Here is a 70,749-nt window from a genome sequence, read left to right as displayed (position 1 = left end):
TGTGTGTGAGAGAGAGAATGTGTGTGTGCGAGAGAGAATGCGGGTGCGTGTGAGAGAGAGAATGAGTGCGTGTGAGAGAGATTGCGTGTGTGAGAGAGAATGTGTGTGTGAGAGAGAGAATGCGTGTGCGTGTGAGAGAGAGAATGAGCGTGTGTGAGAGAGAATGTGTGTGTGTGAGAGAGAGAATGCGTGTGAGAGAGAGAGAATGAGTGTGTGAGAGAGAGAATGTGTGTGAGAGAGGATGCGTGTGTGCGAGAGAGAGAATGCGTGTGTGCGAGAGAGAGAATGCGTGTGTGAGAGAATGTGTGTGCGTGTGAGACAGAGAATGCGTGTGTGAGAGAGAGAGAGAATGCGTGTGCGAGAGAGAGAATGCGTGTGTGTGAGAGAGATAATTCGTGTGTGAGAGAGAGAATGTGTGTGAGAGAGAGAATGCGTGTGCGTGTGAGAGAGAGAGAATGCGTGTGAGAGAGAGAATGTGTGTGTGAGAGAGAATGCGTGTGTGAGAGAGAGAATGTGTGTGTGAGAGAGAGAATGTGTGTGTGAGAGAGAGAATGTGTGTGAGAGAATGCGTATGTGCAAGAGAGAATGCGTGTGTGAGAGAGAGAATGTGTGTGTGTGAGAGAATGCGTGTGTGAGAGAGAATGTGTGTGTGAGAGCAAGAGAGAATGTGTGTGAGAGCGAGAGAGAATGCGAGTGAGAGAGAGAATGCATATGTGCGAGAGAGAATGCGTGTGTGAGAGAGAGAATGTGTGTGAGAAAGAGAATGCGTGTGTGAGAGAGAGAATGTGTGTGTGTGAGAGAATGCGTGTGTGAGAGAGAATGTGTGTGTGAGAGCGAGAGAGAATGTGTGTGTGAGAGAGAGAATGCGTGTGAGAGAGAGAGAATGTGTGTGAGAAAGAGAATGCGTGTGTGAGAGAGAGAATGTGTGTGTGTGAGAGAATGCGTGTGTGAGAGAGAATGTGTGTGTGAGAGCGAGAGAGAATGTGTGTGAGAGAGAGAATGCGAGTGAAAGAGAGAATGCGTATGTGCGAGAGAGAATGCGTGTGTGAGAGAGAGAATGTGTGTGTGAGAGAATGTGTGTCAGAGAGAGAATGTGTGTGAGAGAGAGAATGCGTGTGTGTGAGAGAGAGAATGTGTGTGTGAAAGAGAGAATGCGTGTGTGTGAGAGAGAGAATGTGTGTGTGTGAGAGAGAGAATGTGTGTGTGAGAGAGAATGTGTGTGTGTGAGAGAGAGAATGTTTGTGTGTGAGAGAGAGAATGTGTGTGAGAGAGAGAATGTGTGTGTGAGAGAGAATGTGTGTGTGAGAGAGAGAGAATGCGTGTGTGAGAGAGAATGCATGTGTGAGAGAATGTGTGTGTGTGAGAGAGAGAATGTATGTGTGAGAGAGAATGTGTGTGTGAGAGAGAGAGAATGTGTGTGTGTGAGAGAGTGAATGTGTGTGAGAGAGAGAATGTGTGTGTGAGAGAGAGAATGTGTGCGAGAGACAGAATGTGTGTGTGAGAGAGAGAGAATGTATGCGAGAGAGAGAATGTATGTGTGTGAGAGAGAATGTGTGCGAGAGAGAGAATGTGTGTGTGAGAGAGAGAGAATGTGTGCGAGAGAGAGAATGTGTGTGTGAGAGAGAGAATGTTTGCGAGAGAGAGAATGTGTGCGAGAGAGAGAATGTGTGTGTGAGAGAGAGAATGTGTGTGCGAGAGAGAGAATGTGTGTGTGAGAGAGAGAGAATGTGTGCGAGAGAGAGAATGTGTGTGTGAGAGAGAGAATGTGTGCGAGAGAGATAATGTGTGCGAGAGAGAGAATGTGTGTGTGAGAGAGAGAATGTGTGTGCGAGAGAGAGAATGTGTGTGTGAGAGAGAGGATGTGTGTGTGTGAGAGAGAATGTGTGTGTGAGAGAGAGAATGTGTGCGAGAGAGAGAATGTGTGCGAGAGAGAGAATGTGTGTGTGTGAGAGACAATGTGTGCGAGAGAGAGAATGTGTATCTGAGAGAGAGAATGTGTGCGAGAGAGAGAATGTGTGTGAGAGAGAGAATGTGTGTGTGAGAGAGAGAATGTGTGTGTGAGAGAGAACGCGTGTGTGTGAGAGAGAATGTGTGTGTGAGAGAGAGAATGTGTGTGTGAGTGAGAGAATGTGTGTGTGTGAGAGAGAATGTGTGTGTGAGAGAGAATGCGTGTGTGTGAGAGAGAATGTGTGTGTGTGAGAGAGAATGTGTGTGCGAGAGAGAATGTGTGTGTGAGAGAGAATGTGTGTGTGAGAGAGAGAATGTGTGTGTGCGAGAGAATGTGTGTGTGTGAGAGAGAATGCGTGTGTGAGAGAGAATGTGTGTGTGAGAGAGAGAATGTGTGTGTGAGACAGAATGTGTGCGAGAGAGAGAATGTGTGTGTGAGAGAGAGAATGTATGCGAGAGAGAGAATGAGTGTGTGAGAGAGAATGTGTGTGTGAGAGAGAGAATGTGTGTGAGAGAGAGAATGTGTGTGTGAGAGAGAATGTGTGTGTGTGTCTGAGAGAGAATGTGTGAGAGAGAGAATGTGTGTGTGAGAGAGAATGTGTGTGTGGGAGAGATTGCGTGTGAGAGAGAATGCGTGTGTGAGAGAGAGAGACTGCGTGAGAGAGAGAATGCGTGTGTGAGAGAGAATGCGTGTGATAGAGAGAAAGAGAAAATGCGTGTGAGAGAGAGAGAGAATGTGTGTGTGAGATAGAATGTGCGTGTGAGAGTGAGAATTTGTGTGTGTGTCTGAGAGAGAATGTGTGAGAGAGAGAATGTGTGTGTGAGAGAGAATGTGTGTGTGGGAGAGATTGCGTGTGAGAGAGAATGCGTGTGTGAGAGAGAGAGACTGCGTGAGAGAGAGAATGCGTGTGTGAGAGAGAGAGAGAATGTTTGTGAGAGAGAGAAAATGCGTGTGTGAGAGAGAGAATGCGTGTGTGAGAGAGAATGTGTGTGCGTGTGAGAGAGAGAATGCGTGTGTGAGAGAGAGAATGCGTGTGTGAGAGAGAGAGAATGTTTGTGAGAGAGAGAGAGTGAGTGTGCGTGTGAGAGAGAGAATGCGTGTGTGTGAGGGAGAGAATGTGTGTGTGCGAGAGAGAATGCGGGTGCGTGTGAGAGAGAGAATGAATGTGTGTGAGAGAGAATGCGTGTGTGAGAGAGAATGTGTGTGTGAAAGAGAGAATGCGTGTGCGTGTGAGAGAGAGAATGAGTGTGTGTGAGAGAGAATGTGTGTGTGAGAGAGAATGTGTGTGTGAGAGAGAGAGAGAATGCGTGTGAGAGAGAGAGAATGAGTGTGTGAGAGAGAGAATGTGTGTGAGAGAGAATGCGTGTGTGAGAGAGAGAGAATGTTTGTGAGAGAGAGAGAATGAGTGTGCGTGAGAAAGAGAGAATGCGTGTGTGTGAGAGAGAGAATGTGTGTGTGCGAGAGAGAATGCGGGTGCGTGTGAGAGAGAGAATGAGTGCGTGTGAGAGAGATTGCGTGTGTGAGAGAGAATGTGTGTGTGAGAGAGAGAATGCGTGTGCGTGTGAGAGAGAGAATGAGCGTGTGTGAGAGAGAATGTGTGTGTGTGAGAGAGAGAGAATGCGTGTGAGAGAGAGAGAATGAGTGTGTGAGAGAGAGAATGTGTGTGAGAGAGGATGCGTGTGTGCGAGAGAGAGAATGCGTGTGTGCGAGAGAGAGAATGCGTGTGTGAGAGAATGTGTGTGCGTGTGAGACAGAGAATGCGTGTGTGAGAGAGAGAGAGAATGCGTGTGCGAGAGAGAGAATGCGTGTGTGTGAGAGAGATAATTCGTGTGTGAGAGAGAGAATGTGTGTGAGAGAGAGAATGCGTGTGCGTGTGAGAGAGAGAGAATGCGTGTGAGAGAGAGAATGTGTGTGTGAGAGAGAATGCGTGTGTGAGAGAGAGAATGTGTGTGTGAGAGAGAGAATGTGTGTGTGAGAGAGAGAATGTGTGTGAGAGAATGCGTATGTGCAAGAGAGAATGCGTGTGTGAGAGAGAGAATGTGTGTGTGTGAGAGAATGCGTGTGTGAGAGAGAATGTGTGTGTGAGAGCAAGAGAGAATGTGTGTGAGAGCGAGAGAGAATGCGAGTGAGAGAGAGAATGCATATGTGCGAGAGAGAATGCGTGTGTCAGAGAGAGAATGTGTGTGAGAAAGAGAATGCGTGTGTGAGAGAGAGAATGTGTGTGTGTGAGAGAATGCGTGTGTGAGAGAGAATGTGTGTGTGAGAGCGAGAGAGAATGTGTGTGTGAGAGAGAGAATGCGTGTGAGAGAGAGAGAATGTGTGTGAGAAAGAGAATGCGTGTGTGAGAGAGAGAATGTGTGTGTGTGAGAGAATGCGTGTGTGAGAGAGAATGTGTGTGTGAGAGCGAGAGAGAATGTGTGTGAGAGAGAGAATGCGAGTGAAAGAGAGAATGCGTATGTGCGAGAGAGAATGCGTGTGTGAGAGAGAGAATGTGTGTGTGAGAGAATGTGTGTCAGAGAGAGAATGTGTGTGAGAGAGAGAATGCGTGTGTGTGAGAGAGAGAATGTGTGTGTGAAAGAGAGAATGCGTGTGTGTGAGAGAGAGAATGTGTGTGTGTGAGAGAGAGAATGTGTGTGTGAGAGAGAATGTGTGTGTGTGAGAGAGAGAATGTTTGTGTGTGAGAGAGAGAATGTGTGTGAGAGAGAGAATGTGTGTGTGAGAGAGAATGTGTGTGTGAGAGAGAGAGAATGCGTGTGTGAGAGAGAATGCATGTGTGAGAGAATGTGTGTGTGTGAGAGAGAGAATGTATGTGTGAGAGAGAATGTGTGTGTGAGAGAGAGAGAATGTGTGTGTGTGAGAGAGTGAATGTGTGTGAGAGAGAGAATGTGTGTGTGAGAGAGAGAAAGTGTGCGAGAGACAGAATGTGTGTGTGAGAGAGAGAGAATGTATGCGAGAGAGAGAATGTATGTGTGTGAGAGAGAATGTGTGCGAGAGAGAGAATGTGTGTGTGAGAGAGAGAGAATGTGTGCGAGAGAGAGAATGTGTGTGTGAGAGAGAGAATGTTTGCGAGAGAGAGAATGTGTGCGAGAGAGAGAATGTGTGTGTGAGAGAGAGAATGTGTGTGCGAGAGAGAGAATGTGTGTGTGAGAGAGAGAGAATGGGTGCGAGAGAGAGAATGTGTGTGTGAGAGAGAGAATGTGTGCGAGAGAGAGAATGTGTGCGAGAGAGAGAATGTGTGTGTGAGAGAGAGAATGTGTGTGCGAGAGAGAGAATGTGTGTGTGAGAGAGAGGATGTGTGTGTGTGAGAGAGAATGTGTGTGTGAGAGAGAGAATGTGTGCGAGAGAGAGAATGTGTGCGAGAGAGAGAATGTGTGTGTGAGAGACAATGTGTGCGAGAGAGAGAATGTGTATCTGAGAGAGAGAATGTGTGCGAGAGAGAGAATGTGTGTGAGAGAGAGAATGTGTGTGTGTGAGAGAGAATGTGTGTGTGAGAGAGAACGCGTGTGTGTGAGAGAGAATGTGTGTGTGAGAGAGAGAATGTGTGTGTGAGTGAGAGAATGTGTGTGTGTGAGAGAGAATGTGTGTGTGAGAGAGAATGCGTGTGTGTGAGAGAGAATGTGTGTGTGTGAGAGAGAATGTGTGTGCGAGAGAGAATGTGTGTGTGAGAGAGAATGTGTGTGTGAGAGAGAGAATGTGTGTGTGCGAGAGAATGTGTGTGTGTGAGAGAGAATGCGTGTGTGAGAGAGAATGTGTGTGTGAGAGAGAGAATGTGTGTGTGAGACAGAATGTGTGCGAGAGAGAGAATGTGTGTGTGAGAGAGAGAATGTATGCGAGAGAGAGAATGAATGTGTGAGAGAGAATGTGTGTGTGAGAGAGAGAATGTGTGTGAGAGAGAGAATGTGTGTGTGAGAGAGAATGTGTGTGTGTGAGAGAATGCGTGTGTATGAGAGAATGCGTGTGTGAGAGAGAATGTGTGTGAGAGAGAGAATGCGTGTGTCAGAGAGAATGCGTGAGTGAGAGAGAGAATGCGTGTGTGAGAGTGAGAATGTGTGTGTCAGAGAGAGAATGCGTGTGTGTGAGAGAGAGAATGTGTGTGTGAGAGAGAATGTGTGTGTGAGAGAGAGAATGCGTGTGTCAGAGAGAATGCGTGTGTGAGAGAGAGAATGCGTGTGTGAGAGAGAGAATGTGTGTGTGAGTGAGAGAATGCGTGTGTGTGAGAGAGAGAATGTGTGTGTGAGAGAGAAAGCGTGTGTCAGAGAGAATGCGTGTGTCAGAGAGAGAATGTGTGTGTGAGAGAGAATATGTGTGTGAGAGAGAGAATGTGTGTGTGTGCGAGAGAATGTGTGTGTGAGAGAGAGAATGCGTGTGTCAGAGAGAATGCGTGTGTGCAAGAGAGAGAATGTGTGTGTGAGAGAGAATGTTTGTCAGAGAGAGAATGTGTGTGTGAGAGAGAGAGAATGTGTGCGAGAGAGAGAATGTGTGCGAGAGAGAGAATGTGTGTGTGAGAGAGAGAATGTGTGCGAGAGAGAGAAAGTGTGTGTGTGAGAGAGAGAGAATGTGTGCGAGAGAGAGAATGTGTGTGTGAGAGAGAGAATGTGTGTGGGAGAGAGAATGTGTGTGTGAGAGAGAGAGAATGTGTGCGAGAGAGAGAATGTGTGCGAGAGAGAGAATGTGTGTGTGAGAGAGAGAATGTATGCGAGAGAGAGAATGTGTGTGTGAGAGAGAATGTGTGTGTGAGAGAGAGAATGTGTGCGAGAGAGAGAATGTGTGCGAGAGAGAGAATGTGCGTGTGAGAGAGAGAATGTGTGTGTGTGAGAGAGAATGTGTGTGTGAGAGAGAGAATGTGTGTGCGAGAGAGAGAATGTGTGTGTGAGAGAGAGAATGTGTGTGTGTGAGAGAGAATGTGTGTGTGAGAGAGAGAATGTGTGCGAGAGAGAGAATGTGTGCGAGAGAGAGAATGTGTGTGTGTGAGAGAGAATGTGTGCGAGAGAGAGAATGTGTGCGAGAGAGAGAATGTGTGTGTGAGAGAGAATGTGTGTGTGAGAGAGAGAATGTGTGTGTGAGAGAGAGAATGTGTGTGTGAGAGAGAGAATGTGTGTGTGAGAGAGAATGAGTGTGTGTGAGAGAGAATGTGTGTGTGAGAGAGAGAATGTGTGTGTGAGAGAGAGAATGTGTGTGTGTGAGAGAATGTGTGTGTGAGAGAGAATGTGTGTGTGAGAGAGAGAATGTGTGTGTGTGAGAGAGAGAATGTGTGTGTGTGAGAGAGAATGTGTGTGTGAGAGAGAGAATATGTGTGAGAGAGAGAATGTGTGTGTGAGAGAGAATGTGTGTGTGAGAGAGAGAATGTGTGTGTGAGAGAGAATGTGTGTGTGAGAGAGAGAATGTGTGTGAGAGAGAGAATGTGAGTGTGTGAGAGAATGCGTGTTTGAGAGAGAATGCGTGTGTGAGAGAGAATGTGTGTGTGTGAGAGAGAATGCGTGTTTCAGAGAGAATGCGTGTGTGAGAGAGAGAATGCGTGTGTGAGAGAGAGAATGTGTGTGTGAGAGAGAGAATGCGTGTGTGTGAGAGAGAGAATGTGTGTGTGAGAGAGAATGTGTGTGTGAGAGAGAGAATGCGTGTGTGAGTGAGAGAATGCGTGTGTGAGAGAGAGAATGCGTGTGTGAGAGAGAGAATGTGTGTGTGTGAGAGAATGCGTGTGTGAGTGAGAATGTGTGTGTGAGAGCGAGAGAGAATGTGTGTGTGAGAGAGAGAATGCGTGTGAGAGAGAGAGAATGTGTGTGAGAAAGAGAATGCGTGTGTGAGAGAGAAAATGTGTGTGTGCGAGAGAATGCGTGTGTGAGAGAGAATGTGTGTGTGAGAGCGAGAGAGAATGTGTGTGAGAGAGAGAGAGAATGCGAGTGAAAGAGAGAATGCGTATGTGCGAGAGAGAATGCGTGTGTGTGAGTGAGAATGTGTGTGTGAGAGAATGTGTGTCAGAGAGAGAATGTGTGTGAGAGAGATAATGCGTGTGTGCAAGAGAGAGAGAGAATTCGTGTGAGAGTGAGAGAGAGAATGCGTGTGTGCGAGAGAGAATGCGTGTGAGAGAGAGAATGTGTGTGTGAGAGAGAATGTGTGTGAGAGAGAGAATGTGTGTGTGAGAGAGAGAATGTGTGTGAGAGAGAGAATGTGTGTGAGAGAGAGAATGTGTGTGAGAGAGAGAGAATGTGTGTGTGTGAGAGAGAATGCGTGTGTGCGAGAGTGAATGCGTGTGAGAGAGAGAATGTGTGTGTGAGAGAGAATGTGTGTGTGTGAGAGAGAGAATGTGTGTGTGAGAGAGAGAATGCGTGTGTGAGAGAGAATGTGTGTGTGAGAGAGAATGTGTGTGTGAGAGAGAGAATGTGTGTGTGAGAGAGAATGTGTGTGTGAGGGAGAATGTGTGTGTGAGAGAGAATGCGTGTGTTAGAGAGAATGTGTGTGTGAGAGAATGTGTGTGTGAGAGAGAGAATGTGTGTGTGTGAGAGAGAATGTGTGTGTGAGAGAGAATGTGTGTGTGTGAGAGAGAGAATGTGTGTGTGAGAGAGAATGTGTGTGTGAGAGAGAATGTGTGTGTGAGAGAGAATGGGTGTGTTAGAGTGAATGTGTGTGTGAGAGAATGTGTGTGTGAGAGAGAGAATGCGTGTGTAAGAGAGAATGCGTGTGTGAGAGAATGTCTGTGTGAGAGAGAATGCGTGTGTGCGAGAGAATGCGTGTGTGTGAGAGAGAGAATGTGTGTGTGAGAGAGAATGCGTGTGTGAGAGAGAGAGAATGTGTGTGTGAGAGAGAGAGAATGTGTGTGTGAGAGAGAATGTGTGTGTGTGTGAGAGAGAGAATGTGTGTGTGTGTGAGAGAGAATGTGTGTGAGAGAGCGAATGTGTGTGTGAGAGAGAATGTGTGTGTGAGAGAGAGAGAATGCGTGTGTGAGAGAGAATGCATGTGTGAGAGAATGTGTGTGTGTGAGAGAGAGAATGTATGTGTGAGAGAGAATGTGTGTGTGTGAGAGAGAGAATGTGTGTGTGTGAGAGAGAGAATGTGTGTGAGAGAGAGAATGTGTGTGTGAGAGAGAGAATGTGTGCGAGAGAGAGAATGTGTGTGTGAGAGAGAGAGAATGTGTGCGAGAGAGAGAATGTGTGTGTGAGAGAGAGAATGTGTGCGAGAGAGGATGCGTGTGTGCGAGAGAGAGAATGTGTGTGTGAGAGAGAGAATGTGTGTGCGAGAGAGAGAATGTGTGTGTGAGAGAGAGAGAATGTGTGCGAGAGAGAGAATGTGTGTGAGAGAGAGAATGTGTGCGAGAGAGAGAATGTGTGCGAGAGAGAGAATGTGTGTGTGAGAGAGAGAATGTGCGCGAGAGAGTGAATGTGTGTGTGAGAGAGAATGTGTGTGTGAGAGAGAGAATGTGTGCGAGAGAGAGAATGTCTGCGAGAGAGAGAATGTGTGTGTGAGAGAGAGAATGCGTGTGTGTGAGAGAGAATGTGTGTGTGAGAGAGAGAATGTGTGTGCGAGAGAGAGAATGTGTGTGTGTGAGAGAGTATGTGTGTGTGTGAGAGAGAATGTGTGTTTGAGAGAGAGAATGTGTGCGAGAGAGAGAATGTGTGCGAGAGAGAGAATGTGTGTGTGTGAGAGAGAATGTGTACGAGAGAGAGAATGTGTGTCTGAGAGAGAGAATGTGTGCGAGAGAGAGAATGTGTGTGTGAGAGAGAATGTGTGTGTGTGAGAGAGAATGTGTGTGAGAGAGAGAACGCGTGTGTGTGAGACAGAATGTGTGTGTGAGAGAGAGAATGTGTGTGTGTGAGAGAGAATGTGTGTGTGTGAGAGAGAATGCGTGTGTGTGAGAAAGAATGTGTGTGTGAGAGAGAATGCGTGTGTGTGAGAGAGAATGTGTGTGTGTGAGAGAGAATGTGTGTGCGAGAGAGAATGTGTGTGTGAGAGAGAATGTGTGTGTGAGAGAGAGAATGTGTGTGTGAGAGAGAATGTGTGTGTGTGAGAGAGAATGCGTGTGTGAGAGAGAATGTGTGTGTGAGAGAGAGAGAATGTGTGTGTGAGAGAGAATGTGTGTGTGAGAGAGAATGTGTGTGTGAGAGAGAATGGGTGTGTTAGAGTGAATGTGTGTGTGAGAGAATGTGTGTGTGAGAGAGAGAATGCGTGTGTCAGAGAGAATGCGTGTGTGAGAGAATGTCTGTGTGAGAGAGAATGCGTGTGTGCGAGAGAATGCGTGTGTGTGAGAGAGAGAATGTGTGTGTGAGAGAGAATGCGTGTGTGAGAGAGAGAGAATGTGTGTGTGTGAGAGAGAGAATGTGTGTGTGTGAGAGAGAGAATGTGTGTGAGAGAGAGAATGTGTGTGTGAGAGAGAATGTGTGTGTGAGAGAGAGAGAATGCGTGTGTGAGAGAGAATGCATGTGTGAGAGAATGTGTGTGTGTGAGAGAGAGAATGTATGTGTGAGAGAGAATGTGTGTGTGTGAGAGAGAGAATGTGTGTGTGTGAGAGAGAGAATGTGTGTGAGAGAGAGAATGTGTGTGTGAGAGAGAGAATGTGTGCGAGAGAGAGAATGTGTGTGTGAGAGAGAGAGAATGTGTGCGAGAGAGAGAATGTGTGTGTGAGAGAGAGAATGTGTGCGAGAGAGAGAATGTGTGTGTGAGTGAGAGAGAATGTGTGCGAGAGAGAGAATGTGTGTGTGAGAGAGAGAATGTGTGCGAGAGAGAGAATGTGTGCGAGAGAGAGAATGTGTGTGTGAGAGAGAGAATGTGTGTGCGAGAGAGAGAATGTGTGTGTGAGAGAGAGAGAATGTGTGCGAGAGAGAGAATGTGTGTGTGAGAGAGAGAATGTGTGCGAGAGAGAGAATGTGTGCGAGAGAGAGAATGTGTGTGTGAGAGAGAGAATGTGTGCGAGAGAGTGAATGTGTGTGTGAGAGAGAATGTGTGTGTGAGAGAGAGAATGTGTGCGAGAGAGAGAATGTCTGCGAGAGAGAGAATGTGTGTGTGAGAGAGAGAATGCGTGTGTGTGAGAGAGAATGTCTGTGTGAGAGAGAGAATGTGTGTGCGAGAGAGAGAATGTGTGTGTGAGAGAGAGTATGTGTGTGTGTGAGAGAGAATGTGTGTGTGAGAGAGAGAATGTGCGCGAGAGAGAGAATGTGTGCGAGAGAGAGAATGTGTGTGTGTGAGAGAGAATGTGTGCGAGAGAGAGAATGTGTGTCTGAGAGAGAGAATGTGTGCGAGAGAGAGAATGTGTGTGAGAGAGAATGTGTGTGTGTGAGAGAGAATGTGTGTGAGAGAGAGAACGCGTGTGTGTGAGAGAGAATGTGTGTGTGAGAGAGAGAATGTGTGTGTGAGAGAGAGAATGTGTGTGTGTGAGAGAGAATGTGTGTGTGAGAGAGAATGCGTATGTGTGAGAGAGAATGTGTGTGTGAGAGAGAATGCGTGTGTGTGAGAGAGAATGTGTGTGTGTGAGAGAGAATGTGTGTGCGAGAGAGAATGTATGTGTGAGAGAGAATGTGTGTGTGAGAGAGAGAATGTGTGTGTGAGAGAGAATGTGTGTGTGTGAGAGAGAATGCGTGTGTGAGAGAGAATGTGTGTGTGAGAGAGAGAATGTGTGTGTGAGAGAGAATGTGTGTGTGAGAGAGAATGTGTGTGTGAGAGAGAATGTGTTTGTGTGAGAGAGAGAATGTGTGTGTGAGAGAGAATGTGAGTGTGTGAGAGAGAATGTGTGTGTGAGAGAGAGAATGTGTGTGTGAGAGAGAGAATGTGTGTGTGAGAGAGTATGTGTGTGTGAGAGACAATGTGTGTGTGAGAGAGAGAATGTGTGTGTGAGAGAGAGAATGTGTGTGTGAGAGAGAATGTGTGTGTGAGAGAGAGAATGTGTGTGAGAGAGAGAATGTGTGTGTGAGAGAGAATGTATGTGTGAGAGAATGCGTGTGTGAGAGAGAATGCGTGTGTGAGAGAGAATGTGTGTGAGAGAGAGAATGCGTGTGTCAGAGAGAATGCGTGAGTGAGAGAGAGAATGCGTGTGTGAGAGTGAGAATGTGTGTGTCAGAGAGAGAATGCGTGTGTGTGAGAGAGAGAATGTGTGTGTGAGAGAGAATGTGTGTGTGAGAGAGAGAATGCGTGTGTCAGAGAGAATGCGTGTGTGTGAGAGAGAATGTGTGTGTGAGAGAGAGAATGTGTGTGTGAGTGAGAGAATGCGTGTGTGTGAGAGAGAGAATGTGTGTGTGAGAGAGAATGCGTGTGTCAGAGAGAACGCGTGTGTCAGAGAGAGAATGTGTGTGAGAGAGAGAATATGTGTGTGAGAGAGAGAATGTGTGTGTGTGAGAGAGAATGTGTGTGTGAGAGAGAGAATGCGCGTGTCAGAGAGAATGCGTGTGTGCAAGAGTGAGAATGCGTGTGTGAGAGAGAATGTTTGTCAGAGAGAGAATGTGTGTGTGAGAGAGAGAGAATGTGTGCGAGAGAGAGAATGTGTGCGAGAGAATGTGTGTGTGAGAGAGAGAATGTGTGCGAGAGAGAGAAAGTGTGTGTGTGTGAGAGAGAGAATGTGTGCGAGAGAGAGAATGCGTGTGTGAGAGAGAGAATGTGTGTGAGAGAGAGAATGTGTGTGTGAGAGAGAGAGAATGTGTGTGTGAGAGAGAATGTGTGCGAGAGAGAGAATGTGTGTGTGAGAGAGAGAATGTATGCGAGAGAGAGAATGTGTGTGAGAGAGAATGTGTGTGTGAGAGAGAGAATGTGTGCGAGAGAGACAATGTGTGCGAGAGAGAGAATGTGCGTGTGAGAGAGAGAATGTGTGTGTGTGAGAGAGAATGTGTGTGTGAGAGAGAGAATGTGTGTGCGAGAGAGAGAATGTGTGTGTGTGAGAGAGAATGTGTGTGTGTGAGAGAGAATGTGTGTGTGAGAGAGAGAATGTGTGCGAGAGAGAGAATGTGTGCGAGAGAGAGAATGTGTGTGTGTGAGAGAGAATGTGTGCGAGAGAGAGAATGTGTGTCTGAGAGAGAGAATGTGTGCGAGAGAGAGAATGTGTGTGTGAGAGAGAATGTGTGTGTGAGAGAGAGAATGTGTGTGTGAGAGAGAATGCGTGTGTGTGTGAGAGAATGTGTGTGTGAGAGAGAGAATGTGTGTGTGTGAGAGAGAATGTGTGTGTGAGAGAGAGAATCTGTGTGTGAGAGAGAGAATGTGTGTGTGTGAGAGAATGTGTGTGTGTGAGAGAATGTGTGTGTGAGAGAGAGAATGTGTGTGTGAGAGAGAGAGAATGTGTGTGTGTGAGAGAGAATGTGTGTGTGAGAGAGAGAATGTGTGTGTGAGAGAGAGAATGTGTGTGTGAGAGAGAATGTGTGTGTGAGAGAGAATGTGTGTGTGAGAGAGAGAATGTGTGTGAGAGAGAGAATGTGTGTGTGTGAGAGAATGTGTGTGTGAGAGAGAGAATGTGTGTGAGAGAGAGAATGTGTGTGTGTGAGAGAATGCGTGTGTGAGAGAGAATGCGTGTGTGAGAGAGAATGTGTGTGTGTGAGAGAGAATGCGTTTTTCAGAGAGAATGCGTGTGCGAGAGAGAGAATGCGTGTGTGAGAGAGAGAATGTGTGTGTGAGAGAGAGAATGCGTGTGTGGGAGAGAGAGAATGTGTGTGTGAGAGAGAATGTGTGTGTGAGAGAGAGAATGCGTGTGTCAGAGTGAATGTGTGTGTGCAAGAGAGAGAATGCGTGTGTGAGAGAGAGAATGTGTGTGTGAGTGAGAGAATGCATGTGTGTGAGAGAGAGAATGTGTGTGTGAGAGAGAATGCGTGTGTCAGAGAGAATGCGTGTGTCAGAGAGAGAATGTGTGTGTGTGAGAGAATATGTGTGTGAGAGAGAGAATGTGCGTGAGAGAGAGAGAATGTGTGTGTGAGAGAGAGAATGCGTGTGTCAGAGAGAATGCGTGTGTGCAAGAGAGAGAATGTGTGTGAGAGAGAATGTGTGTGTGAGAGAGAATGTGTGTCAGAGAGAGAGAGAATGTGTGTGAGAGAGAGAATGCGTGTGTGCAAGAGAGAGAGAATGCGTGTTAGAGAGAGAGAGAGAGAATGTGTGTGTGAGAGAGAGAGAGAATGCGTGTGTGAGAGAGAATGCGTGTGTGAGAAAGAATGCGTGTGAGAGAGAGAGAATGCGTGTGAGAGAGAGAGAGAGAATGCGTGTGAGAGAGAGAGAGTGAATGTGTGTGTGAGAGAGAATGCGTGTTCAGAGAGAATGCGTGTGTCAGAGAGAGAATGTGTGTGTGAGAGAGAATATATGTGTGAGAGAGAGAATGTGTGTGTGAGAGAGAGAATGTGTGTGTGAGAGAGAATGTGTGTGTGAGAGAGAGAATGTGTGTGTGAGAGAGAGAATGTGTGTGTGAGAGAGAATGTGTGTGTGAGAGAGTGAATGTGTGTGAGAGAGAGAATGTGTGTGTGAGAGAATGCGTGTGTGAGAGAGAATGCGTGTGTGAGAGAGAATGTGTGTGTGAGAGAGAGAATGCGTGTTTCTGAGAGAATGCGTGTGTGAGAGAGAGAATGCGTGTGTGTGAGAGAGAATGTGTGTATGAGAGAGAGAATGCGTGTGTGTGAGAGAGAGAATGTGTGTGTGAGAGAGAATGTGTGTGTGAGAGAGAGAATGCATGTGTCAGAGTGAATGTGTGTGTGCAAGAGAGAGAATGCGTGTGTGAGAGAGAGAATGTGTGTGTGAGTGAGAGAATGCGTGTGTGAGAGAGAGAGAATGTGTGTGTGAGAGAGAATGCGTGTGTCAGAGAGAATGCGTGTGTCAGAGAGAGAATGTGTGTGTGAGAGAGAATATGTGTGTGAGAGAGAGAATGTGTGTGAGAGAGAGAGAATGTGTGTGTGAGAGAGAGAATGCGTGTGTCAGAGAGAATGCGTGTGTGCAAGAGAGAGAATGTGTGTGAGAGAGAGAATGTGTGTGTGAGAGAGAATGTGTGTCAGAGAGAGAGAATGTGTGTGAGAGAGAGAATGCGTGTGTGCAAGAGAGAGAATGTGTGTGAGAGAGAGAATGTGTGTGTGAGAGAGAATGTGTGTGTGAGAGAGAATGCGTGTGAGAGAGAGAGAATGCATGTGAGAGAGAGAGAGAGAATGCGTGTGAGAGAGAGAGAGAGTGTGTGTGTGAGAGAGAATGCGCGTGTGAGAGAGAGAATGTGTGTGTGTGAGAGGGAGAATGTGTGTGTGAGAGAGAATGTGTGTGTGAGAGAGAATGCGTGTGAGAGAGAGAATGTATGTGTGAGAGAATGTGTGTGTGAGAGAGAGAATGTGTGTGTGAGAGAGAGAATGTGTGTGTGAGAGAGAATGTGTGTGTGAGAGAGAGAATGTGTGTGAGAGAGAGAATGTGTGTGTGAGAGAGAGAATGTGTGTTTGAGAGAGAGAATGTGTGTGTGAGAGAGAATGTGTGTGTGAGAGAGAGAATGTGTGTGAGAGAGAGAATGTGTGTGTGAGAGAGAATGTATGTGTGAGAGAATGCGTGTGTGAGAGAGAATGCGTGTGTGAGAGAGAATGTGTGTGTGAGAGAGAATGCGTGTGTCAGAGATAATGCGTGAGTGAGAGAGAGAATGCGTGTGTGAGAGTGAGAATGTGTGTGTCAGAGAGAGAATGCGTGTGTGTGAGAGAGAGAATGTGTGTGTGAGAGAGAATGTGTGTGTGAGAGAGAGAATGCGTGTGTCAGAGAGAATGCGTGTGTGTGAGAGAGAATGTGTGTGTGAGAGAGAGAATGTGTGTGTGAGTGAGAGAATGCGTGTGTGTGAGAGAGAGAATGTGTGTGTGAGAGAGAATGCGTGTGTCAGAGAGAATGCGTGTGTCAGAGAGAGAATGTGTGTGTGAGAGAGAATATGTGTGTGAGAGAGAGAATGTGTGTGTGAGAGAGAGAATGTGTGTGTGAGAGAGAGAATGCGTGTGTCAGAGAGAATGCGTGTGTGCAAGAGAGAGAATGCGTGTGTGAGAGAGAATGTTTGTCAGAGAGAGAATGTGTGTGTGAGAGAGAGAGAATGTGTGCGAGAGAGAGAATGTGTGCGAGAGAATGTGTGTGTGAGAGAGAGAATGTGTGCGAGAGAGAGAAAGTGTGTGTGTGAGAGAGAGAGAATGTGTGCGAGAGAGAGAATGTGTGTGTGAGAGAGAGAATGTGTGTGAGAGAGAGAATGTGTGTGTGAGAGAGAGAGAATGTGTGTGTGAGAGAGAATGTGTGCGAGAGAGAGAATGTGTGTGTGAGAGAGAGAATGTATGCGAGAGAGAGAATGTGTGTGTGAGAGAGAATGTGTGTGTGAGAGAGAGAATGTGTGCGAGAGAGACAATGTGTGCGAGAGAGAGAATGTGCGTGTGAGAGAGAGAATGTGTGTGTGTGAGAGAGAATGTGTGTGTGAGAGAGAGAATGTGTGTGCGAGAGAGAGAATGTGTGTGTGAGAGAGAGAATGTGTGTGTGTGAGAGAGAATGTGTGTGTGAGAGAGAGAATGTGTGTGTGAGAGAGAATGTGTGTGTGAGAGAGAGAATGCGTGTGTCAGAGAGAATGTGTGTGTGAGAGAGAGAATGCGTGTGTCAGAGTGAATGTGTGTGTGCAAGAGAGAGAATGCGTGTGTGAGAGAGAGAATGTGTGTGTGAGTGAGAGAATGCGTGTGTGAGAGAGAGAGAATGTGCGTGTGAGAGAGAATGCGTGTGTCAGAGAGAATGCGTGTGTGAGAGAGAGAATGTGTGTGTGAGAGAGAGAATGCGTGTGTGTGAGAGAGAGAATGTGTGTGTGAGAGAGAATGTGTGTGTGAGAGAGAGAATGCGTGTGTCAGAGTGAATGTGTGTGTGCAAGATAGAGAATGCGTGTGTGAGAGAGAGAATGTGTGTGTGAGTGAGAGAATGCGTGTGTGTGAGAGAGAGAATGTGTGTGTGAGAGAGAAAGCGTGTGTCAGAGAGAATGCGTGTGTCAGAGAGAGAATGTGTGTGTGTGAGAGAATATGTGTGTGAGAGAGAGAATGTGCGTGAGAGAGAGAGAATGTGTGTGTGAGAGAGAGAATGCGTGTGTCAGAGAGAATGCGTGTGTGCAAGAGAGAGAATGTGTGTGAGAGAGAATGTGTGTGTGAGAGAGAATGTGTGTCAGAGAGAGAGAGAATGTGTGTGAGAGAGTGAATGCGTGTGTGCAAGAGAGAGAGAATGCGTGTTAGAGAGAGAGAGAGAGAATGTGTGTGTGAGAGAGAGAGAGAATGCGTGTGTGAGAGAGAATGCGTGTGTGAGAAAGAATGCGTGTGAGAGAGAGAGAATGCGTGTGAGAGAGAGAGAGAGAATGCGTGTGAGAGAGAGAGAGTGAATGTGTGTGTGAGAGAGAATGCGTGTTCAGAGAGAATGCGTGTGTCAGAGAGAGAATGTGTGTGCGAGAGAGAATATGTGTGTGAGAGAGAGAATGTGTGTGTGAGAGAGAGAATGTGTGTGTGAGAGAGAATGTGTGTGTGAGAGAGAGAATGTGTGTGTGAGAGAGAGAATGTGTGTGTGAGAGAGAATGTGTGTGTGAGAGAGTGAAAGTGTGTGAGAGAGAGAATGTGTGTGTGAGAGAATGCGTGTGTGAGAGAGAATGCGTGTGTGAGAGAGAATGTGTGTGTGAGAGAGAGAATGCGTGTTTCTGAGAGAATGCGTGTGTGAGAGAGAGAATGCGTGTGTGTGAGAGAGAATGTGTGTGTGAGAGAGAGAATGCGTGTGTGTGAGAGAGAGAATGTGTGTGTGAGAGAGAATGTGTGTGTGAGAGACAGAATGCGTGTGTCAGAGTGAATGTGTGTGTGCAAGAGAGAGAATGCGTGTGTGTGAGAGAGAGAATGTGTGTGTGAGAGAGAGAATGTGTGTGTGAGTGAGAGAATGCGTGTGTGAGAGAGAGAGAATGTGTGTGTGAGAGAGAATGCGTGTGTCAGAGAGAATGCGTGTGTCAGAGAGAGAATGTGTGTGTGAGAGAGAATATGTGTGTGAGAGAGAGAATGTGTGTGAGAGAGAGAGAATGTGTGTGTGAGAGAGAGAATGCGTGTGTCAGAGAGAATGCGTGTGTGCAAGAGAGAGAATGTGTGTGAGAGAGAGAATGTGTGTGTGAGAGAGAATGTGTGTCAGAGAGAGAGAATGTGTGTGAGAGAGAGAATGCGTGTGTGCAAGAGAGAGAATGTGTGTGAGAGAGAGAATGTGTGTGTGAGAGAGAATGTGTGTGTGAGAGAGAATGCGTGTGAGAGAGAGAGAATGCATGTGAGAGAGAGAGAGAATGCGTGTGAGAGAGAGAGAGAGAGTGTGTGTGTGAGAGAGAATGCGCGTGTGAGAGAGAGAATGTGTGTGTGTGAGAGAGAGAATGTGTGTGTGAGAGAGAATGTGTGTGTGAGAGAGAACGCGTGTGAGAGAGAGAGAGAATGTGTGTGAGAGAGAGAATGTGTGTGTGAGAGAATGAATGTGTGTGTGCAAGAGAGAGAGAATGCGTGTGTGAGAGAGAGAGAATGCGCGAGAGAGAGAATGCGTGTGTGTGAGAGAGAGAATGTGTGTGTGAGAGAGAGAGAATGTTTGTGAGAGAGAGAATGTTTGTGAGAGAGAATGCGTGTGCGTGTGAGAGAGAGAATGTGTGTGTGAGAGAGAATGTGTGTGTGAGAGAGAGAGAATGTGTGTGTGAGAGAGAATGTGTTTGTGAGAGAGAATGCGTGTGAGAGAGAGAGAGAATGTGTGTGAGAGAGAGAATGTGTGTGTGAGAGAGAATGCGCGTGTGAGAGAGAGAATGTTTGTGAGAGAGAGAGAATGTGTGTGTGTGTGAGAGAGAATGCATGTGTGTGTGAGAGAGAGAGAATGCGTGTGTGACAGAGAATGCGCGTGTGAGAGAGAGAATGTGTGTGAGAGAGAGAGATAATGCGTGTGTGAGAGAGAGAATGCATGTGTGTGTGAGAGAGAGAGAATGCGTGTGTGACAGAGCATGCGTGTGCGTGTGAGAGAGAGAGAATGCATGTGTGAGAGAGAGAGAATGCGTGTGCGAGAGAGAGAATGCGTGTGTGAGAGAGAGAGAATGCGCGTCTGAGAGAGAGAATGTGTGTGTGTGAGAGAGAGAGAATGCGTGTGTGTGAGAGAGATTGCGTGTGAGAGAGAGCGAGAATGTGTGTGTGCGAGAAAGAGAATGTGTGTGTGCGAGAGAGAGAGAATGTGTGTTAGAGAGAATGCGTCTGTGAGAGAGAGAGAATGTGTACGTGAGAGAGAGAATGAGTGCACAAGAGAGAGAATGCGTGCGTGAGAGAGAGTGAGTGTGGGAGAGAGAGAGAGAATGCGTGCGTGTGAGAGAGAGAGAATGCGTGTGTGAGAGAGAGATAATGCGTGTGTGAGAGAGAGAATGTGTGTGAGAGAGAGAATGCGTGTGCGTGTGAGAGAGAGAGAATGCGTAAGTGACAGAGAATGCGTGTGCGTGTGAGAGAGAGAGAATGCATGTGTAAGAGAGAGAATGCGTGTGTGAGAGAGAGAGAATGCGTGTGAGAGAGAGAATGCGTGTGTGTATGAGAGAATGTGTGTGTGAGAGAGAGAATGCGTGTGTGTGAGAGAGAGAATGTGTGTGAGAGAGAGAATGCGTGTGTCAGAGAGAATGCGTGTGTCAGAGAGAGAATATGTGTGAGAGAGAATATGTGTGAGAGAGAGAGAATGTGTGTGAGGGAGAGAGAATGTGTGTGTGAGAGAGAGAATGCGTGTGTCAGAGAGAATGCGTGTGTCCGAGAGAGAATGTGTGTGAGAGAGAGAATGTGTGTCAGAGAGAGAGAGAATGTGTGTGTGTGAGAGAATGTGTGTCAGAGAGAGAGAGAATGCGTGTGAGAGAGAGAATGCGTGTGTGCAAGAGAGAGAGAATGCGTGTTAGAGAGAGAGAGAGAATGTGTGTGTGTGAGAGAGAGAATGCGTGTGTGAGAGAGAATGCGTGTGTGAGAGAGAATGCGTGTGTGAGAGAGAATGCGTGTGAGAGAGAGAGAGAATGTGTGTGAGAGAGAGAATGCGCGTGTGAGAGAGAGAATGTGTGTGTGTGTGAGAGAGAATGTGTGTGTGAGAGAGAGAATGTGTGTGTGTGAGAGAATGTGTGTGTGAGAGAGAATGCGCGTGTGAGAGAGAGAATGTGTGTGAGAGAGAGAATGTGCGTGTGAGAGAGAGAGAATGTGTGTGTGTGAGAGAGAGAGAGACTGCGTGTGTGACAGAGATTGCGTGTGCGTGTGAGAGAGAGAGAATGCATGTGTGAGAGAGAGAATGCGTGTGCGAGAGAGAGAATGCGTGTGTGAGAGAGAGAGAGAATGCGTGTGTGCGAGAGAGATTGCGTGTGAGAGAGAGAGAGAGAATGCGTGTGTGCGAGAGAGAGAATGTGTGTGTGCGAGAGAGAGAATGTGTGTTAGAGAGAATGCATCTTTGAGAGAGAGAGAATGTGTACGTGAGAGAGAGAATGAGTGCACGAGAGAGAGAATGCGTGCATGAGAGAGAGAATGAGTGTGGGAGAGAGAGAGAGAATACGTGCAAGAGAGAGAAAATGAGTGTGCAAGAGAGAATGCGTGCGTGAGAGAGAGAATGTGTGCATGAGAGAGAGAATGAGTATGCGAGAGAGAGAATGCGTGTGAGAGAGAGAATGCGTGCGAGAGAGAGAATGCATGCGAGAGAGAGAGAATTAGTGTGCAAGAGAGAGAATGCGTGCGTGAGAGAGAGAATGAGTGTGCGAGAGAGAGAATGCGTGCATGAGAGAGAGAATGAGTGTGTGAGAGAGAGGATTCGTGTGTGTGAGAGAGAATGCGTGTGTGCGTGAGAGAGAATGCGTGTGTGCGAGAGAGAGAGAATGCGCGCGTGTGTGAGAGAGAATGCGTGAGAGAGAGAATGCGTGTGTGTGAGAGAGAGAATGCATGTGTGCGAGAGAGAGAGAAAGCGCAGGTGTGAGAGAGAGAGAATGCGTGAGAGAGAGAGAATGCGTGTGTGTGAGAGAGAGAATGAGTGTGAGAGAGAATGCATGTGTGTGAGAGAGAGAATGAATATGAGAGAGAATGTGTGTGTACAAGAGAGAATGCATGTGTGAGAGAGAGAATGCATGTGTGAGAGAGAGAATGCGTGTGGGAGAGAGAGAGCGAATGCGTGTGTGAGAGAGAGAATGCGTGTGTGCGAGAGAGAATGCATGTGTGTGAGAGAGAGAATGAATGTGAGAGAGAATGCGTGTGTGCGAAGAGAGAGAATGCATGTGTGCGAGAGAGAGAGAAAGCGCGCGTGTGAGAGAGAGAGAATGCGTGAGAGAGAGAGAATGCGTGTGTGTGAGAGAGAGAATGAGTGTGAGAGAGAATGCATGTGTGTGAGAGAGAGAATGAATATGAGAGAGAATGTGTGTGTGCAAGAGAGAATGCATGTGTGAGAGAGAGAATGCATGTGTGAGAGAGAGAATGCGTGTGGGAGAGAGAGAGCGAATGCGTGTGTGAGAGAGAGAATGCGTGTGTGCGAGAGAGAATGCACGTGTGAGAGAGAGAAAATGTGTGTGGGAGAGAGAGAGCGAATGCGTGCGTGAGAGAGAGAATGAGTGTGCAAGAGAGAATGCGTGTGTGCGAGAGAGAGAATGCGTGTGTGAGAGAGAGAATGAGTGTGTGAGAGAGAATTAGTGTGCAAGAGAGCGAATGCGTGCGTGAGAGAGAGAGAATGAGTGTGTGAGAGAGAGGATTCGTGTGTGCGAGAGAGAATTCATGTGTGAGAGAGAGAATGAGTGTGGGAGAGAGTGAGCGAATGCGTGCGTGCGAGAGAGAGAATGCGTGCGTGAGAGAGAGAATGAGTGTGAGAGAGAGAATTAGTGTGCAAGAGAACGAATGCGTGCGTGAGAGAGAGAGAGAATGAGTGTGTGAGAGAGAGATAATTCGTGTGTGCGAGAGAGAATGCATGTGTGAGAGAGAGAATGAGTGAGGGAGAGAGAGCGAATGCGTGCGTGAGAGAGAGAATGAGTGTGCAAGAGAGAATGCGTGCGTGAGAGAGAGAAAGCGTGCGTGAGAGAGAGAATGAGTGTGTGAGAGAGAATGCATGCGTGAGAGAGAAATTTAGTGTGCAAGAGAGCGAATGCGTGCGTGAGAGAGAGAGAATGAGTGTGTGAGAGAGAGAGAATTAGTGTGTGAGAGAGAGAGAATGCGTGTGTGCCAGAGAGAGAGAATGCGTGTGTGTGAGAGAGAGAGAATGAGTGAGAGAGAGAATGCGTGTGTGTGCGAGAATGCGTGAGAGAGAGAATGTGTGCGTGTGAGAGAGAGAATGCGTGCGAGAGAGAATGTGTGTGTGAGAGAGAGAATGCGTGTGTGTGAGAGAGAATGCGTGTGTGTGAGAGAGAATGAGTGTGTGAGAGAGAGAGAATGTGTGTGTGAGAGAGAATGCGTGTGTGTGAGAGAGAGAATGTGTGTGTGAGAGAGAGAATGCGTGAGAGAGAGAATGCATGTGTGTGAGAGAGAGAATGAGTGTGTGATAGAGAGAATGCGTGCGTGAGAGAGAGAATGTGTGTGTGAGAGAGAGAATGAATGTGGGAGAGAGAGAGCAAATGTGTGCGAGAGAGAGAGAATGAGTGTTCAAGAGAGAATGCGTGCGTGAGAGAGAGAATGAGGGTGCGAGAGAGAGAATGCGTGCGAGAGAGAGAATGCGTGCGAGAGAGAAATTGTGTGCGTGAGAGAGTGAATTAATGTGCAAGAGAGCGAATGCGTGCTTGAGAGAGAGAGAATGAGTGTGCGAGAGAGAGAATGCGTGCATGAGAGAGAGAATGAGTGTGTGAGAGAGAGAATGTATGCGTGAGAGAGAGGATCCGTCTGTGAGAGAGAGAGGATTCGTGTGTGAGAGAGAAAGAATGCGTGTGTGAGAGAGAAAGAATGCGTGTGTGCGAGAGGGCGTGCATGAGATAGTGTGTGCGCAAGAGAGAGAAAATGTGCGAATGTGAGTGAGAAAGAGAATGAGCGTGTGTGAGATATGATGTGCTCATGCATGAGAGTGTGTGTGAGTGCTAGAAAGAAAGTGTGAAAGTGAGAGAGGAAGTGTGTGTGTATGTGAAAGAGTGAGTGCATGCGAGTGTGTGTGTGCGCATGTGAGAGAGAGTGTGTGTACAAGTGAACGAGAGTGAGTGCGCACGTGAGAGAGAGGGCCTGTGTGAGAGACTTTGCAAGTGTGTGTGAGAGACAGTTTTGGAGAGAGAGAGAGAGTGAGTGTGTGAAAGTGAGCATATATGAGATGGTGAATGTGAGTGTGTGGGGGTGCGTGTGTCAGAAAGTGTGTATGAGAGTGTGTGTGTAAGGGTGTGTATAACTGAGAGAGTATGTGGAAGCGAGTGTGAGAGAGAGTGGAGAGAGAGAGAATGAATGAGTGAAAGTGTGTGTATGTCAGAGAGACAGAGAGAGTGTGCGCGTGTGCATGTTTGTGTGTGAGTGTGAGAGAGAGATTGTGATAGTGCGTTTGAAAATGTTTGCAGTGTGTGAAAGGGCATGTGTGTGAGGGACTGAATGTGGTGTGTGAGGGTGTGTGTGCACACGTGTGAGAGTGTGAGGAAATGAGAGTGAGGGACAGTGTATGGTTTGTGGATCATTATTGGGACAGGGACATAAACACATGGTTTATACACAGTTACATTATGGAGGGACAGCACTGACACGGAAACTGGGCACGCCGATGGAAACACACACACCCACCCACCCACCACCCACCCACACAGAGGCTTGGTCTCACTCTCTCTCACACACACACAGAGGCTTGGTCTCACTCTCTCTCACACACACAGAGGCATGGTCTCACTCTCTCTCACACACACACAGAGGCATGGTCTCACTCTCTCTCACACACACACAGAGGTATGGTCTCACTCTCTCTCACACACACAGAGGCATGGTCTCACTCTCTGTCACACACACAGAGGTATGGTCTATCTCTCTCTCTCACACACACACACACACACACACACACACAAGGCATGGTCTCACTATCTTTCTCACACAGAGACATTTCTGTGACGATACTTGAGCTCAGACCCTCACTGACTCTCCCCCCCCAGACTAAATCTGTGCACAGTGCCCATGTCCTGTGTTGGGGTGTGTCTGTGTGTCGGTGCCTGTATGCATGTGTGTATGTCGGTCTGTCTCTGTATGTGTTAGTGTATGTCTGTCTGTGTGTGTGTGTCAGTGTCTGTGTGTGTGTCTCTGTGTGTATGGGGGGTGGTGAAGGCAGGGGAGCTGTGAGGGTGAAATGTGGGTGTTGAGGGGCAGGCAAATGATCTATGATTTAAATTCACAAACTCTGCCAATATTTTTGAGAAAGGGAAAGGAAATAAAAGACTCAAAATCAAGTTAGAAATGGCTGGATGTAGAGCAGGGCAGGGAGAGACAGACAGAGAGAGAGAGAGAGACACATACAGGGACAGAAAGAGAGAGACAGAGACACAGAGAAGAGAGAGACACAGGGACAGAGAGAGAAGACAGAGAGAGGTAGAGAGAGAGAGAGACAGAGAGTGGGACACACAGGGACAGAGAGAAAGAGAGAGACACACACACAGGAACAGAGAGAGAGGGACAGAGACAGAGAGAGACACACACAGAGGCAGACAGACAGGGACAGAGACAGAGATTAATTCTAGGAATCACACATACAGCAGGAAAATCCCAAGAAAACCTCAGCAAATATCCCCCTCTCCATTCCCAGCCCTGTGTGTGTGTGTGTCTCAGGAAGCCTACCTACAGTCAGGCTCTGAGACGCTAGTGTGGGAGTAATCTTTAATATTTTCAAACTGCACTGACACAGCTTCAATAAAAAGGGAGTTGTAGCAACTGGGAAAGATGACACTTTGTTGCCCCCGAATTAACATCTCCGTGGGCAGCCAGATCCCACCAGGCTCCTGTCCTGGGAATTAACATCTCAATCAGACAGAGCCCTCCCCAGGGAGCAGACTGACAGACGATGGGACGTGTCAGAGAGGGCAGGGGTGGGCTTCACTAACCCCTCACCCAGAATAAATGCGTGCAAGGAATTGGTCAGATTCATTCTCCAACCCTGTTCTCTCTCTGTGTGGGGAGTGAGCAGCTCTCCCTGTCTGCCTGTGACTGTGTGACAGTGTGTGTGTGTGTGTGTGTGTTTAATAATGTTTCCAGCCTCTGGTTAATTGCTTTCTTATGATTTGTTTGTATTTTGATGTTGCTGTGAGGTTATGAAATGCATTGGGGATGGGAGAAGGGAGTTGGTGGGATTGTGTTTAACCTGGAATCTTGCTGTGTAATTTTGCATCACACTGCTCTCGCTCCCCCCCCCCCCCACCCCCACAACCAACTCATCTCTTCTTTCTTTTATCCCGAGGAACTTTTGTTGGGAAAGCAGGAAAGTGAAGATCCAAAATGCCTGGGGGGGCAGGAAAGCCTTGGACAAGAACAACCTCCAGAGGGCAGGGAGCACAGGCCTGAGGCCTGTTGGCCAGGCTGCAGCCCGTGGGGCCCAGGTGAGTGGGGGGTCTGTTTCTTCCCCCCCGAGGTTTCATCTCCTCTGGGGGTGGGGGGGTGGGAGCCTGGTTTGTCGGGGCCTCTGGTTAACTGGGGCCTGTCAGATCACGGGTTCGAAGCCTGGGGTTAAAGTTACCGGGGCATCGGTGACACAAACAGGTGAGACCCCCAGGATCTGGGAGAGGGGACTCCCTCGGGAGGGAACTCTAACCCAAAACATCTGACCCTCTGGAAAGAATTGTCACCCTCTCAGAGGAAAGTGGGTCATAGAGAGGGCAGGATGACCGAATTGGACACGGAGAGAAAGAGAGTGAGAGAAAGAAATGGAGAATGGTGAGAGCAAGAGAGGGGGGGGGGGGGCAGTGTGAGATTGGGGAATAGCTGCAATATCTGATTCTGGGGTGACAGGAAATAATTAAACTGGAAATAAAAACCATCAGATTATCGAGCTTCTGCGGCACTGTCACTTGTGGGATCTTGCTGTGCGTCAATTGCCCTAATGCCACCGTTGCAAGCAAGTGAGTGGTTTTAATCAGCTAACCCGTCATTTCAAAAACTTTTCAACATGAAAACTCAACTCATCACCCGACGTGTTTGTGTTTGGATGTTGCTGAGAAATGGTCTGTCTCACTGAGAGGGGAAAAGCTGGGATCTTGCTGTGCTATCTCCCTGTGAAAGATTTTCCTGCTCTGCCTCTTTCCTCCCAAAGGGATCTTCCTGGCCAGCTGAGGATTTGAACAGTGTATCTTTGGGAGCAGGAAACCTTCAGACAAGAGCTTCCTCCAGAGTGGGGAACGCAGTCCTGAGTCCTGTATGACAGGCTGCAGCCTGTGGGGCCCAGGTGAGTTTTGTCTGTGTATGACCCCGAGGTTTAATCTCCTCTCTCTGGGGAGGGGGGGCTGGCTTTTACCGTGACCTCTGGTTAACCGGGTCCTGTCGGATTGGGGCCTTGTCGTTTTTGAACAGGTTTGAAGCCTGGGGCTAAGGTAACTGGGGCCTTGGGATTTGACACAAATAAGTCTAACCTTGACCAGCATCACCCACGATGTGTGCGGGGTGAGTTTGCTGCTTGTGGGATCTCGCTGTGCGTACGTGTTTATTAATGTTTCAAGCCTCTGGTCAACTGCTCTGCGGTGATGTCTGTATATTTCAATGTCACTGGGATGGTCAGCAATTCATTCATTCATTCTGCAATAATGACACTGACCCAGGGTCACGTGGGAGATTGGGGAAGGCAGAGAGAGCTGTGGGATCGTGCTGTGCTTTGGTGCAATTGTTGTATTTTATTTCAAATTGATTGGTTTTTATTTCTCAGTGTGTTTCCCCACACACCCTGTAAGGCAGGGGGGGTGGGCAAGGCGGGGGGGGGAGCAAGGCGGGGGGGGGGGGGAACAAGGCGAGAGAGAATGCATGCGTGAGAGAGAGAATTAGTGTGCAAGAGAGCGAATGCGTGCGTGAGAGAGAGAGAGAATGAGTGTGTGAGAGAGAGAGGATTCATGTGTGAGAGAGAGAGAATGCGTGTGTGCCAGAGAGAGAGAATGCGTGTGTGTCAGAGAGAGATAATGCGTGATAGAGAATGTGTGAGAGAGAGAGAATGCATGTGTGAGAGAGAGAATGCATGCGAGAGAGAATGCATGTGTGCGAGAGAGAGAATGCATGTGTGCGAGAGAGAGAATGCATGTGTGCGAGAGAGAGAATGCGTGTGTGCAAGAGAGAGAATGAGTGGGCGAGAGAGAGAATGAGTGGGCGAGAGAGAGAATGCGTGTGTGCAAGAGAGAGAATGAGTGGGCGAGAGAGAGAATGAGTGGGCGAGAGAGAGAATGCGTGTGTGAGAGAGAGAATGAATGTGGGAGAGAGAGCAAATGTGTGCGAGACAGAGAGAATGAGTGTTCAAGAGAGAATGCGTGCGTGAGAGAGAGAATGAGTGTGCGAGGGAGAGAATGCGTGCGAGAGAGAGAGAATGTGTGCGTGAAAGAGAGAGAATGCGTGCGTGAGAGAGAGAATGAGTGTGAGAGAGAGAATGCATCCGTGAGAGAGAGAATTGGTGTGCAAGAGAGCGAATGCGTGCGTGAGAGAGAGAGAATGAGTGTGTGAGAGAGAGAGGATTCATGTGTGAGAGAGAGAGAATGCGTGTGTGCCAGAGAGAGAGAATGCGTGTGTGTGTGAGAGAGAGAATGCGTGATAGAGAATGCGTGAGAGAGAGAGAGAATGCGTGTGTGTGTGAGAGAGAATGCGTCCCTCTCTCTCTGTCACCCTCTCTCTGTCCCCCCTCTCTCTGCCCTCCTCTCTCCATTCCCCATTCTCTGTCGCCCTCTCTCTCTCCCCTCTCTGTCACCATTTCTCTGTCCCCCTCTCTCTGTCCTTCTCCTCTCTGTCACCCCTCTCTCTGAACCCCCACAGTCTGGCCCACTCTCTGTCCCTCTCTATCTGTCCCCCTCTCTCTGACCCCCTCAATCTCCCCGACTCTCTGTCCCTTCTATCGCCCTCTATCTCCCCCACTCTCTGTCCCCCTCCCTCTCTGCCCCCCTCTCTCTCTGCCCCTCTCTCTGTCCCCCTCTCTCTCTGTCCCCTCTCTCTCTGTACCCCCTCACTGTTCCACTCTCTCTCTCTGCCACCCCTCTCTCTGTCGCCCTCTCTCTGTCCCCCTCTCTCTCTGTTCCCCTCTCTCTCTGTCCCCCTCTCTCTCTGCCCTCCTCTCTCTGTCTCACTCTCTCTGTCCCCCTCTCTCTCTGCCACCCTGCCCCCTCTCTCTGTCCCCCCTCTGTGTCCCGACTCTATCTGTCTGCCTCTCTCTCTGTTCCCCTCTCTCTGTCCCCCTCTATCTGTCACCCCCTCCCTCTGTCCCCCCTCTCTGTTCCCCCCTCTCTGTCCCCCTCTCTCTGTCCCCCTCTCTCTCTGCCCCCTCTCTGCCCTCTCTCTCTGCCCCCTCTCTCTCTCTCCCTCTCTCTGTCACCCTCTCTCTCTGCCCTCTCTCTCTGCCCCCTCTCTCTCTCTCCCTCTCTCTGTCACCCTCTCTCTCTGCCCTCTCTCTCTGTCCCCCCTCTCTGTCCCCCCGTCTCTGTCAACCTCACTCTGTGTCCTCTCTCTCTCCCACGCTCTCTGACCCCTCTCTGTCACCCTCTCTCTCTGTCCCCCCCTCTCTCTCTCTGTCCCGTACTCTTTCCGTCTCCCCACTCTATGTCCCCCTCTGTCCTCATCTCTCTCCCACCCGCCTCTCTCTATCCCTCCTCTTTGTCCCCCTCTCTCTCTGTCCCGCTCTCTCTGTTCCCCCATCTCTGTCCCCTCTCTCTCTCCCTCTCACTCTGACCCTTCTCTGTCTCCCCCTCTCTCTCTCTGTCCCCCACTCTCTACATCACCCCACTCTCTGTCCCCCTCTCTCTGACCCCCCTCTCCCCCACTCTGTAACCCTCTCTCTGTCCCCCACTCTCTGTTCCCCTCTCTCTGCCCCCCACTATATCCCCCTCGCTCTGTCCCCCTCTCTCTGACCCCCTCTCTCTGTCCCCCTCTCTGTCCCCTCTATCTCGCCCTCTCTCTCTGCCCCCCTCCCTGTCCCCCCCTCTCTCTCTGTCCCCCTCTCTCTCTGTCCCCCTCTCTCTGTCGCCCTCCTCTCTCTGCCCCATCTCTGTCACCGTCTCTCTATCCCCTCTCTCTCATTCCCCCCTATCTGTTCCCCCTCTCTCTGTCCCCTCTCTCTGTGCCCCCTCTCTGTCCCGCCCCTATCTGTCCCCCCTCTCTGTCATCCTCTCTCTCTGTCCCCCTCTCTCTGAACCCACTCTCTCTGCCCCTCTCTCTCTGTCCCCCTCTCTCTCTGTCCCTCTCTCGCTGTAACCCCTCACTGTTCCCCTCTCTCTCTGTCCCCTGTCTCTCTGCCCTCCTCTCTCCGTCCCACTCTCTCTGTCCCCCTCTCTCTCTGCCCCCCATCTCTCTCTGTCCCCCTCTCTCTGTCCCCTCTCTCTCTGCCCTCTCTCTGCCACCTCTCACTGCCCCCACTCTCTCTGTCCCCTCTCTCTGTCACCCACTCTCTGCCCCCTCTCTCTCTGCCCCCTCTCTCTGTCCCCCTCTCTCTGTCCCCCTCTCTCCGTATCCTCTCTCTCTCCCCGGTCTCTGACGCCACTCTGTCATCCGCTCTCTCTGTCCCCCTCTCTCTCTCTATCTGTCCACCACTCTCTCCATCTCCCCACTCTCTGTCCCCCTCTGTCCCCCTCTCTCTCCCACCCGCATCTCTCTATCCCTCCTCTTTGTCCCCCTCTCTCTCTGTCCCCCTCTCTCTCAGTCCCGCTCTCTCTGTTCCCCCATCTCTGTCCCCCTCTCTTTCCCACCCACCTCTCTCTCTGTCTCCCCCTCTCTCTGTCCCCCCTCTCTCTGTCCCCCCTCTCTCTGCCCCCCTCTCTCCCCCTCTCTCTCTGTCCCCCTCTCTCTCTGCCCCCTCTCTCTGACCCCTCTCTCTGTCCCTCTCTCTCTGTCCACTCTATCTCTCCCCCCTCTCTGTCCCCCTCTCTCTCTGTCCGCCACCCTCTCCATCACCCCACTCTCTGTCCCCCTCTCTCTCCCCGCTCTCTCTGTATCCTCTCTCGCTCCCCGCTCTCTGACCCCCTCTCTGTCGTCTGCTCTCTCTGTCCCCCTCTCTCTCTCTATCTGTCCACCACTCTCTCCATCTCCCCACTGTCTGTCCTCCTCTGTCCCCCTCTCTCACCCACCCGCATCTCTGTATCCCTCCTCTTTGTCCCCCTGTCTCTCTGTCCCCCTCTCTCTCAGTCCCGCTCTCTCTGTTCCCCCATCTCTGTCCCCCTCTCTCTCCCACCCACCTCTCTCTCTATCTCCCCCTCTCTCTGTCCCCCTCTCTCTGTCCCCTCTCGCTGTCACCCTCTCTCTCTGCCCTCTCTCTCTGACCCCCTCTATCTCCCCCACTCTCTGTCCCCCTCTCTCTCTGCCCCCCTCTCTCTCTGTCACCCTCTCTCTGTCACCATCTCTCTGTCCCCCACTCTCTCTGTCCCCTCTCTCTCTATCTCCCCCACTCTCTGTTCCCCCTCTCTCTCTGGCCCCCTCTCTCTGTCGCCCTCTCTCTGCCCCCTCTCTCCCTGTCCTCCTATCTGCACCCCTCTCTCTGTCGCTCTTTCTGCCCCCCTCTCTCTCTGTCCCCCTCTCCCTCTGACCCCCTCTCTCTCTCCCCCGCTCTCTGTCCCCCTCTCTCTGTCGCCCTCTCTCTGACCACCACTCTCTCACACCCGCCTCTCCCTGTACCACCTCACTGTCCCCCCTCTCTCTGTCGCCCCTCTCTCTGTCGCCATCTCTCTGTCCCCCTCTCTCTCTGCCCCCTCTCTCTCTCTGACCCCTCTCTTTTTTCCCCCCGGTCTCTCTGCCCCCTCTCTCTCTGCCCCCTCTCTCTCTGTCCCCCTCTCTCTGTCCCCTCCCTCTCCCCCGCTCTCTGACCCCTTCTCTGTCGCCCTCTCTCTGCCCCCTCTCTCTCTGCCCCCCTCTCTGTCCTCCTCTCTCTCTCTATCCCCCACTCTCTCCATCCCCCCACTCTCTGCCCCCTCTCTCTGACCCCCTCTCTCCCTCACACTGTACCCCTCTCTCTGTCTCTCTCTGCCCCCTCTCTCTGTTCCCCCTCTCTTTGTCCCCCCTCTCTCTGTCCCCACCCTCTCTGTCGCCCCCTCTCTCTGACCCCTTCTCTCTCTGTCCTCCTCTGTCTCTGTTCCCCTCTCTCTGTCTCCTCTTTCTGCCCCCTTCTCTCTCTGTCCCCCGCTCTCTCTCTGACCCCCTCTCCCTCTGACCCTCTCTATCTCCCCCACTCTCTGTCCCCCCCTCTCTCTGTCGCCCTCTCTCTGTCGCCGTCTCTCTGTCCCCCTCGCTCTCTGACCCCCTCTCTGTTGCCCTCTCTCTGTCCCCGCTCTCTCTGCTCCCCCGACCTCTCTCTCTGTCCCCTTCTCTCTGTTCCCCTCTCTCTGTTCCCCTCTCTCTGCCCCCCTCTCTCTGTCCCCCTCATTCCTGTCCCCCTCACTCTGTCCCCTCTCTCTCTCTCTCCTCCGCTCTTTGACCCCCTCTCTGTCGCCCTCTCTCTCTGCCCCCTCTCTCTCTGCCCCCCCTCTCTGTCCCCCTCTCTCTGTCCCCCTCTCTCTATCCCCTCTCACTGCCCCCTCTCTCTCTCTCTCGCTATCTCTGCCCCCCTCTGTCCCCCCAATCTCTGTCCCCCTCTCTCTGACCCCCTCTCTCTCCCCCACTCTGTACCCCTCTCTCTGTCTCCCTCTCTCTGCCATCTCTCTGTCACCGTCTCTCTATTCCCCCTCTCTCTGTCCCCCCTTCTCTGTCCCCCCCTCTCTCTGACCCCTTCTCTCTCTGTCCTCCTCTCTCTGTCCCTCCTCTCTCTGTCCCTCCTCTCTCTTTCACCCCCCTCTCTCTCTGGCCCCACTCTCTCTGACCCCCTCTCTCTCTGACCCCCTCTCTCTCTGACCCCTTCTCTGTCCCCCTCTCTCTGTCGCCTGCTCTCAGTCGCCCTCTCTCTGACCCCCACTCTCTCACACCCGCCTCTCCCTGTACCACCTCACTGTCCCCCTCTCTCGCTGTCGTCCCTCTCTCTGTCGCCGTCTCTCTGTCCCCCCCTCTCTCTGTCCCCCTCTCTCTCTGTCCCCCTCTCTCTGTCCCCTCTCTCTCTCGCCCGCTCTCTGACCCCCTCTCTGTTGCCCTGTCTCTGCCCCCACTCTCTCTGCGCCCCTGACCCCTCTCTCTGTCCTTTCTCTCTCTCTCTCCCCCTCTCTCTCTGTCTCCCTCTCTCTGCCCCCCTCTCTCTGTCACCGTCTCTCTATCCCCCCTCTCTGTGTTCCCCCTTTCTCTGTCACCCCTCTCTCTGTCCCCCCCCCCCCACTGCCCCCTCTCTCTCTGCCCCTCTCTCTCTCTGTCCCTTCTCTCTCTGTCCCCCTCTCTCTCTGCCCCTCTCACTCTGATCCCCCTCTCTCTCTGCCCCTCTCTCTCTCGGTACCCTCTCTTTCTGTCCCCTCGCTCTCTGTACCGTCTCTATCTCTGTCCCCCTCTCTCTCTGTACCCTCTCTCTCTGTCTCCCTCTCTCTCTGCCCCCCTCTCTCTGTTCCACCCCTCTCTGTTGTCCTCTCTCTGACCCCCCTCTCTCTGTCCCTCTCTCTCTGTCTCCCTCTCTCTCTGTCTGTCTCCCTCTCTCTCTGTCTCCCTCTCTCTCTGTCTCCCCCACTCTGTCCCCTCTCCCTCTCGCCCTCTTTCTGCCCCCTCTCTGTCCCCCTCACTCTCTGTCCCCCTCTCTCTGCCCCCCTCTATCTACCGCACTCTCTGTCCTCCACTCTCTGTCCCCCTCTGTCTGTCGCCCTCTCTCTGACCCACTCTCTCTCTCCCAACCGCCTCTCCCTCTGCCCCGCTCTCTGCCCCCTCTCTCTGTCCTCCACTCTCTGTCCCCCCTCTCTCTGTCCCCCTCTCTCAGTCTCCCTCTCTCTGTCCGCCTCTCTCTCTGTCGCCCTCTCTCTGTCCCCCTCTGTCTCCTACCCGCCTCTCTCTATCCCCCCTCTTTGTCCCACTCTCTCTCTGTACCCCTCTCTTTGTTGCCTCTCTCTCTGCCACCTCTCTGTCACCGTCTCTCTATTCCCCCTCTCTCTGTCCCCCCTTCTCTGTCCCCCCCCCTCTCTCTGACCCCTTCTCTCTCTGTCCTCCTCTCTCTGTCCCTCCTCTCTTCACCCCCGTCTCTCTCTGGCCCCCTCTCTCTCTGGCCCTCTCTCTCTCTGACCCCCTCTCTCTCTGACCCCCTCTCTCTCTGACCCTTTCTCTGTCCCCCTCACTCTGTCGCCTGCTCTCAGTCGCCCTCTCTCTGACCCCCACTCTCTCACACCCGCCTCTCCCTGTACCACCTCACTGTCCCCCTCTCTCGCTGTCGTCCCTCTCTCTGTCGCCGTCTCTCTGTCCCCCGCCCTCTCTCTGTCCCCCTCTCTCTCTGTCCCCCTCTCTCTGTCCCCTCTCTCTCTCGCCCGCTCTCTGACCCTCTCTCTGTTGCTCTGTCTCTGCCCCCACTCTCTCTGCGCCCCTGACCCCTCTCTCTGTCCCCTCTCTCTCTCTCTCCCCCTCTCTCTCTGTCTCCCTCTCTCTGCCCCCCTCTCTCTCTGTCACCGTCTCTCTATCCCCCCTCTCTGTGTTCCCCCTTTCTCTGTCCTCCCTCTCTCTGTCCCCCCCCCCCCCCACTGCCCTCCTCTCTCTCTGCCCCTCTCTCTCTCTGTCCCTTCTCTCTCTGATCCCCCTCTCTCTCTGCCCCTCTCTCTCTCTCGGTACCCTCTCTTTCTGTCCCCTCGCTCTCTGTACCGTCTCTATCTCTGTCCCCCTCTCTCTCTGTACCCTCTCTCTCTGTCTCCCTCTCTCTCTGTCCCCCTCTCTCTGTTCCACCCCTCTCTGTTGTCCTCTCTCTGACCCCCCTCTCTCTGTCCCTCTCTCTCTGTCTCCCTCTCTCTCTGTCTGTCTCCCTCTCTCTCTGTCTCCCTCTCTGTCTGTCTCCCCCACTCTGTACCCCTCTCCATCTCGCCCTCTTTCTGCCCCCTCTCTGTCCCCCTCACTCTCTGTCCCCCTCTCTCTGCCCCCCTCTATCTACCCTACTCTCTGTCCTCCACTCTCTGTCCCCTTCTGTCTGTCGCCCTCTCTCTGACCCACTCTCTCTCTCCCAACCGCCTCTCCCTCTGCCCCGCTCTCTGCCCCCTCTCTCTGTCCTCCACTCTCTGTCCCCCTCTCTCTGTCCCCCTCTCTCAGTCTCCCTCTCTCTGTCCGCCTCTCTCTCTGTCGCCCTCTCTCTGTCCCCCTCTGTCTCCTACCCGCCTCTCTCTATCCCCCCTCTTTGTCCCCCTCTCTCTCTGTCCCCCTCTCTCTGACCCCCTCTCTCACCCACCCGCCTCTCTCTCTGTCCCCCTCTCTCTGTCCCCGTCTCTCTGTTCCCCTTTCTCTCTGGCCCCCTCTGTGTCACCCTCTCTCTGCCCCCTTCTCTCTGCCCCTCTCTCTGTCCCCCTCTCTCTTTGTCCCCTTCTCTCTCTCTGTCCCCCACTCTCTCCATCCCCCCACTCTCTGTCCCCCTCTCTCCCCCCACTCTGTACCCCTCTCTGTCCCCGACTCTCTATCCCCTCTCTCTGTCCCGTCTATCTCCCCCTCTCTCTGTCCCCCTCTCTCTGTCCCCTATCTCTCTCCCCCGCTCTCTGTCCCCCTCTCTGTTACCTTCTCTCTGCCCCCTTCTCTCTGCCCCCCCCCTCTGTCCCCCTCTCTCTGTCCCCCTCTCTCTATCCCCCTCTCACTGACCCCTCTCTCTCTCCCGCTCTCTCTGCCCCCCTCTCTGTCCCCCCACTCTTTGTCCCCCTCTCTCTGACCCGCTCTCTCCCCCACTCTGTACCCCTCTCTCTGTCCCCCTCTCTCTATCCCCCTCTCACTGTCGCCTCTCTCTCTCTCCCGCTCTCTGACCTCCTCTCTGTCACCCTTTCTCTCTGCCCTCTCTCTCTCTGCCCACACTCTCTCTGCCCCCCTCTCTGTCCCCCCACTCTCTGTCCCCCTCTCTCTGACCCCCTCTCTCTCCCCTACTCTGTACCCCTCTCTCTGTCTCCCTCTCTCTGCCCCCTCTCTGTCCCCCCCTCTCTCTGACCCCTTCTCTCTCTGTCCCTCCTCTCTCTGTCCCTCCTCTCTCTTTCACCCCTCTCTCTATCTGGCCCCCTCTCTCTCTGACCCCCTCTCTCTCTGACCCCCTCTCTGTCCCCCCTCTCTCTGTCCCCCTCACTCTGTCGCCCGCTCTCAGTCGCCCTCTCTCTGACCCCCTCTCTCTCACACCCGCCTCTCCCTGTACCACCTCACTGTCCCCCTCTCTCGCTGTCGCCCCTCTCTCTGTCGCCGTCTCTCTGTCCCCCCCTCTCTCTGTCCCCCTCTCTCTCTGTCCCCCTCTCTCTGTCCCCTCTCTCTCTCCCCCGCTCTCTGACCCCCTCTCTGTTGCCCTCTCTCTGCCCCCACTCTCTCTGCCCCCCCAACCCCTCTCTCTGTCCCCCTCTCTCTCTCTGTCCCCCTCTCTCTCTGTCTAACTCTCTCTGCCCCCCTCTCTCTGTCACCGTCTCTCTATCCCCCCTCTCTCTTTTCCCCTCTCTCTCTGCCCCTCTCTCTCTCTGTCCCCCTCTCTCTCTGTCGCCCCCTGTTTCTGCCCCTCTCTCTCTGACCCCCCCCTCTCTCACTGCCCCCCTCTCTCTCTCGTTACCCTCTCTTTCTGTCCCCCTCTCTCTCTGCACCCTCTCTCTCTCTGTCCCCCTCTCTCTCTGCGCCCTCTCTCTCTGTCTTCCTCTCTCTCTGTCCCCCTCTCTCTGTTCCACCCCTCTCTGTCGCCCTCTCTCTGACCCCCCTCTCTCTGTCCCACTCTCTCTGTTCCCCTCTCTCTCTCTGTCCCCTCTCTCTCTGTCTCCCTCTCTCTCTGTCTCCCCTCTCTCTGTCTCCCTCTCTCTCTGTCTCCCCCACTCTGTCCCCCTCTCCCTCTCACCCTCTTTCTGCCCCCTCTCTCTGTCCCCCTCACTCTCTGTCCCCCTCTCTCTGCCCCCCTCTATCTACCCCACTCTCTGTCCCCCACTCTCTGTCCCCCTCTCTCGGTCCCCCTCTCTCTGTCCCCTCTATCACCCCTCTCTCTGTCCCCCTCTCTCTGACCCCTCTATCTCCCCCACACTCTGTGCCCCTCTCTCTGTCGCCTCTTTCTGCCCCCCTCTCTCTCTGACCCCCTCTATCTCCCCCACTCTCTGACCCCCACTCTCTCCCACCCACCTCTCTCTATACCCCCTCACTGTCCCCCTCTCTCTCTGTCACCCCTCTCTTTTTGTCCCCCTCTCTCACTGTCCCCCTCTCTCTGTCCCCTCTATGTCTGTCCCCCTCTCTCTCTGCCCCCTCTCTCTCTGCCCCCTCTCTCTCTGTCCCTCTCTCTCTGCCGTCTCTGTCTCTGCCCCCTCTCTCTGTCCCCCCGTCTCTCTTTCCCCCTCTCTCTGTCCCCCTCTCTCTGTCCCCTCTCTCTCTTCCCCCACTGTCTGACCCCCTCTCTGTCGCCCTCTCTCTGCCCCCTCTCTCTGTCCCCCTCTCTCTGTCCCCCACTCTCTCCATCCCCCCACTCTCTGTCCCCCCTCTCTGACCCCCTCTCTCTCTCCCACTCTGTACCCCTCTCTCTGTCCCCTTCTCTCTGTCACCGTCTCTCTGTCACCATCTATCTGTACCCCCTTCTCTCTGTCCTCCTCTCTGTCAATCCCCCTGTCTCTGTCCCCCTCTCTCTGTCCCCTCTCTCTCTCTCCCCCACTCTCTCTGTCGCCCTCTCTCTGCCCCGTCTCTCTCTCCCCCGCTCTCTGCCCCCCTCTGTCGCCCTCTCCCTGCTCCCTCTCTCTCTGTCCCCCCTCTCTCTCTATCCCCCACTCTCTCCATCCCCCACTCTCTGTCCCCCTCTCTCTGACCCCCCTCTCTCCCTCCCACTCCGTACCCCTCTCTCTGTCCCTTCTCTCTGTCCCCCTCTATATCACCCTCTCTCTGTGCTCCTCTCTCTGTCGCCCACTCTCTGCCCCTTCACCCTCCCACCCGCCTCTCTCTTTCCCCCCTCTCACTGTCCCCCTCTCTCTCTGTCCCCCTCTCTCTGTCCCCCTCTGTCTGTCCCCCTCTCTCTCTGTTCCCCGTCAATCTTCCCCACACTCTGCCCCCCCTCTCTCTCTGCCCTCCTCTCTCTCTGTCCCCCTCTCTCTCTGTACCCCTCTCTCTGTTCCCCCTTCTCTCTGTCGCCATCTCTCTGTCCCCCTCTCTCTCTGTCCCCCTCTCTCTCTGACCCCCTCTCTCCCTGACACCCCTCTATCTCACCCACTCTCGGTGTCCCTCTCTCTCTGTCCCCCTCTCCCTGACACCGTCTGTCTCCCCCCTCTCTGTCCCCCTCTCTCAGTCCCCCTCTCTCTGACACCCTCTATCTCCCCCACTCTCTGTGCCCCTCTCTCTGACCCCTCTCTCATTATGTCCTCCCCTATTTCTCTCTCTCCCTCCCTCACCTTATCTCTCCCTTCCCTCTCTCTCTCCCTCTGTCTCTCCCTGCTCCTTCGCTCTCTCTCCATCTTCCCCCACTCTCAATCCCTACCTTGGTCTCTCTCTCTCCCCACCTCCCTCCGTTTCTCTCTGACTCAACCTCTCTCCCTCCTGTCCTGCCCTTCCTCTCTCTCTGAAACACTCTGTCTCCCTGGTCCTTCCCTCTCCCTCTAACCTAGAGACTGGGTGTTTGTGGTGAGGCTGCGTGTGGGGGGTGGGGTGAGATGATTGAGAGATGTGGGAGGTGGGGAAATTGGGGTAGAGACGGAATTGCGGGAGGGAGACAGAGACGGCAGGAGAGAGAGAGTGAGGGTGAGGGGGAGAGAGAAGAATGGAGGCAGGTGGAGAAACTCATGTTGGGGGTGTGAGAGAGAGAGGGAGAGTGAGGCAGAAAGAATAGTGGAGGCAGGTGGAGAAACCGGGGTTGGGGGGGGGTGTCTGAGAGGGGACCAGAGAGAGTGAAAGGGAGAGGAGGTGAGAGAGAGACAGTGTGCAGAAAGAGAGAGAGAGGGAGAGAATTGAGGAGGAAGAGTGGGGGAGAGGAAATGGGGAGGCCAGGTTGGAGTAGGGGGGTGTCAGAGGGAGTTAAACCCAGCTCCTGAGCTCAGGGCCCGGTGCCCTCCCCTTCCCTGAGGACCAGGGCTGAGTCTGTCTCTCTCCAGCTCAGTTTCTCCAACACAAAGACACACACCAACATCGGTCGCTCTGCTGCTCGGCACGCTTTAATCAACATTTTTATTGGTTACAAATGGAAGTGATGGATACAGTCAGTGGGATGGTGCCTTTTCTCACTGGGCCCTGAGTTGTGAGAAACATTGAAATGTTTCCCTGTAACCCCCCTGTGGGATAAGGATGGACAACCCAGCGCTACCCTCAGTCTGTTACCATAGCAACAGGCTGCTCCATCGCTGAAACACTGAACTGAAATGAGAAAATCCCGGATGGATTGGTTAATGAGGGAATTTGAGTGATGGATGGATCTGGGTGAAGGGATATTTCAGCACATTCTTCAGCTGCTGCCTGAACTTAGTCTGGGTCACGGCATAAATCGCGGTGTTTGTGCAGCAACTGAGGAGCTGCAGCATGAAGCCCAATTCCCCCACAAAGTAATGGAGATACAGAGGGGTATCCACAAGATACCACATCCGTTTCCATATAGAATACAGCATTAACGTTGACCATAACAGGATGAAATTGGCCGAGATCACAAACAGTAAAATGATGGATATTTTTCGGTTTCTCATTTCAGTGTCAGACTGAGCGTCCCCATTGGTGTGAGCGCGGAGTCTCCTGCGGGCTCTGCTGGTCACTACAATGTGTCTGACGGTGAGAACATTGAGCAGCAGAATCAGGAGAAATGGGACACACGGGGTTAGAATATGGTGGAGGAACTCGATTGTGACCCAGACACTGGAGGATAGAACAGCGTTTGTTATCTCACAAAACCAGAGGGCGGTTCACCAGCCAATACCGAGCCTTGAGCATAAAATACCAGGAAATGTCCTTTAAACAGCTCAGCACAGTCACTGCTCCCAGAACCACAGCCGCCGTCTTCTCACTGCAATATTTACTTTTCAGCTTCTGGCAACAAATGGCCACAAACCAATCAAAGGTGAAAGTGACGATGAACCAGACAGAGCAGTCAGTGGCTGCATAAAGCAGGACGGCGTGGATATTACACACGGGGACGGAGTCCCTCAGGAAATCAAACTGTTCCCAATAAACAATGGGAATGTGTCTCAGGATCAGGTCGAGGATAATGACCAGGAGATCCGCCGCTGCCATGGCCCCCAGGTAACGTCTGACACATGGAGACAATCCACAATCTTTATAAAACAGGACGTAGATGGTCACTACGTTAACTGTGAGGAAGGAAAACAAACCCATTATCCATCAGCCTGGAGGCAAAGGGACCCGTTTGATCGGGGACCCAGTGAGATTTCCAAATGTGTCCCTGTTTTCAGGGATTTATTAAAATAATCGGAGCTGGAATAACAAATGGGAAGGTCAGAATTACTGACAAAAAAGTGACATAAACCACAAGAAACCCTCCCTCCCCAAACACACAGAGACACATCCATAAGGACAGATGGTTTCTAGAACATTCCCACACACTCGATCACTCGAGGGCAGACACAGGTCACTCCTTCCCAGTTCCTAATACGGAGGGTGGGAACGTTGTTGTCCTGAAGGATTCTCTCCCAGTTTCCTGAAGACAAACAGAGTTTGGGAATTCCTGTATTTTGGTCTAAGTTGTGGTCGGTCCTGTGTCTTGGAGAAATGTAAACGCAGGGAAAACGTGTTCACCCCCTTAACTGCCTGAGGGGCCTTCGGAACAGTGTCTCCTCCCTGGAACGGGATCTCTTCCCTCGGGATCTTATCGTTTGTTCAATTCACTGACGTCCGGCCGTTCACAAACAATGTCAGGGACAGAACGTTCCGGGGAATGTCAGTTATAGAATGTCGGGGACAGAACGTTCCGGGGAATGTCAGTTATAGAATGTCAGGGACAGAACGTTCCAGGGAATGTCAGTTGTAGAATGTCAGGGACAGAACATTCCAGGGAATGTCAGTTATAGAATATCGGGGACAGAACGTTCCGGGGAATGGCAGTTATAGAATATCGGGGACAGAACGTTCTGGGGAATGTCAGTTATAGAATGTCGGGGACAGAACGTTCCGGGGAATATCAGTTATAGAATGTCAGGGACAGAACGTTCCGGGGAATATCAGTTATAGAATGTCAGGGACAGAACATTCCAGGGAATGTCAGTTATAGAATATCGGGGACAGAACGTTCCGGGGAATGGCAGTTATAGAATATCGGGGACAGAACGTTCTGGGGAATGTCAGTTATAGAATGTCGGGGACAGAACTTTCCGGGGAATGTCAGTTATAGAATATCGGGGACAGAACGTTCCGGGGAATGTCAGTTATAGAATGTCGGGGACAGAACGTTCCGGGAAATGTCAGTTATAGAATGTCGGGGACAGAACGTTCCGGGGAATGTCAGTTATAGAATGTCGGGGACAGAACGTTCCGGGGAATGTCAGTTATAGAATGTCGGGGACAGAACGTTCCGGGGAATGTCAGTTATAGAATATCGGGGACAGAATATTCCGGGGAATGTCAGTTATAGAATATCGGGGACAGAACGTTCCGGGGAATGTCAGTTATAGAATGTCGGGGACAGAACGTTCCGGGGAATATCAGTTATTGAATGTCGGGGACAGAATGTTCCGGGGAATGGCAGTTATAGAATATCGGGGACAGAACGTTCCGGGGAGTGTCAGTTATAGAATATCGGGGACAGAAAGTTCCGGAAAATGTCAGTTATAGAATGTCAGGGACAGAACGTTCCGGGGAGTGTCAGTTATAGAATGTCGGGGACAGAACGTTCTGAGGAACTCCTTGGCCTGTCCATGACCTTCCCCCCCCCCCATTCCCCCCACCCTCCTCTTTGACCTATCACCTCTCCCCCACCTCCAACTCCCGATCACATTCCCAGCTCCCTTACCCCAGCCCCAGCTGCCTCCCATTTATCTCTCAGCCCCCCGGCCCACAAGCCTCATTCCTGATGAAGAGTTTATGCCTGAAACGTTCATTCCCCTTCTCCTCGGATGCTGCCTGACCTGCTGTGTTTTTCCAGCACCACACTCCCAGTCAGGAAACAGTCCGACACCATCATACTCACAGGATCATGCCTGATGGCTAATTTAGATTAGATTTCATTACTTCCAGTGTGGAAACAGGCCCTTCAGCCCAACAAGTCCACACCGACCCGCCGAAGAGCAACCCACCCAGACCCCATTCCCCTACGTTTACCCCTTCACCTAACACTACGGACAATTTCCCATAGCCAATTCACCTCACCTGCACATTTATTTTGGACTGTGGGAGGAAACTGGAGCACCCGGAGGAAACACACGCAGACAAAGGGAGAACGTGCAAACTCCACACAGTCAGTTGCCTGATTCGGGAATTGAACCCGGGTCTCTGGCGCTGTGAGGCAGCAGTGCTAACCACTGTGCCACCGTGCCCCCCAGAATGTTTCCTGAAGCCCCATCACCATCCCAGGGTATATCCTGTCCCACCGGCAGGACAGACCCACCAGTGGTGGGGACACCCTGGGGTACAGTCAGGGAAGGAGTTACCCTGCAAATCCCCATCATTGATTCCAGAACCCAGGAAATCTCATAGTAACAGATCACACATGGTCAAGGAAATCGCCTGAGGGTGGTTATCTTCTGCCTCCCACCCCTCCTCTCGGTGATAACTCAGTTCCCCTCGATGTTGGAAACAAATCAGAGGCAGCACTGCGGGTGACAAGGACACAGACCGTCCTCTGGGTGTGGGACTTCAATGTCCATCACCAGGAGTGTCCCCACAGGCCCCCCACTGCCTGAGCAGGGACAGGCTTCAATACACAACAGCCAGACTGGGGGAAACATCCTCACCAAACTCCTTGTCCCAGAGGGATCTGTCCCTGACAGTATCTGTTGGAGCAGCCAGCACACAGTCCTGGTGGAGGCACAGTCCCAGCCCCATATTTGACATACTCAAGATTAGTGTGTTGCTGGAAAAGCACAGCAGGTCAGGCAGCATCCGAGGAGCAGGAAAATCACCGTTTGGGGCAGCAGACCTTCATCACGAATGAGGCTCAGAGCCTCCGGGATGGAGAGATAAATCATATTAGGCATACTGCTCACTGTGTGATGTGGCACTCACTCCTGTGAAGTAGGACATACATAGAAAGGACTGAGCACATGGAAACTGGCCATCCATGAGGCACTGTGGGCTAGCAGCAGCTGCAGCATCAATGGCCTTCCCTCCATCATAAAGTCAGAAGTGGCCTATTCACTGATGGTTTCAAAATAGTCAGCACCATTCACAACTGCACCGATACTGAAGCAGGCTATTCAGCCCATCAAGAGTTTGAAACAGGAACAGAATGAGGCCATTCAACCATTGGAGGGTGTTACTCAGCGATTGGAGCAGATATTTTAATCTCTCAGACTGCTCACACAGGAAATGGAAGGAAACATTCAGCATTTCAAAGCTGCTACAGAGGAATACGTGGAGCAGTGTAAACCACAGCAGTACATTGACCTACAAAACCCAGACTAGATATCTGTCCAGGAAGGGGAGCTGTGCAGACCACAGCAGTGCACTAATGTGTCAACCTGAAAGAAATATCCATCCAGCACGGGGAGCTGCACCGACCACATCATGGCATTATCTATAAACCTCAACCAGATAGTCTGACCAGCACAGTGACCTGTGCAGTGATCACACGGGAATTAAACTGTAAAAGAGGAGCAGTTACCCTCCCAGCATGTGGGACTGTGTACACCAAACCAGGGCATTGATCTGTAACCCAGGAGCAGTTACCCTCCCAGCATGTAGGGCTGTGTACACCAAACCAGGGCATTCATCTGTAACCCAGAAGCAGTTACTCTCCCAGCATGTAGGGCTGTGTACACCAAATCAGGGCATTGATCTGTAACCCAGGAGCAGTTACCCTCCCAGCATGTAGGACTGTGTACACCAAACCAGGGCATTCATCTGTAAACCAGGAGCAGTTACCCTCCCAGCATGTAGGGCTGTGTACACCAAACCAGGGCATTCATCTGTAAACCAGGAGCAGTTACCCTCCCAGCATGTAGGGCTGTGTACCCCACCCCAGTGCATTGATCTGTAACCCAGGAGCAGTTACCCTCCCAGCATGTAGGGCTGTGTACCCCAAACCAGGGCATTGATCTGTAAACCAGGAGCAGTTACTCTCCCATCATGTAGGGCTGTGTACACCACCACAGTGCATTGATCTGTAAACCAGGAGCAGTTACCCTCCCAGCATGTAGGACTGTGTACACCAAACCAGGTCATTGATCTGTAACCCAGGAGCAGTTACTCTCCCAGCATGTAGGGCTGTGTACACCACCCCAGTGCATTGATCTGTAAACCAGGAGCAGTTACCCTCCCAGCATGTAGGGCTGTGTACACCAAACCAGGGCATTGATCTGTAACCCAGGAGCAGTTACCCTCCCAGCATATAGGGCTGTGTACCCCACCCCAGTGCATTGATCTGTAACCCAGGAGCAGTTACCCTCCCAGCATGTAGGACTGTGTACACCAAACCAGGGCATTGATATGTAACCCAGGAGCAGTTACCCTCCCAGCATGTAGGGCTGTGTACCCCAAACCAGGGCATTGATCTGTAACCCAGGAGCAGTTACCCTCCCAGCATGTAGGGCTGTGTACCCCAAACCAGGGCATTGATCTGTAAACCAGAAGCAGTTACCCTCCCAGCATGTAGGACTGTGTACCCCACCCCAGTGCATTGATCTGTAACCCAGGAGCAGTTACCCTCCCAGCATGTAGGACTGTATACATCCCCCCCGCAGTGCATTGGTCAGTAACACTGTGTTAGATCCCTGTCGAGTGTGGGGAAAACTAGCAGCCCGTGCTGGAAGTGACAGGATGTGCAGCTTCCACCCATTTGCAGCTCCATATCCCTATTGTGCCCTGACAAGGGGGTGTTGTGGGTGTGAACATCACTGCCAGAGAGAGATGGCGGGGGAATCAGTTTAAATATCACTGCATGGGAGTGGGTTGGGAAGTAGACAGAGAGGGGGAGACTGAGAGACAGTGTCATGGAAGGTTGTGTTCCCAGGTTTCAGAATGCTGAAATGTCAGCAATTCGAGAGCATCCTGTAACATGAGCCAGTCTTCCCAGGAAAGATGGGAAAAAGGGATATTGATGTGAAGTCAGATGAGCATTTGTTCTGCATCTTTGTAACTGGAATTGGTTTCAACAGAATCTATGACTCATTGGGCAGATTCTAACAATAATTTATCTTTGTTTAATTTTCCTTGAGTGTGACAGAGGGACCGTCTGCACGAGGCTGAGCTATTTCCCGGTGCTATCACTTCAAACTTACCTCATTAACTACCCACCCCACCCCATGATGTCCCTCTCATTCAATACTAGCCTGATTCTCCCATCCATCATGGCGGGTGGTAATCACCATCGCCCGGATGCCCCTGGATATTCAGTGATCGCTGGCGCTGGTGCCATCTTTAAAAGGCCAAGGGGCACACGGTTGAGCTTTCTCAGTTCGGAGCTGCCCTGCACAGTTTACCTCGAGCATGGCAGATAAGAGGCACTTACATCACGGTTTGTCGACAGGGGCATGGAAGTCCTGGTGGAGGGGCTAGTATAGAGGGGGGCCATACCACCAGACACACCGAGCATTGTCTGAGCTCACCACCCAGTTCAGTGCAGTATCTGAGGTCTGAAGAAACGTCCAGCAATACAGGATAAGCAGCAATAACCTTCCCCGCTCTGTCAGGATACAGCTCACCATATTCTCTCTGCTCCCTCACACTCACTGTATATCTGTTGTAGCACCTACTCCCCAAACAAGATTCATGCTCCACCACTCTCACTGCTGTGTACAGCACTTTCTCTCTCTCTCTCTGTCTCTGTCTCTGTGTGTCTGTCTGTCTGTCTCTCTCTCTCTCTCTCTCTCTCTCCCTCCACGTTACCCCCCTTCACTAAAAACACTGCATGGATACAACAAAGTGGACTGACTGCCTCCGGACACCTCACCATGACCCCGTCCCCCACCTACACCAGCACTAACAGCAGGGCTACCCACTCCCACCCTCCCTCTCTCCCTCCTTTTCTCCCATTTCAGGAGAAACAGCCTGGAATAGGACAGAAAGGGCCTATCCGGGTGGTGGAGTGCCCGATATCCGTTCCCTCACCCCCTCATCCCGCCATGTGGGGAGGACCCTGGTAAGAGCCGAAGAGGACCGGGACGCCTCGTGTGGAGATTCTGAAACATCCACGTCCCACCGACCGAGTAAGGAGCAATGTTCAGTGAAGGGCAATTCTCACTTTAAACCCACTGGCAGCTCCGTTTCTCCCCGGCATAACTTAGAAGCCGTTCCCCTGATGCTATCTCCCTTTTGTGTCGAGCTGGTACAAATGGAATCACCACGGTCTCGGTGGGCAGGAAAGTGGGCTCACAACACATCGTCACCACCACCTCCCATGGAGGGAGCACGGAGGCTCCCTCCTACACCTCCTCCTGTAAACAGCTCAGATACTGAAACTAATCTGTGACAGTTACTGCTCTCCCCACTTGTCCTGACATCTTCAACAATCTGTGCTCATATACACGCAGCGCTCTCTGGTCCTGCAGCTCCATTGTAATGGTACAGCCTGTTTTAAACTGTCTTTCATTGTCTTTCCTACCAAAGTGTATCATCTCACACTGCTCTGCACTGATCCCCATCTGCCATACACCTGAACACTACACCAACGTGTCACTGTCCTGTTAGAGTTCCACACTCTCCTCCATAGACTTCACAATTCTTCCAGGTTTGGTGCCATCTACAAACATTGAGATTGCCATAGCTTCTCAGTTCCCATGAAACAACTGAAATCCTGCCCCACTCATGAGTGTGAGCAAGTGAAATACTGCTATATTCCCAATACTGCTATGTTTAGTTTAAATTACCAGATGAGCGCAATGTTGTGTCCTAACAATTGTTGTGTGTGTATCTGTGTGTCTCTGTGTGGGGCAGGTCTGGCAGTCTCTGTGGGGCTTAAAGTGATGCAATGTCACCGTCTGCTGGCCTCCACACGCCGCTGCACAGGCATTGGCAGAGGGTGAAAACCAACAGGGATTTATTCATAGATGGGGAGGGAGAGGGCAGCTGCTCACAGCACCATCCAAACTGATGTCTTATCCATGTACTGATCTAAATGTCCTTTAAACATTGTAACTGTCACTGCTTTCACCACTTCCTCTGGAAGTTCATTCCACACCCAAGCCAGCTTCTGTCTAAAATAATTACCGCTCATGACTTTTGTAAATCTTTTTCCTCACACCTTAAAATATCCCTCAGTTTTGAATCCCCAACTCTACGGAAAATACATCAGCCCTTCAGCTTATCTGTACCCCTCATTATTTTGTAAACCTCTGTAAAGTTGCCCCTTAATCTCATCCTCTTCAGTGAAAATAGTCTCAGCCTATCCAGCCACTCCTAATCGATCACTTCCTCCATTCCCAGCAACATCCAGATTACTCTCCTCTGAACCCTCTCCAGCTTAATAATATCAAGGTCAATAACATTAACGTGCAAAGTCAATGTATTTTATAAGTGTAGGGGAGACCAAAACTAGAGGGCATAGCTTTAAGGTGAGAGGGAAACATTTAAAAGTTACCTAAGGGGCAGCTTTTTCACCCAGAGGATGTTGTGCCTATGGAATGAGCGGGCAAGGTGACCAGACTGGACACAGCATTCCAGAAGAGGTCTCACCAATGTCCTGTACAACCACAATTTGACGTCCCAATTCCGATACTCAAAGGTCTGACCAATGAAGACAAGTGTGTTAAACACCTTCTTAATCACACTATCTGTATGAGATGCAAATTTTAAAGGACTATGCCTGACGACCTAGGTCTCTGTTCTCCAACACTGCCAAAGGCCCTGCTTTTAATTGTATAGGTCCTGCTCTTGTTTGATTTACCAAATCCAATAGCTCGCATTAATCCAAACTTCGCTCCACTTGCCACTCTTCAACCCAGTGAGTGATGTTACCACGTACTCACCTTCCCCGTTTAATTTTAAAATTCCTTCCCCTCTGCAAGATGCCTTGATTCCGGCCTTGATTTTCACAAAGACCCTGAGCTTGGGTTGCTTTGTATTGTTCGGGGGATGAGGGCCTGATTGTAGACATAGTCAGTGGGGAGGAGAGGCTGGACAGTAATCAGCTGCCTTGTATCATTTCATGGTTTGAGGAAGAGGGCAGTCACACATGAGAGGTGGGTAATACTGATCCGTATTTTGAGGCCAAAAATTATGGTCTTTCTCTGTCTCTGTCTATTCAAGACCCTTCATTGTGCAGAGTGTTTCGGCAGGATTTCGTTCCCGAATATTGCAGACTACAGATAATAAACGATTAAAGATGGTCATAGTTAATTTCTAGGGCACAGCACGTGTACTCAACATCCTTCAGTTAAGACAAATACCTTGCATTTGTTTAACAACACAAAGTGTTTTGTGTAGTTCAATATTGGTAACCTAATTATAATAAATCCATACAAAGCTGAATGCTGTTACATAAAATTTGTGTATGGTAGTGTAATGGGTAGTGTCTCTGCCTCTGAGCTAGAGCTCGGCATTTTATTCCAGTACCTGAACTTGTATGGTACTGTTCCTCTCTCTGAACTAGAAGATCTGGATTCAAGTCCTGCCTGTTGCAGAGGTATGTCACAGCATGTCAGAACAGGCTGATGAACAAATACACAGGATAATAATGTTACAGCTTTATGGGTTTTGCTGAGTGATGCTAGTGTCCCTACATCCGGGCACAAAGGTCTAGGTGTAAATCCCACAGAAGTGCCTCATGATACATCTGAACAAACTGATTAAAATGGATTTAGAATTGTGACCTGATGGAGAAGGAAGAGGTGTCAGCATTGCATTTCAGAATTTAGGCCCAGGATGACTGAAAGTACAGCCATTCGTGTTGATTGGGGTCACATTTCGCAGCAGTAGCGGTTTATAATATCCGAACGGTTATGGATAGGGTGAGTAGTCAGGGTTTTTCCCCAGGTTAGGTGCGTCCAATACTAGAGGGCATTGGTGGAAAGTGAGAGGGGAAACGTTTTGATGAGGCCTAAAGGGCACCTTTTCACACAGAGGGTGGTGTGTGTATGGAATGAGCTGCCAGAGGAAGTGGTGGAGGCTGGTACAAATACAGCATCTGGGTACTGAGAGACCTGGCGAGCTTTTCCAGCAATTTCTGCATTTCTTTAAAAATGCATTCATTTTAACACAGGTATTCTGAATAAATTCAACATTTTATTTTTTAATGACGCAGAGCCATGTAAATATATTTCAAATTGACCGAGACCATTTTCTGCTGAGGGTATGGCTCTGTGTATGACAGCAGCAATGATGCACCTACGTGGAGCAGGGAATGTGATGGAGACATAGTTTGGACAATGTACAAGGAGACCTCACATGGTCCAGTTTGGGAGAGGATGACATTACTGTGTGATTCAACTCAGAGAGGGATAAAATGTAATCTGTCCGAGAAGGAATGACCTATTGCACTCTCTCTCCTTCATTGTTCCTCATCACAACAATGTGTGCGAGCTAAAAAAAAAACCTCTAAAGTCATCGTTACCATTCGTATTTTTATAGAATCCCTGCAGAGTTGAAACAGGCCCTTCGGCCCAACAAGTCCACACCAACCTTCCCAAGCCATTCCCCTATATTTACCCCTGACTAATGCACCTATCCGAGAAATCCCTGGACACTATACTCAATTTAGCATGACCAATTCACCTAACCTACACAGTTTGAGCTGTGTTAGGAAACGGGATCACCCATTAGAAGCTCACACAGACAAGGGGAGAATGTGCAAACTCCACAGAGACAGTCACCCAAGGCTGGAATCGAACCCAAGTCCATGGTGCTGTGAGACAGCAGTGCTTCCCTTTGGGTGATCCCTGACCAGAATTCACTGGAATCTACTCACTGCCTAAAGCAAAGGGAATTCAGCCAAATCCAACTTCCCAGGATGGAACCCCATTGCTAGCAGCTATGTGAGTGCAATATCTTCAGAAACAGAATAACGTTTTGGACAATCTCAATTTTTACTTTTGTCATGAATTCCAGTAAGATCTGGACAAAGTTCTTTCAAGTTAAAAATGCAGAGATTTTGTTAACCTGTTTGTTTGTGTGTGTGTATGTGTGTCGCAGTGTTTTAAACAGGAAAATATCGATTATATATTTGCAATACCCAAACACGTTTCCATTCATCTTTCCATCATAGCTTGAGTAACATTGCTGTGGATCATAAACGTGTTAAAGAAACTAGCCTGAGTTGTTGCTAAAACTGACCCTGACCCAGTCTGAGATGGATATCATCGACCATATCACCAACCTGGTTCCATTTGATATTTTTGTGTGAGCAGTGGAGGAGTGGGACTGGAAAGGAAACAGTGACCCCAAAAGCCAAGGAACTATCGACCGGTGAGCCTGATGTCAGTGGCGGGTAAGTTGTTGGAGGGGATTCTGAAGGACAGGATTGACATACATTTGGGAAGGCAAGGGCTGATCAGGATAGTCAACGTGGCTTTCTGCATGGGAAATCATGGGTCATTAATTTGGTTTAGTGTTATGAAGTTGTGACAAAGAAGATTGATGAAGCTGTGTGTTAGATATTGTCTACATGGACCTCAGCCAGGTGTTCATAACATTCCGAAAAGCAGACAGATTAGTAAGGTTCAGTCACTTGGGATACAGGGGAATCTAGTCACAATTGGCTTGAAGGAAGAGGGGTATTTTTCAAATTGGAGGCTTCCGAGAAGCAGTGTGCTGCAAGAATCAACACTGAGTTCACTACATTTTATCATTTATATCAACGATTTGGATGTCAACACTGGGGCCATAGTGAGTAAGTTTACAGATTGCATCAGAAAGGTGGTCTGGAAGATTATCTCAGAGTAAAACGAGACCACAATTAGATGGGACAAAGAAGCAAGGCGTGAGAGATGAAGTTTAATTTAGATAAATACGAGGTTTTGCAGTTTGGGAAGGTAAATCATGGAGCAATTATATACTTAATGGTAAGGTCCTGGGGCGTGTTGTGGAACAAAGGGACCTCGGGCTGCAGGTACATTGTTCCTTGAAAGTGGAGTCGTAGGTAGACAGTGGTGCTGAACACATTTGGCACATTTGACTAATCAGTCAGAGCATTGAGTATAGGAGCTGTGGTGGCATGTTGCATCTGTAGTAGGAAACTGGAGCACGCATGAGAAGCTCACACAGACAAGGGGAGAATGTGCAAACTCCACACAGACAATCACCCAAGGCTGGAATCGAACCCAAGTCCCTGGTGCTGCGAGGCAGCAGTGCTAACCACCGTGCTACCCTTTGGATGATCCCTGACCAGCATCCATTGGAATCTACTCACTGCCTAAAGCAAAGGGAATTCAGCCAAATCCAACTCTCTCAAGGTGTTGGTGAGGCCACTTTAAGAATACTGTGTACAACTCGGTTGTCTGCAGAAAAGATTTACCTGGATGTTCCAGGACTGGAGGTTTGAGCTTCGGGGAGAAGTTGATTAGGTTGGGGTGCTTCCTGGAGTGTCAGAGACTGAGGGGTGACATTATAGCGGTTTTTAAAATCATCAGGGGTATGGATATTCTAAATAGCCATGGTCTGATCCCAGGATAGGGGAGTCCAGAATAAGACAGCACAGGTTGAAGGGGAGAGGGCGAATGATTTAGAAGGAACATGAAGATAAATGGTTCACACAGAGAGTGGTGTGTGTACAGATAGTGCTGTCAGAGGAAGTGGTTAAGGCGGGTACAGTCATAGGAGGAATATTGGGCAAATGCTGGCAAATGGGACTAATGGGTTTTGGTATCTGATCGGAGAGAATATATTGGACTAACGGGTCTGTTTCCATTCTGCATGACTCTATGATTCTATAAGAGGGATGGAGAAAAATTCTTAAAGGACCTTTCAAGTGGGAATTCTCTTCACTGGAAGTTTTTATTGCGCCTCTATGTTCACGTGGACTGAAAGCTGTGTTAGTTAATTAATTGATAGGGAAGTGAGTCACAGATAATTGGACGCAGACAGGAAAGTGGGGCTGAGACCATAACCTGATCAGCCACAATTTTAGTGCCTTGTGGAGAAGGATCAAAGTATCTAATGCCCCACTCCTGCTCCTCAGTCCCATGTTTCTGTGTTCCATTCAGCCCATCAAACCTGCTAGACAGGAACAGTTGGAGGCTACTTACATCTATAACCTGATGCACAGAAACAGAGGAGACCATTCAGCCCTTTAAGGCTATCACACGCTTTGATGTGATTTGGGAAATGTAATTGGAAAACCCAGGTTGGGTATGAAAGAGACACCTCATCTCTTTTTACAGAGATACCCGTCTCTGAAACTTGTGTTTCATTTATTGATCATGTTATAGACCCAGACTCACGGTGAATACAGCCCATATACCTCGCCCAGACATGACTCACAAACTCCTCTGGTCTCCCTGACTGCAATATTCAGTAATTTGCACATTCATGAAAGTAACACCCCCTAACTTTCCAATAACAGAATGTGAAAACATCAGAAACAGGGGCAGGTCGTTCACTCCCCAAGTCTGCCTTGCCTTTCACTAAGATTATGGCTGATCTGCTCTTGGTCTCAAATCCTCTTTCATTCCCAATTCTTCATCGCCCTCAACTCTCTGTCAGGTCAATATCCATCTACCCCCTCTTCAAATCCTTTTAGTCACCTAGCTCCCCGAACAGTCTTGAGAACAGAAATCCTGATATTCAATCCCACCTGTTTGAAGAAAACACTTGCTGCTCCTGTACCATGGCTTATTGATGTGAACAAAAGAGACTGATACAAGGGTTCAGGTAAAAATGACTGACCCCGATATCAAGGCAGTGTTTGCCTTCTGTTGACATCAAGAAGTTCATTCAGCAGCTCACGCTGGTTTCACAGGAATATGAGGAAGCCATTCAGCCCATTGACATTATTGGAGAAGAACAGGGACAGTCCATTCAGTGCCTCGCGCCTATTACTCAGGAAGAGAAGGAGTCCAGTGTGATGGACCAAACCAGAGCCCTTCAAAAATATTTGAGGGCGGTAGCCCAGACTCTAATATTTTTATATTTAAAAGGAAACGTAAACTGTCTGTTCCAGATGCAACGTGAATGGTCAAACTACTTGGTGTGAAGCAAAACACCATTTATTTAAACACGGAAGATAAAATGAAACCAAAGAAAGGGGAAATTAGAATAACTTAATTCTATTGGACAAGTTGACAGAATAATTGATCTAGGAACTATTACTGATGAACTGTTCCAGTATAGGGAAATCCCATAAACACAGCCCATGGCAAAAAGAAACATTTAGACACAGATAGTCACAAACATTTCTCCAATCCAGGAATTAAAAACAACATCAAGAGAAAATTCAGAGAGAGTTGCAGCCAGGAGATAGTCACTGAAGATTCCAACTCTGTGTAGAACCCAATAGTTTCTGATGTTACGGAGAAACCAAAGCAGAGATCCTAATCTGTGAGAGCTGGCCACACCCATTCAGGCTGCATTAAAATAAACCCAAGCCCTCCCTAGCTGTTACTCAAGTGGTCTTAACTAGCCAGCTTGGTAACTATCGCTCAATCTCTCTCTTTAAAGAAACCGAGACAAATAACCTCTTAAAGCTGCAGCATTGTCACACTTGCCAGCATATCGAACCGTCAAACAGGAACCAGGGGTAACCCAGTCAGGCCCTTGGCCCTGTCCAATGGGACGAGGAAGAAGCCAGTCAGTCTGTTGAGTCACTGACACAACAATAGGATGAGGCTATTCAGCCCCTTGAGCCACTTATACAGGAACAGCAGGAGGCCATTCTCCCTCAACGCACTTACACAGGGACAGAATGAGGTAATTGATGCTGATTCCTGATGAATGGCTTATGCCCGAAACATCAATTCTCCTGCTTCTCGGATGCTGCCTGACCTGCTGTGTTTTTCCAGCAATCAATTCTCTATTCCAATCTCCAGCATTGGCAGTCCTCGCTGTCTCCGAATTGATGCTCTAACGTGATGAGTAAGTGGAGCAGAGGCTGCACAGACAGACTAGTCCACATTGTTCCTCTTGGCTCTGTTGCTCAGGATACAGAAATTGGACTTTAACATGGTTTTCCAGTAGTCAGCAGGGAAAGCCTTATGTCTTGTGTGAAGTCTCAAGAAGGCACCTTTCATCTCCGAAAAGACAGCCTGGTGTTCTCGATGTAGGGCAGAAGCTGGTGGGAATGGCTACCTGTTTCAGATGGAAGGTATTGTGGCTGCTGTTGGGGATTGTGAATAACCTGACATTCAGTACAGGGTTCACACGCCGACTGCACAATAACGTGGGGAGAGTTAATTTAGGCATATAAACGATTAGGAAAGTCACATTACACGGATGAATGGACTCTCTAGGTTCAAATAATGATGATAGTATTCATGTTGATCTTGTCTCTAGTGCTTGTCCTGTTCAGTGTATCCTGTATGGCTTACTCTGTCCAAGCCTATTTCCACCCTATGACCTGTCTGACCATGCTTACTATGACCTGCCTTCAATGCTTATAAATAAAGTGTTTCCCTGTACTGAGATACACGTGACAATATATCAAACCAATTAATCCTGTGTAAAGTATGGAATTTCTCTCCCTGTCAATGTCTCTTTTGGAAATAAGTGATCGCTGCCACTCCTCGTGTTTCAGCATCACCATTTCTTCGTCTCTCATAGCTCTACAGATTAAACACTCAGCTTATTCACTCTATCCTCACGCCGACTGCACAATAACGTGGGGAGAGTTAATTTAGGCATATAAACGATTAGGAAAGTCACATTACACTGATGAATGGACTCTCTAAGTTCAAATAATGATGATATTATTCATGTTGATCTTGTCTCTAGTGCTTGTCCTGTTCAGTGTATCCTGTATGGCTTACTCTGTCCAAGCCTATTTCCACCCTATGACCTGTCTCCTCGTGTTTCAGCATCACCATATCTTCGTCTCTCACAGCTCTACAGATTAAACACTCAGCTTATTCACTCTATCCTCATGTTACCATCAGCCATGTCTATGGTCAGGAGATCATTCCTTACAAAGGAGATCAACTCTGTAGAGAGTGCCCCAAATGCTCTCTCAGCAAGGCTCTACAACAGCAGGAAGATGGCTTTACTTATGTACTCGAATCATCTTACAGTGAAGGACAACATACCATTGACTGCACCCATTACTTACACAGGGTTTGATTCAAAGCAGAAGCGCATAGACTTGTGAGTGGGCGATCATGCTTCCCAAATTTGTTAGAGTTTTTTGATGAAGTGACCAAGAAAGTTGACGAGGGCAGAGCGGCAGGCGTAGTCTCCATGGATTTCAGAAAGACTTTGATAAGGTTCCACATGGCAGGCTGGTCAGGAAGGTGACATCACGTAGAATGTGAGGGGAACTGGCCAATTGGATACACAGTTGGCTTGATGGTAGGAAGCAGAGGGTTTAGTGGAAGGATGTTTGTCAGACCGGAGGCTTGGTCCATTGCTGTTTGTTATCTATGATTTGGTTGAGAATGTACAAGGCATGATTAGTAAGTTTGCAGATGACTCTAAAGTAATTGGGAGCATGATCAGTGAGGAAGTTTATCAGAAATTGCAGCAGGACCTTAATCAGGTGGGGAAGTGGGCCGAGAAATGACAAATGGAATTTAATATAGATGTGTGAGGTCTTGCATTTTGGAAACACAAATCAAGGTAGGAGTTTCATGGTGAATGGGAGGGTCCTAAGGGGTGCAGTGGGCAGAGAGACCTTGGTGTTTAGGTGTACACGGTTCTCTATGAGTGGAGTCAAACGTAAACAGGGCAGTGAAGAAGGCTTTTGGCACATTGGCCTTCATCAGGCAGGATATTAAGTATACAAGTTGGGAATTTATTTTGCAGTTACCCAGGACTTTGTAAAGGCTGCACTTGGAGTATTGTGTTCAGTTTTGTCACCTTGTTATAGGGAGGATGTTTTTAAATTAGAAAGAGTGCAGAAGAAATTTACAAAGGCGTTGCTAGGACCCAATGGTCTGAGTTACAGGGAGAGGTTGGACAAGCTAGGAAATTTTCTTTAGCGTGCAGGAGACTGAGAGAGTCCTTATAGAGCTGTATAAGATTACGAAGACTATGGATAGGGTGAATACTCTCAGTCTTTTTCCAAAGTGTAGAGAATCGACGACTGGATGGGATCAGTTTATGGTTAAAGGGGAAGGAATAAAAGGGAACCTGAGGGGCCATTTCTTTACACAGAGGATGGTACGTGGATGAGCTGCCAGCAGATGTGGTTGTGGGGGTGGGGGGGGGTACATTAACAACATTTCAAAAAGCATTTGGATAAACATGTGGATAGGAAAGGACTGGAAGGATATGGGCCAACTGCAGGGAATTGGGGTTACCGTGGATGGACATTTACAAGGTGGAGTCGAAACCCCTCTGTTAATTAAAACCAAACACCCAGAAAAGCTAGCCTCAACTTGTAATCTGTTAAAATATATGAGTGACACAGATCTCCTACATTCCACTATTTAAACAAAAAATGTCAAGTTGTTTTTTTAACTTTAATAGTGAAAACTAAACAACAACTATTCACAAATACAAGTCCCTCTTGTCTTAGCTACTTACTATCAGACTCTGTAAATATATGCTAGTCCAACATCCCACATATTAAACATTACTATCTCAAGACCACACAGAATCCATCTTCCCCACTATGTTCACTCTTCCAGCTGCTGATCTCCCTGGGTCATGTTTTTTTTTATTGCAAGTAGCTTTTAAATGGACATGTATCTTTGATTGAAAATGTTTGAGATGGCCAGTTAGCACTCCTGCTCTACAGCAGTTATTCTGCTGTTGGGTGGCAGGAGCTATCACTCTCGTTTCACAATGCTGGGTTAATATACTTTCCAGGTGTCCAAACAATAATATTCAAACTCTGTTGGCTTCTGGTATCCTGAGCGTTATTTAAACTCTTTGGCTGTATTTGAATTGTTGTCAAACATCAACAAAATCTCAGGTATTCATTTCCCAGCTAATGGTGACATGTGGAACAGGCTGACCTTTAGCAGGCATCTGTGGTTATACTTTCTATTCAGCAAAACCCATTCTGTCTTAAAGTGACCGGATATGCTTTCGGCTTCATAAGACCTCCCCCCTTCAGCAAAAAAAAAACATGGACCAGCAGAATGAAAAGATGGCTTCATTTATTTTCCTCTAATTCTTAATCCAATTATTATGAATTACGAAAGTTTTATTCTCAGCTATACCATGCAAATTAATTCTGCACACATATATAACACTGCAATAAGTCAAATCTTATCCAAACTTTTTCTTTTAAATCTGCGATAACACATTTTCTAGGACCCACAGCATGTACATTTTGTAAATTTAAAGTCGGTAAGATAAGACTCCAATTAAATATTCTGATATTCTGGCCTTTAAATATTCAAAACATGCGAGAGTTTGTCGTTATCCACAACCATCTCTGACAATTTGTTTGTCACATAAACATTAAAGTATTGTCAGGCCAGTGCGAAACTTCATCATTCTTTTCCAATAATTGAGACTTCATATTTTTTTGTGGTGAATATTGAGTTTTTTTCGACAAGTAGCCAATTCGCCATTCAATTCCATCATCATCTTTCTGCATCAATACATCTCCGACCCCTATATCCCGAGCATCAAACACAATTTTCAAAGGGTTTCAAAATATTTGGTATAGCTAAAACTGGTGGGGTGATTAATCCTGCTTTAAAATTTTCAAATGCCTCTTGGCATTGTTCTGTCCTCCACAATTCTGTGTTCTCCTTTAATAAATCCGTCAGTGGTGCCAATACTGAGGTTTGCAACAAACTTCCGATAGAATCCACTCAGTTCCAGAAATCGAAGTACCTCTTACTTCGAGGATGGTTGTGGAAATTCCTCAAAGCCCTTAGTTTTTATGTTCCATGGGGTCAACCTTCCATGGCCAATGTAATGTCCCAAGAACGTCACCTCTGCCTTCGCGAATTCTGTTTTCTTTAAGTTTATTACCAAGTTTGCTTCTTGTAATTGTTCAACATGCTCTGCCAGCTGTAACACGTGAGCTTTCACTCACTTGCTAAAGATCACTACATCATACAGATAAACTGCACAATTTGCTCATCTGGTCACAACTCTGTTTCATGAGTCTTCAATGTATCTCGAACATTATTCATTCACACGACATTCTCTAACATTTTTTATCATATCCGGTATCTTTGTCAAATAGTTTAACTGATCCAACGTTTTTTTTAATTTGAAAGGGGCCACTAAACCTGGCTTTGAAGTGGTTTTCTACCACTTGTAGCAATACTAATACTTCATCCCCACGGGAAATCGTCAAAGTTTCAGAGTTTTTAATCTGCCACCTGCATTACTCTATACTGTGCCTCTTCAGGTGCTGTTTCGCTAACTCACCTACACCATCTAATATCTCCCTCATCTCAGATACATAATCCAAGTGTGAGATCTCCGACTTCGGTCCTGTCAATTTATATTTAATTAATTTCAAAGGACCTCTCACTTCATGTACGAATATTAACTCAAAGGATGTAAAGTGAGTAGTTTTGTTTGGGGCATCTCTGATGACAAACAAGATAATGAGGCGCCTTTATTCGAATCATTCAGGTAATTCTGACAGTACGCTGTTAATATTGTCTTCAACGTCTGATGACAACTTTCCAAGACTCCCAGGGATTAGGGATGCACTTGACTTAAACTGCTGTATGCCAAAGCTATCCATGTCGTCCTTAAACAGCTGAGCGGTAAAATGAGATTCTTGGTCTGACTGTGTAGCCCACAGCGAGTAAAGACAGCTACCAACTCCTCTACATCCCTTTTTACCTTAAGACCCCATAATGGAATTATCCCTGGAAATCTGGTAGACACATCCATTATGATCAGCAGATATTGGTTTCCACTTTTATTTCAGAAAGGGGAGCTAAACAACTAATCATAACACACATGAAAGGTTCTTCGAATACAGGAATTGGCAACAACGGTGCTAATTTTATTACTGCCTGTGACGTACCTACCATTTGGTATGTATGAAGTGTACAACAAAAACTAACCACGTCCTTGTGCATTCCAGACACTAGAAATGCTTTAGCCTGAGTCTTCAGTGCATTAACTCCTTTGGCTTTTTCCTTTGGTTTTCCTTCCTGTTGTAACGTATGACAGTGTGATCTAGTTACTACATAGTCTGGAAAAATCCCTGGGTATTTTTATTTTAATTCTCCAGTTCCCTGAACTTAGTTGTGCTTCTCCACCACAAGGGGTGCCTCTCCTACCTTGGATCCGGCTAAATCCATTCCCAATAACAAATTGTATTCCTGGAAATGTCAATCTGTCACTCAATCTCACTGTTACTTCCCCAACCTTGATTTGGCACTCCACCTAATGTTACACAAGGGAATGCTTAATTTCTGTCCCCATTTCACAAATTATCACGCTGTTGAGTGTCATGTCAGAAAGAGTGAAAATACTTCCATCTCTTACTATTCGAGGCCGAGGGAAATTGAGGACTGCAGATGCTGGAGACCAAAGTTGAAAAGTGTGGGCTGGAAAAGCACAGCAGATCGGCAGCATCCGAGGGGCAGGAGAGTTGGCATTTCAGGCATTAGTCCTTCATCAGGAAAGTGGGAGGCAAGGAAGGCGGACGGGGCTGAGAATTAAATCGGAGGGTGGGGGTGGAGCTGGGTGGAAGGTAGCTTGGAATGCGATAGGTAGATGTAGGTTGGGTCTGATGGTGATAGGTCGGAGAGGAGGGTGAAGTGGATAGGTGGTAGGACAGCTGAAACCGTCAAACTATACAGCATCAACGTTGACTTCACCAATTTCCAAATCACCGCTCCCCCAACCTCATCCCAGATCCAACCGTTCAAATTAGCACTGCCCTCTTGAGCTGTTCTAACTGTCCATCTTCCTTCCCATCTATACACTCCAACCTCCCCTCTGACATATCATTAACATTCCCACCTACATCTTCCTGTCACCCTCCCAGTGACCCTCCTGCCAGCCCAGCTCCTACCCTTCTATTTATCTTTCAGCCCTCTAGTCCACCCGCCACATTCCTGTCGATGAGTTTATGCCTGATATGTCGATTAACCTGGTCTTCGGATGCTGCCTGATCTGTTGTGCCTTTCCGGCTCCTTGCTTCTCAACTATTAGATACTGAACAGATCCCATTTCTTGCAATTTTATAGCTTCTTGTCCTCCCCCAAACCTCATTTTCTCTTAGTGAGGTTTACCTACAGAGGCAAATTCTTTATAGAGATCAGGCACTGACTCCATACACAGCTCCTGTCTAGGCTGTGCACTCTCCTGCAGCTCCTCGGCTCTACTTGGGGTCTCCTGTACCAGGTTCACTAATACCACTGGCTTAAACTCTTTTACAGCATCTTTTCCCAAAGGGTCTTCCAGCACGGTGTGTCCCAGTTTCCTGCAGTGAAAACAGTTTTCCCAGTGCCCTTCTTAAACCATCGGTACTGTAATTTTATGTGTTCCACTGCGTTATAATGAGACTTGAGGCCTTTCACTTCCTTTCAACCACTTTGGGCTTTTCTCCACCCGTGTTAAACCATTGCCAGTGAGCTTTTCTCTATGTTTTGTAGTGTAGGATCTTCCCTTCTCCCAATTTCTTTCCCTCACAGGATGAAAATCCTCTCAGAAGCTAAATTTCATCTCATGCACCAATGCATACTTAACTGCCATTCCTGCTGCGCTTCTCACTTCTTGAACTTCCTGTTCATTCACATGAAATCGTACGCCTCTGGAAGTGAGTCTTTAAACTTGTCCAACAGAATAATCTCCCATCGGGCCTCACAGGTCTTATCTATTTTTAAGGTCTGCACCCATTTGTCAAAATGACTGTGATTAATTCTTTGAAAGTCATTATAAGTCTGACCTGGTTCCGTCTCTATATTTCTGAACCGCTGTCTATATTCTTCTATCACCAATTCATAAGCACTCAAAATGGCCCGTTTGACATCTGCGTAATCTATTGCTCCCTCATGTGACAGCGCTGCACATACCTCTCAAGCTGTACCCACCAGCTTAGTCTGAACTAGCATTACCCACAGGTTAACTGGACACACCATCTGCCCAGCCAATTTTGCAAATGAAATAAAAAGGTTTTGGCATTTTTCTCACCGAAATATGGCAATGTATTAACACAATTGTATACATCCCTACGTTCTCCCTTCATCTTCATCCAGCTAATTTAACTTTCTTATCTAATTCCAAACTGTTGAATTTCAAATTCTCCCTCTCTTCCTTTTACCCCTCTGTCTCTTTCTATATCTTCTTCCTCTCTTTCTGTGTCTCTTTATATTCTAACTCCAGTTACCCCGCTTGCAATGTAAGTTTTTTCCAATTCGACTGCAGTTTCCTGCTTCTCTGATACACCAAAAGTGCTTGCCCAACTCCATTATGATTACAATTTTCCTTATGTCTCTGGTGAAACCCAATTCTAATCTACATGTTAATTCTGAAAGTGTGCCCTTCCTTTGTCTTTCTACACTTTCTTAGCAAATTTGTGAATCATCTTCAAACCTCAGAACCTCCTTAGTAATGTTGAAAACCATTTCTTTTGATTTAACCAACCACAAGGAAACAAAATTAAATGAATTTTGTCACCTGTTTTATTTGAAGATCTAGGTCACTAACTGCCAAGTGATTGAATCTGCTGGGACCTTTTATAGCCAAAATCTGTTCAAATCCCATATGACAAGCCCTCAAACCGTTATGATGTCAATGTCTAACCCCTCTGTTAATTAAGACCACACACACAGAAAAGCTCACCTCGCCTCGTAATCTGTTAAAAGATGAATGACAGAGAAGTCCCAAATTCCACTATTAAGAGAAAGATAGCCATTTACAAGAATGTAAGTGAGCTCGCTGAGCTTGAAGGTTTGTTTTCAGATGTTTCGTCACCATGACTAGGTAACATCATCAGGGAGAGTCTCTGGTGACGCATTGGTGGTATGTCCCACCTCTCTATTTATAGGTCTTGGTTTCTTAAGGTGCGTGATGTTATTTCCAGTTTTTTTCAAGGGAAGGTAGATAGGATCTAAATTGATGTGTTTATTGATGGACTTCTGGCTAGAATGTCATGCCTCTCAGAAGTTTCGTGCGTGGCTTTGTCCTAGGAAGTGTGTGTTGTCACAGTCAACGTGGTGTTCTTCTTTGTGATAGTGGGTCATGTCTTTTGGTGGCCAGTTAGTGTTCATATGTCCTGCTAGCACGACAACAGGACTGTCTGAAATGGAGGAAAAATGATTTTTTATACACTGTTTAATCAGTGTGTGTTCAGGTAAGGAAGATTGTTCACATGTGTACAACACATTCGGAATGAACAACGGAGGCACAGTTAACGAAAAATGACGCACACGATGTATAAACTTTATAAAGCATTAAAACATTATTCGATCCTCATCTGAAGTTATACCTTCCCTTTCTCTCAACGTTCCCCCTTTTTTGGGATTCCCAACTCTAGTCTCTCATTCTTATCAGGATGTGTGTTATAAATTCTTGCTTCTCGTGTCCCAACTTATTTTAGTTAATCCCCTTTCTACCGGGAATTCAATACATTGGCCTGCTGGGTTCTTTCCAAAGTTAGTGTCTGTCATATTATTGGAGGAAAGGTTCTGGCATCAGACCCAGCATTTGAACATATTACTCTGTTGTACGTGCACTAACAAAGGACCACAACACACAGGCATTGCTAAGCATTGAGGGATATACATCTACTTCTTTCGATAATGTAGTTTTCTCATTTTCCACATCTCCATATCTATATCCTCTCTCTCGTTCTCCCTTTGCATCTATGTAAGAAATCCATCAATTATTCTTCGTGGCCCATCTCTCAAAACCCCTCCTTTCAGTTTATATCTAATGTTCTCTTCAAGATGTAATGTGGTTATAATTAAGCAATGTAACTACAAAGACATGCGGGAGGAGCTGGCCCGAGTTAATTGGAAGGGGAGCTGAGCAGGAAAGGCCATGGAGCAGCAATGGGAGGAGTTTCTGGGGATATGTCGGAAGATAATACCAGAAATGCAACCCCAAGAAGATGAAACATACTCATGGGAGGACAAGGCAGCCATGAGTGATAAGGCCTCAGACCAAAAGAGAAAACATACAATGTGGTGAAGATGATTTGGAATCCAAAGAATTCATTGGCTCTGAAACTCTGAAGGCTTGCATCACTGACACTACAGGGTCCAAGGAAGTTCCTGTGGAGTGAAGAGTGAGGCTTTTGCTCAGAAGTCTTTGACAAGGAGGTTGAGTGAAGTGATTATGCCACAGTTGAAGAGGGTGAAGACATGACTGCCCAGCTGGTTCAGTGTGCTACGTGCTTGATATGGGAGGTCAACGACTCTGGTCTGTCTGGCTCGTTTAAGTGTGGAAAGTGTGTGCACGTTCAGCTACTGACCGAGCATGTTGCAGCGCTGATGAAAGACATCGAGGACCTTAGGCTCATCCGAGAGAACGGTATCTTTCTGGGCAAGACCTTCAGTGAGGTTACTATACCGACCATACCAGAAGAGAGCAGAAGAGAGCAGACGATGAGGAAGGCAGAGAGGAGACAGGTGCAAGAGACTCCGGGGGAAGTACCTGTCAGGAACAAGTTGAATCGTTTGGAAACAGTAGAGACAGATGACACTGCCATTCCGCGAGGTGGCCAGGTCTGTCAATCAAATGTTGGCGTGGAGACAGAGCCGTGGTAATAGGGGACTCCATCGTGAGAGGAACTGACGGGGTTTTGTGGCAGCAGGTGGGACTTAAGGATGGTGTGTTGCCTTCCTGGTGCCAGGATTAAAGACATCACAGACAGAGTGCAGGAAATCCTCAAGGACGAAGGTGAAGAGCCAAAGGTGGTGGTACATGTCGGCACAAATGATGTCGGGAAGAAGAGGAGGAACATACTACAGCGGGACTTCGGAGAACTAGGAAGAAGGCTGAAAAGCAGGGTGTCCAGGGTGGTTATCTCCGGTTTGTTTCCAGTTCCTCAGTCTAATGAGGCCAGAAACAGTAAGATAATGGACTTGAACGTGTGGCTGGGAACTGGTGCAGGAAGCAAGGATTTAAATTCTTGGATCACGAGGGTATGTTTTGTAGTAAGCATAAATTAACAAGAGAGACGGTTTGCACCTTAATAGGTTAGAGACCAGCATTTTGACAGGCAGGTTTGCGACTGCAACACAGCTGCGTTTAAACTAAGTGGGGCGGGGGGAGGGTGGAGGGAACAAACTGGATGTTTAAGAAGGAAATTGAAGGGAAAGTTAGAACAAGGGAAGTCAAGAAGGATAACTGTATCAATGAAGCAGAAAACGCAAAAAGGGATCATACTGTAAGGTTGCGTGAAATAGGAGTTGATGCGAAGAGTGAGGGCAGTAACAAATTAAAAAATACTTTAAATATGAATGCACGAAACATGATAAATAAGATGGATGAGCTTGAGACTCTTTTGAAAATTGGCAGATACCATATTCTGGTGATAACTGAGGCGTGGCTTCAAGTGGACAGGGCCTGGGAAATGAATATTCAAGGCTGCACGTGCTATCGGAAGGACAGACTGACGGGCAGAGGGGGTGGGGTGGCCATGTTGGTAAGAGGTGATATTCAGGCCCTTGTGCGGGGGAACCTAGAGTCAGGGGATGTAGAGTCAGTGTGGATAGAGCTGAGAAATTCTAAGCGTAAAAAGACCCTCTTGGGAGTTACCTACAGGCCCCCAAACAGTAGTCTGGATGTCGGATGTAAGTGAAATCAGGAGCTGAAATTGGCCTGTCGCAAAGATATTACTACAGTTGTTATTGAGGATTTCAACATGCAGGTAGACTGGGAGAATCAGGATTGTATTGGACCTCAAGAAAGAGACTTTGTGGAGTGCCTCCGAGATGGATTCTTAGAACAGCTGGTGCTGGAGCCGACCAGGGAGAAGGCAATTCTGGATCTGGTATTGTGCAACGAACCAGAATTGATCAGGGACCTCGAAGCGAAGGAGCCATTGGGAAGTAATGACCATAATCCAATAAGTTTCAATCTGCAATTTGAGAGGGAGAGGGTATAATCGGAAGTGACAATATTTCTGTTGAATAAAGGGAATCATGGAGCTATGAGGGAGGAGCTGGCCAAAGTTAAATGGTGCAATACATGAGCAGGGATGACAGTGGAGGAACAATGGCAGATACTTCAGTGTATGATGCAGAAGATGCAGGATCAGTTCATTCCAAAAAGGAAGAATGATCCTAGGAGGAGTCATGGGTGGCCGTGGCTGACGAGGGAAGTTAAGAAGCAAATAAAGTTAAAAGAGGAAAAGTATAACACAGCAAAGATAAGTGGGAAAACGGAGGACTGGGAAGCTTTTAAAGAACAACAGAGGATTACTAAGAAGGAAATATGCAGAGGAAAAAAATGAGGTACGAAGTTAACAGACCAAAAATATAAAGGAGGATAGTAAAAGCTTTTTTAGGTATGTGAAAGGCAGAAAACAAAATGGTTAAGACTGAAATTGGGCCATTGAAGACAGAAACAGGGGAATATATTACGGGGAATTAAGAAATGGCAGAAGAATTGAATTGGTACTTCAGATCTGTGTTCACTGGGCAAGGCACAAACAATCTCCCTGAGGTAACAGTGGCTGAAGGACCTGAACTTAAGGGAATTTATATTTGCCAGGAATTGGTGTTGGAGAGACTGTTAGGTCTGAAGGTTGATAAGTCCCCGGGGCCTGATGGTCTACATCCCAGGGTACTGAAGGAGTTGGCTCGAGAAATCGTGAATGCGTTGGTAATTGTTTTCCAGAGTTCGATAGATTCGGGATCAGTTCCTGCGGATTGAAGGGTGGCTAATGTTGTACCACTTTTTAAGAAAGGTTGGAGAGAGAAAGCAGGAAATTAAGATGTAAGATTATTAAAGGAATGACACTCTGGACACAGCTTAAAAATATGGGGTAGACCATTTAGGACAGAGATGAGGAGAAACGTCTTCACCCAGAGAGTGGTGGCTGCGTGAAATGCTCTGCCTCAGAGGGCAGTGGCGGCCCAGTCTCTGGATTCATTTAAGAAAGAGTTGGATAGAGCTCTTAGGGATAGTGGACTCTAGGGTTATGGGAATTAGGCAGGAACACGATACTGATTAAGGATGATCAGCCATGAACATATTGATTGGTGGTGCAGGCTCGAAGGGCAGAATGGCCTACTCCTGTACCTATTGTCTATTGTCTACAGAGCTCTTAATCATGGTCAGGGAGGGAAACGGAGGAAACACATTCACTTTAAACACAGAAGATGGCATTTCTCAAGCAAAAAGATTCAGGTGAATTAAACATTTGAATTAACATCAGTTAAATGCTTTTGTGGAATGTGTCAGTTTGGAAGCAAGACCCGGGGAGACAGACCCTCAGCAGAATGAGAATTTGAAAATGGAAGTATTTCCACCAGAAACCAGGTCAGGTCACTGAGTGCGGGGCTGATGGGTGAATGGGTTTCAGTGAGAATTGGGGAACAGACAGCAGAATTGCATTGCAGGTATTGCAGCTCGAAACTGCGTATTCATGTAGTGCTGTAGACCACAGCATCAGGAGAAGCAGACCTGCATCCAACCACAACCTGTAACTTTTTGCCAGGGTAACACCTCAGTCTGTCATTACCATCAACACCATCTATGGCTCAGTGACGAGTGTGGGTGAACATGTCAGAGTCAGTATCACATGAACTTTAACCTGATGCTAACTCATTAAAGCTACCAGGCTTGACCAACAGATCTGAACGAAGCCCTGCAGTTCTGTCACGTTCCATTATAAATAGTGTTAGACGATTAAACAAATGACTGGGGGAGAGGGCTCCACAAACATCCCCATCCTAAATAATGGAACAGACCTGCACATCAGTGTAAAAGAGAAGGATGTTTTATCTGCCAGAAGTGTTGAGTCGATGGTACACCTCACCCTCATCATGATGCCAACAAAATAACAGATGCCAGTTTCATCTAATTTGATTCGCTGCACGGGACATGAAGAAACAGCTGAAAAAATAGATACGACCAAGGCAATGAGCCCTGACCTTATTCCTGCAATAGGACTGAAGACTTGTGCTGCACAACAAGCCGTGTCCCTGGGGAAGCTGTTTCCAAACCTGACATCTCCCTGGCAATGTGGAAAATTATCCAGCTGTGCCCCGTCCATTAAGAAGGGAAATATTGCAAACTGACCAATTACTCCCCCCTCAGTCCCATCATAACAGCCAAATTGGTGGGAGTTCTTTTTGACAGAGATGTCAAGCAGCACAGAAATAACCTGTTCAGTGTGGTTTCCGATAGATCCCCATGTGGAGATGGTGCTGTGGAAATGTCACTGGATTACTAATCCAGACCAGGGTAATACTCTGGCAGCGGGTGGAAGTTAAAAGCAATTAATAAAATATCGAGATCTAAAATCTGGGGTCAGTAACAGTGACCTTGAAGCCAATATCGATTGTAAACAGAATTTCCTTCGCCAATGTACTTTTCGGAAGTGAATCTCCCATGATTTCCTGGGCTGGCCTAAAAGTGACTCCAAAGACCCTGACGTGATAAACATTTCAATGGTCTCTGAAACGGTCAATCAAGGCACTCATTTGTATCAAACTACTCCGAGGTATGAAAGGATGAAACTGGACAGAACACCCGGCCTCAGCAGCAATGGCGGAAAAGGGAATGGGAACACAGTCCTGTCGACCCTACAGTGACCTCCTTCCTAACATCTGAGAGCTTGTGACAGCATTTACAGAGCTTTCCCACAGACTGCACAGAAACAGTGGGAAAGGAGTAGGTCATAAAACACATGGAGCCTCCCCATTCTAGTTCATGAAAAAAATCTCCGCAATGCACTTACCCCACACAATATACATATCCGTTTATGTGAGTAACCTTGGGAAGCTATAAAATAGGAAGAGCAGTAGTACGTTTGGTTCATCGAGTTTGGTAACCAATTCAATGTAATGATTGTTGGCCCTTCATTTCCACACCGTGCACCTGCTCTCCCACCATCCCTTTACTGTCTCTAAATCCTTATTTATAATCAGTGTCTTGGTTTCCAGGTGCGAGAGAATTCCCCAGGTTCCCCAGTCAGTGAGTGCAGACATTTATTCTCATCTCAATGCAGAGTGACCTGCCTGTACCTAACACTGTGGCTCCTTGTTCTAGACGTCCCAGCCAGGGGAATTATCATCCCTGCTTCCAATCTGTCTCACCCTGTCAGACTTTTGTACATTTCACCGATTTCTCCACTCATTTTCCTAAACCCCATGGAATACTGGCTCAGTCACCACAAACTCTGCTCCCACAACAAGCTCGCCATCCCAGATATCAGTCTGGTCATCTTTCACTGCTCTCTTTCAATGTTAGCTTTGTCCTTTATTAGGTATGGAGATGTGAAATGTCCACAATACCGCACAATGTTTGAGATGATGTCTCACCAAGGCCCTGTACAGCTACAGTAAGACACCCTTTCTCCTGGACTCACATCCCCCTGGAATGAAGGTCAGCATACCATTTATCTTCTTAACTGCTTTCTTTCCTGCAATATTGCTTTCAGTGACTGGTGTACAAGGAGATCCAGATCCTTTTCAATGTTATAGCTCCCCACTTGCTGGTTGTATATACACTGGTAAGGGTGGCAATGTCATGCCCAGTATTGACTACAGGTTAGAGAACTCACTGCGCTGCAGGGACCTCAGAGGTTTATGCAGAAGGAAACAACAAAAAGGAGCATACGTCCCTTTGTAAATCAACATGTTTCAACCAATCCGTTTCAAATGGCAGGCTCCCAATTTATCGTTTCCACCAAAGGGCACACCGTCACCTCTATCCACATTGTTCTCTCTCTGTCACGTATTTACCCATTCACTCCACTTGTCTTAGTCTTCTCGGTGCTTTTTTACAACCTCCTCACACACTCACAATCTCACATCCGTTACTGCTGTCAGCAGGCTGGGATATATTGTATCTGATTCCAGCAACCCAATGTTTAATGGGTATTGTGAACAGCTGGGTCCCAAGCACTGATCCCTGCGACACCTCAGCAATCTTCCTCTGTTAATTTCTATTTATTTATTTCGTGAATCTGTGTGTCACTGGCTGGGCCAGCATTTATTGCCTGTCCCTAGTTGCCCTTGAGAAGGTGATGGTGAGCTGCCTTGTTGAACGCTGCAGTCCACCTGCTGTGGTTGACCTCCAATGCCATTAGGGAGGGAATCCCAGGATTCTGACGGAGCGACTATGAAGGAGCGATGATATATTTCCAAGTCAGGATGGTGAATGGCTTGGAGGGGAACCTAAAGATGATTGTATTTCCATACATCTGCAGCCCTTGTCCTTCTAGATAGACTTAGTCGTGTGTTGGGAAAATGGTCTCTGAGGATCTTTGGTGAATCATTTCACTGCAGCATATAGATAGTAAAACACTGTTGCTGCTGAGCGTTGATGTTGGATCATTGTGGATATAGGGACAATCAAACTGGTTGCTTTGTCCTGGATGGTATAAAGCTTCTTGAGTGTTGTTGGGGCTGCACTCATCCAGGCAAATTGGGAGTCTTCTATCACACTTCTGACTTATGCATTGTAGATGATGGACAGACGTTTGGAAATCAGGATGTGAGTTACTCGCCACAGTATTCCTAGCTCCTGACTTGCTCTTGTAGTTATTGTGTTTATGTGGTGAGACCAGTGGATTTCTGAGAAATGATTACCCACCAGGACTTTGATTCTGGGGGATTCAGTGATAGTAACACCATTGAATGCCAAGGGGCAGGTTAGATTGTATTTTATTGGTGATGGTCATGGTCTGGCATTTGTGTGGCCTGAATATTACTTGCCATTTGTCAGCCTGGATGCTGTCCAGATCTTGTCGCATTTGGACATGGACTGTTTCAGTATCTGAGGAGCCACAAATGTTGCAGAACATTGTACAATCATTGGCGAACATCCCCACTTCTGACCTTATAATGGAGGGAAAGTCATTGATGAAGCAGCCATGAAGAAGTTTTCGGCCACTGCTCGAGGGACTCCTACAGACTTGGAGCTGAGTTGACTGACCTTTATCAACCATGACCATCTTCCTACGTGTCAGATACGATTCTAACCAGCGGGGAGTTTGCCTCTGATACCCATTGATTCCAGTTTTGTTAAGGCCCCTTGATACTACACTTGGTAGAAGACAGCCTTGACTTAAAGGACTGTCACTATCACCCCACCTCTGTAATTAAGCTCTTTTGTCCATGTTTGAACCACGGTAATGAGGTCAGGAGCTGAGTGGCCCTGCTGGAGCCCAAACTGGGCGTCATTGAGCCGGTTATTGCTGAGCAGGTGCTGCTTAAAAGCACTGAGAACTTCCAACACTTTCCTGATGATCGAGAGTAGACTGATGGGGTGGGAATTGGCCGGATTGGGTTTGTTTTGCTTTTTATATACAGGAGATACTTGGGGTAATTTTCTACATAATCGGGGAATGCCATTGTTGTAACTGTATTGAATCAGTTTGGCTAGGGGAGTGGCAAGTTATGGAGCACAAGTATTCAGTACTATTACCAGAATATTGTCAGATTATGGACCCTATGGAGTATTCAGTATCTCCAACCATTTCTGGATATAGCGTGGACTGAATCAAATTGGCTGATGACTGGTAACTGAATCGCTGTGGACCACTGGCGGAGGCCGAGATAGATCATCCACTCAGCACTTCTGACTGAAGATTGTTGCGAATGCATCAGCCTTATCTTATACACTGAAGTGCTGGGCTCTTTCATCATGGAGGAAGGGGTTATTTGTGGAATCTCTTCCTCCAGTGAATTGTTTAATTGTCCCCAATGTTTCTCGACTAGATGTGGAAGGACTGCAGAGCTTAGGTCTGAACCGTTGCTTGTGGGATCACTTAGCTCTGTCTATCACTTCCTGCTTATGCTGTTTGGCGCACAAGTAGTCCTGTTTGGTGGCTTCACCAGGCTGACACCTCATTGTCAGGTATGCCTGGTGCTGCTCCTGCCGTCCTGCACACTCCATTGAACCAATGTTGATCCTCTGGATTGTTGGTAATTGTTGCGAGGGGGATATGCCAGGCCATGAGGTTATGCGGGAGTACAATTCCACTGCTATTGATGACCCACAACACCTTATGGACATCCAGATTTGAGCTGCTAGATCTGTTCGAAGTCTGTCCTATTTAGCACCGTGATAGTCCCAACCAAAATGGTTGAGGCTATTCTCAATGTGCAGGTGTGACTTTATCTCCACAATGACTATGCGGTGGTCACTCTTACCGATACTGTTATGGACAGATACTTCTGTAACTGGCAGATTAGTAAGGCTGTGGTCAAGTATGTATTTTCCTCTTGTTGGTTCCTTCACCACCTGCCGCCAGTTATGTCCTTTAGACCCGTCCAGCTCGATCAGTAATGCTGTAGCTGAGACACTGTTGGTGGTGAACATTGAAATCCCCCACCCAGATGCATCCTGCGTACGTGCTACCCTCAGTGCTTCCTCCAAGTATTGGTCAGCATGGAGGAGTACTGAGTCATCAGTTGAGAGAGCCTGGTACATGGTAATCAGCAGGAGGTTTCCTTTCCCATATGCAAACTAATGCCATGAGACTTCATGGGATACGGAGTCACTGTTGAGTTCTCCAAGAGCAATTCCCTTCCAACT

This window comes from Chiloscyllium plagiosum, unplaced genomic scaffold (genome assembly GCF_037043375.1).
Source record: "Chiloscyllium plagiosum isolate Xiang-an unplaced genomic scaffold, Cpla_swu_hap1 HiC_scaffold_14, whole genome shotgun sequence".
NCBI lineage: Eukaryota > Metazoa > Chordata > Chondrichthyes > Orectolobiformes > Hemiscylliidae > Chiloscyllium > Chiloscyllium plagiosum.
The sequence above is the reverse complement of the archived record's forward strand: the minus strand, read 5'-3'. Positions refer to the sequence as shown.